The sequence below is a fragment of the Grampus griseus genome, assembly GCF_964374135.1.
Source record: "Grampus griseus genome assembly, chromosome: 11".
Lineage (NCBI taxonomy): Eukaryota > Metazoa > Chordata > Mammalia > Artiodactyla > Delphinidae > Grampus > Grampus griseus.
Genome location: NC_139005.1, coordinates 93,448,182 through 93,509,129, shown reverse-complemented (window position 1 = coordinate 93,509,129; position 60,948 = coordinate 93,448,182). Strand labels below are relative to the sequence as shown.

The following is a 60,948-nucleotide window of genomic DNA, read 5'->3' as shown; positions in this document are numbered from 1 at the left end:
TGCGCCACCAGGGAAGTCCCTGTCATACAGATTTTAACTTCTGACACTTTGTATCTTTTCCAGAATTTATGCATGTTCTGAGTTTGCATGGCAATTTGGGATCCCTTGAAATTCCATATGAACTTTTAGGATGTTTTTTCCTATTTCTGCAAAAAATGACTTTGAGATTTTGAACTGATCACATTGAATCTGTAGATCATTTTGGGTAGTATGGACGTTTTAACAATATTAACTTTTCAAATCCATGAACATGAGATGTCTTTCCACTTGTCCGTGTCTTCTTTAATTTTTTTCAGCAGTGTTTTGTAGTTGTCCATGGAGCAGTCTTTGGCTTTCTTGGTTAACTCCTAAGTATTTTATCCTTTTTGATTCTGTTGTGAATGGGATTGCTTTCTTAATTTCCTTCTCGGATTGTTCATTATTGGTGTAAAGAAATGCAACTGATTTTTGTATGTTGATTGGATTTAATACTTCTTATTGCTTTTTTAAGTGTAATATTTCCCCCTTTTCCATTTTTAGGTAATTGTTGTTAATATAGAGAAAAAGCTTTTATACATTAATTCTGACTTCAGCCCTCTTGTTTACCCTGCGTCTTTTCTCTTTTTTCTTTCCCTTTCAAATTCAAGTCTCGGGTTTGGAAGGTATAAAATCATCAACAATAACAGGAGAAAGTTTGTATCTTCTTTTCCAATGTTTACACAATTTCTGGAATTTCCTTGTCTTATTCCATTCCTTAGAACTCCAAGACAATGAGGAGTAAATGGTGACATGGTCCCAATTTAACTGAAATGATTTTCATATTTTGCCATTATAATTATATTTATTGCTTTTCTATAAAAATCATTTCATACACTTGAGCATTTTTAATTTCTATTTTACTTAGCATTTTAATGACGGCTGAATTCTATGAAGTTCTGTTCAGCATCTATTGATATGAACACATGGGTTTTTTTAAAAATTTATTTTTAATACAATTTTTAAAGGTTACTTCCCAGGGCTTCCCTGGTGGTGCAGTGGTTAAGAGTCCGCTTGCCGTGCAGGGGACACGGGTTCGTGCCCCAGTCCGGGAAGATCCCACATGCCACAGAGCGGCTGGGCCCGTGAGCCATCTCCGCTGAGCCTGCGCGTCCGGAGCCTGTGCTCCGCAACGGGAGAGGCCACAACAGTGAGAGGCCCGCGTACCGCAAAAAAAAAAAAAAAAAAAAAAAGTTACTTTCCATTTACAGTTATTACAAAATATTGGCTCTATTCCCCGTGTTGACAATACATCCTGGAGCCTATCTTACACCTCCCACTCCCCCACCCCTATATTGCCCCTCCCCCCTTCCCTCTCCCCACTGGTAACCACTAGTTTGTTTCTATAACTGTGAGTCTGCTTCTTTTTTTTTTTTTTTTTTGCGGTATGCGGGCCTCTCACTGTTGTGGCCTCTCCCGTTGCGGAGCACAGGCTCCAGATGCGCAGGCTCAGCGGCCATGGCTCACGGGCCCAGCCGCTCCGCCGCGTGTAGGATCTTCCCAGACCGGGGCACAAACCCATGTCCCCTGCATCGGCAGGCGGACTTTCAACCACTGCGCCACCAGGGAAGCCCTCTTTTTTGTTTTATTCACTAGTTTGTTGTATTTTTTACATTCCACATATAAGTGATATCATACAGTATTTGTTTTGTCTCACTTATTTCACTTAGCATAATGTCCTCTAAGTCCATCCATGTTGCTGCAAAAGACAAAATTTTGTTCCTTTTTAGGGCTGAGTAATATTCCTTTGTATATATATACCACATCTTCTTTATCCATTCATCTGTTGATGGACACTTAGGTCGCTTCCATATCTTGGCAATTGTAAATAACACTACTATGAACATTGGAATGCATGTATCTTTTCAAATTAGTGTTCTTGTTTTTTTCCAGATATATACCCAGGAGTGGTATTGTTGGGTCATATGATAGTTCTATTTTTAGTTTCTTGGGAAACTTCCGTGCTCTTTTCCACAGTGGCTGCACCAATTTACATTCCCACCAACAGAGTAGAAGGGTTCCCTTTTCTCCACACCATCGCTAACGTTTGTTATTTGTGTTTTTTGATACTAGCCATTCTGATAGGTGTGAGGTGATATCTCATTGTGGTTTTGATTTTCATTTCCCTGATGATTAGCGATGTTGAGCATCTTTTCATGTGCCTGTTGGCCATCTGCATTTCCTCTTCGGAAAAATGTCTATTCAGTTTTTTTGCCCATTTTTATTTTATTTTATTTTTTTATAAAATTTTTTAATGTATTTCTGGTTGTGTTGGGTCTTCGTTGTGCGCAGGCTTTCTCTAGTTGCCGCCAGCAGGGGATACTGTTTGTTGCAGCACGCGTGCTTCTCATTTTGGTGGCTTCTCTTGCTGCAGAGCACGGGCTCTAGGCACGTGGGCTTTAGTAGTCGCTGCATGCGGGCTTTCTCTGGTTGTGGCGAGTGGGGGCTACTCTTCGTTGTGGTGTGCGGGCTTCTCATTGCAGTGGCTTCTCACTGAAGTGGCTTCTCTTATTGCAGGGCACAGACTCAAGGTGTGCGGGCTTCATTAGTTATGGCACGCAGGCTCAGTAGTTGTGGCTCACGGGCTCTAGAGCACAGGCTCAGTAGTTGTGGCGCACGGGCTTAGTTGCTCCGCGGCATGTGGGACCTTCCCGGACCAGGGCTTGAACCCGTGTCGCCTGCATTGGCAGGTGGATTTTTAACCACTGCGCCACCAGGGATGTCCCTATACTAGGAATTCTTAAGTAAATTTTTCCTTAGTGCTGTAGTATGAAAGTTCTTTATACTCATCTTTTTATGAAGGAAAAACCTGATTCTCCTTTCAGAAAGTAACCCAAGTTTTACAGACTTTCAAATTATCTTTATTTTTTCAATTATAAAAATATTTACCCACTTAGAAAAGAAAGGAAAAAAGAAGAATGAAAGAGGAAAGAAAGGTCTCTGGACTTGGGCGAGGGTCAGGGGTGACCGTGGGGCTTGCTCCTTGCTCCTAAGAGCCAGCAGTTTATGAAGCAGTGAGATGCCCCAGGACCTGTCATCTTGAGTCACTTCTTAACGACGAAGGGGATGGGGATCCAAGTCTCAAGTTTCTGAAGGAATCCTCTAAATTATTCCAATTCGAGGGCTATTGAGAGAGAAATGAGAAAGCTTCGGTTGGCAGGAAACTGAGGGAGGAAGGGGAACAGAGGCGAGGCTGAAAATGCCGGGACAAGAAAAGAACTGGATCAAGGCAGGCCAGGGATGCCTTAAGAGAAACAGAAAGCTAACAAGAGTCTATGAAGAGGGGCTTCCCTGATGGTGCAGAGGTTGAGAATCCTCCTGCCAATGCAGGGGACACGGGTGTGAGCCCTGGTCCGGGACGATCCCACATGCCATGGAGCAACTAAGCCCGTGCGCCCCAACTACTGAGCCTGCGCTCTAGAGCCTGTGAGCCACAACTACTGAGCCCGCGCGCCGAGAGCCCGCGCTCCGCAACAAGAGAAGCCACCGCAATGAGAAGCCCGCGCACCGCAACAAAGAGTAGCCCCTGCTCGCCACAACTAGAGAAAGCCCGCGCGCAGCAACAAAGACCCAACGCAGCCAAAAATAAATAAGTAAAATAAAATGTATTTTAAAAAAAGTCTATGAAGAGAGAGAGAAGGAAGGAACTGGGAGCCCCTGGAAGAGGGGACCTAAAGGGGGTGTCATGAGAAAAGAGAAAGCAGTGGGGGGCAGTGGGGAGAGAGCAAGGAGAGGATTGACAGACAGAAGTGGGGCTGAAGCTGGGAAGGGGGTCGGCGGGGTGTGGAGAGGCCAGGGGCCTGCAGCGGGGAGAGCTTCTCACCGACAGGATCCTCTGGAGCCGACGGCTTATGCTCTCACTGTATTGCTCCAGCTTATCCCAGGACTCGAAGGGCATCCCCTGGTTATCCACAAATTCTTCCCAGCAGTCTTCAAACTCTGAGACGAGAGAGGGAAACTGAGTCAGGCCCCAAGGGCAGGGGAGCAGCAAGCTTGCACCAGCAGGGCCACCGTCCCTCCTTCCTTTCCCCTTCCTTCTCTTCCTCTCCCTGGAATTAGTCTGTCCCTGGAATTTCCCCTTCAGGTGGTATCACACCTTGGGTCTCAGCTGGGCCGCCATCCTTCCTGTCCAGCCTCCCCTCTCCCCCATTCCCACTCAGTGGCTTTCGCTCTTGGAACTGCAGATCCTCCCGTCCACCGACAGCTCTGTCTCTCTTCCTACCTGAGCGGGTCATGACAGCCACTGAGACCTGGGCTGCCTGTAGCTGCTGCAGCCCCCTCTGAAACACCTTGATCCAGTGGAAGTACAGGCGGGAGGCAAAGATCTGCAGGCTCAGGTTGTCCTGACTGTTGATGAAATCAACCAGTTCCCCGGCACAGGCAGCGCAGGGGCTCCACGTGACATAGCAGATGATTTTGTAGCGCTGGTTTGGGTCGAGATTCAGTGAGGTGATCTTGTCAATAAAGCGAATTTCTGCATGTCGCTGTTTCTGGAGAGGTTCTCAGAGAGACGGAAGGGTTGGTTAGAAGGCAGAGGCCAGAGGTCGCACACCGAGGGTGAAGCTCGGGACGAGGGCCTCTGTCCTGTGAACTTTCCAGTATGTGAACTGCCTATAGCACAAGGAAAGAACCTCCTTCTTTCCTTCAATTATTCATTCCTTCACTCACTCACTCATCCATTAATTCCACACTCCCCAAGCACCTGTAACTTCATTGGAATCAGATCAGGGTCCCAGTGCCCAGAGGAGACGGGTTGTAGAACAGACACCCCCAGGGCACAGTCCTGAATACTCTGTGACCTGGCTTTTGGACATGTCCAGGAGGTTGTCTGGAGACGTTTGAACCTGAGGGTACCAGGGAGGTCAGGGAGGGAGGGAGAGGGGACGGGACAGATAGGAAGATGGCAGAAAGGCAGAAGTGTGATGGAGATCTTGTAGGTGAGGTTAGGTGCTCAGTCCTTGGAAGAGCGCTTGGCTTCCCCGGAGTGGTGACTGAGCTGAGCTCTGGAGGGTGAGGAAACATCAACTTCTCAAAGAGGGGTTAGGAGGTACATTCTGCTGGCGGGAAGGGCTTGTGTGGTGGCCCGCGGATGGGAAGGAATGTGGAGAGCTGCAGGGAAGCGGGGTCACTCAGATTCTGCTTCCCTGCCTGGTGCGGTTGCCCCTGCTTGCCGTGCCCAGGGAACCCGCGTGGCACCTTATTTTGGAAGCAGCCTTTGTCAAGCGTGAAGCCATCGAGCTGCTTCAGCTGGTAGCACAAATAGGTCTTCCTCCGGTAGCCGCGCTGTGGGACCCGGGGCTGGTTGCCAAACTGTTGTCTGAATATATTTGTTTTTAGCAGATTCATTGTGTTTCTGTGCAACAGGAAGGAGAAAACCAAAGATGCAGAGAGTGTTTTCTGGTGTCACCCAAGGCTCTGTCACATTCTGAACCCAGTTCCTTGGGCTCACCTAGGCCCCTAAGGGGAGGTAAGGGAGGGTCTCTTCCTTCTCTGTTGGCCAGGAGTACTGGGAGGGAGAGGGAAGAGGGCGAGCTCTCCCCCCTCACACATCACCACCCCTCCAGCCCATGCTAGAGGCCACTGCAGGCAGGACTCCTGGGCTGAGTGGGGGTGCCCCCACCCCGAGAATTGGATACGGCATGTCCTTCCTCGTCTCTCACATCTTTGTCTTGAGCCCCAGACCCCTCTGTTAAGGTCCCACAAGCACCTCAACCCCGTACCTAACGTCAGGACCCTTCTCTTTGGGGAGTGGGGAGGGGGATGGAAGTTAAAGAACTTCCTTTAACACTGTGCTCTTGGCCGAGGTGTGTGTATCATAATTTTGACTGTACAAAGAGCACAGAGGCATGTGAACAGGAAAAACTGTTGTCACCAAGGTAGTGTTGTGACAGAGCCTTTTGGCCGAAGGGCTCACCTAGCTTTTTCTCCCCCTAATTATGACTGTACTCTATAGAGTATTCCATTTTGTATCTTGCTTTCTTTTTCATTTAATGTTATACTGCAAAGTGGCCCAGCCCATGTGGGGATGCAGAACCACCAGGTTCTTTTCAATAAGTGCTGTTGGCTCTGCACGGACAGCAGTAGGTGGATGTAACCAGGGGCCTTCCTGCCGGGCCCCAGAGAGGCGCATGAAGGCTCCCTCTGGCCGGCGCCACACTGCACGCGGACACCCATGCCCAAGCAGATGCCAGTCTGAACGAGCTTGGGAGCTTCACGGCCCCAGCCCATTGCCCTCCTGGACACTCCACCCAAGGTGATGTCACTTGGTTGACCACCGAGTCAGACTCAGATGACCTCAGAGCCTCAGAATTGGCATCTGGACACAGGAATCAAGCCAAGAGTGCCCTCACGGCCCAGACCACGGGACACAATACTTTGTTCCTGCAAAGCCAGAGGAGTCTCGCCATATTTCCAGCCAACTCACTGAAACACCACCAGTTCCACCAACGAAAAACCATTTCCGATATGTTATGCTAATTAACAAAGCCACAAACTTCATCAGTGGAAACCTATCTCTGACGTCCCTTGTGTTAATTAGTAAAACTTTAGATGGATTTGGGTAACGATTGCTGAAGAGACCATCTCTGGACTGTGGCCTTCGATTACTGGCCAATGACCTCGCCTGAAGTTCATACTCCCCATGAGGGCAACTGGCCGCCCTCAGGGTAAGGATTAGAAGGGAAACCCCATTCATAGCACACCTGAGACAACCACTGCCCCGTCTGCCCGGAGTCTTCCTGATTTTAGCCCTGAAGTTCCCATGTTCTGAGAAACTCCCCAGTCCTGGGGAAAGCCAGACACTCAAGGCTGAGATATTTCACATCTGAGACAAGAGGACTTATCTTCATAGCACAAATGTTGCACCTTGCCCTTGAATAGCTAAAACTGTAGGTACGATAGAAACAACTTGTAAGAAGTACTTAAAGACCAATTGAATTTTTTATACTTGGTAGTGTCTTCACGGGAAACGAGTTATCTTCTTGTCTTGGAGAGTTTTCCCTCCACAGAGGAGAAATGAGAATATTCTCTGCAAAATTGTACCTTTAACATAAAATTTACAAAAACGCTTTTATAGCTGACTCCAAACGTTGTTTCGCTCATCCTTGAACCTAAAGTCTAGGACTGAGGGTGCACGGAGAGCTTTAGGAAGACCCAGTGGCCATGCCTCTGGGATATGGCCAGGGACACAGAGAGACAGGCTGTGGCAGAGGTAGGGCTGGGAGGCCTGAGGCAAGAGAAGGAGCCAGAGAGGGAGAGAACCCAGGGCTGGGCGCGGAGCCCGAGGCAGCGAGGAGGACCAGCAGCCCCACCTGGCCCCTGCAGCCGGGCTCCAGCCTCCTCGGCAGACATGTCCCAGCTTGCCCTGGGCACTGGGATCTCTGGTCCCACCTGCCTGTCACAAGGCTGCGCTTGGCCTTGGGAAAGTCCCTTATCTGAGAGCGTTCCCCTACAGCTCTCGGAGCGGCAGATGCCCTTCCTGTCTGGGTAAGCCGAGGTGGGAGGCCCAGGGTGGTTTTTGTCTCTCAGACCCATCCTCTTTCCTCCTCCTGGGCTCTGGACTTACCTGATCCCAGGAGTCCAGATGCAGTCTCCTGGCCTAGGAAGGCTTGTCCAAGCCCAGCCCTTTGTCATAGGCACTCTGCCTCGATTTCCTCTCCCAGGACCCTTTTTTTAGGACAGCCCCCTATGTGAGAGCGACCTCCCAGGCCGTCTCAGCCGAGGCTCCACCTCCTTCCTGCTTTGGCACCAGGGGTGGGAGGGCCCTGGGGTGGTTTGCTTCCTTAGGCTCCGACCCACCTTCTCCTGGGCCCTCTCTCTTGGCAGAGGTCGGTCTCTGATGCAGCCGGACCCCTCTGTGCAGCAGGACCCGAGGTTATTGCAAAGGGAAAGAGAAAGTAAAGATGCCAGAGAGAGGGGGATGGGACAGACCCTGGCGGAAGAGAGCAGGACAAAGGCCTGCCCCCACTGGGGGAGGGGTAGGCGGGAGCCCTCTCCATCCTACTCCTACTTGGCACTTAGCTTTTATTCAGTACCCTGACAAGACTCTGGGTAGGATGGAAAATGAGGGTTGGGGGTCAGTACTACAGATCTTCATCTCCAGCCCTGTGCTGAGCAGATCCTGTGCACCGTCTGCTACCCCCAGCTCCCCAGTAGCATCAAGTGGGGAGGAGCATTATCCTGACGTTTTAGATGTGGTCCCAGCACAGAGAGGTTAAGACACTCTCTTGAGGTCACACAGCAAATAAATGGCAGAACTGGAAAGCTGTCCAGGAAGCCTAGCCTGGTTCCCTCCCCTTGCTTCCCCACTGTTCCATGAAAAGGAGTGGGGGAGGGAGCACAAGAGAAGGGGTAAGCTATCTGCTTACTTTGTCACGTGGCCACCAAGACCTCCAGATGAGAAAACAGCTCTGGGGAAAGTTGAAACCTAGTGAGGAGGTCTTAGAGCAGTCATGGCCACCTCCAGTCCAAACTGCACACAAATGTGATTCCCAAATTAACTTTTCCCAGCTTGTCATCCCACTGCTCCCCGCTGCCCGCCCTGCACACACCACCTTCTGCCCCACAGGCCCTGGTACGGCCTCGGGGGTAACAAGAGCTTGGGCAGGAGGTTAGAGGATCCACAGGAATGGTGTCCCCTTCACCCCCATCTGTCCTAATGCCCAGGGCCACAGCCAACAAAAGATTCTAGAATGAGCTGGATCCTTCTGGGAAGAGTGACCAGATTTTTTTTTTTTTTTTTTGCCACAGCACGTGGCACGCAGAGCTTGCCCAACCGGGGATTGAACCTGTGCCCCCTGTACTGGAAGCATGGAGTCTTAACCACTGGACCACCAGGGAGATCCAAAGAGTGATCAGATTTGTACACTGAAGTGTTGGTCAGACTCAGAGAGCTAAGTCACCCCTGGCCTGAGAGGCAGGAAAGATGGACAAGAAGGTTGAAACCCTTTGCTGGCCTTTCCCTAATGACAGCAATCCTACAGCCCCGGCTTGGAGATTCCTGTGAGCTACCTGAGATGGACCAAAATGCAGGTGTGCCAGGAGAGGGACATTTTAAGCTGGCCACTGGGGCCCGTTTTAATGCCCGAGACAAGCAGGAGGTACGCCATCCCCAACCATGTCCCTCTGTGCCTCCCTCCTTGAAGGAAACACCGACAGGGAGAGCATCAAGGCAGAAGAGCCGAAGCAACCAGAGACACCCTGGATTCTGCCCAAGACCTCCAGGCAGCAGTGCAAACAGGAAGGGAGAATAAAGGGACAGGTGTCTGCTGCCACTGACAATTCCCACCCAGACGGCCAAGATCAGTGGGACCCCAGACCTTCTCCACGAGGACTTTAAGGACAGATTCCAAACCAACAGCTTCCCCCTTGCTGTTCCTTCCTCTGCATCTGCCTGCCCAGAATCCCACCTCACCAGGCTCTTACTCCCTTTTGGCCCTGCCACAATCCCGGCCACCCTTTCTGGAACCTCCACTGAGTTCCTCCCCGGTGCGTTCACGTGGCAGCTGGCTCTGTGGACAAAGGGCCAGACGCTCGCTTCCTGATCTACCTCGAGCAACTGAGCTGTGGCCTCTGACCTGACTCTTGGCAGTCCTTCCACTTTCTATTCCGCTTTTTGCAAAAGCTCCAATAATCTCAATCCTCACATCCCCAATGCTACTTTTTTTTTCTAAAAACGTATTTAAATGTAAACATAACCACTCTTTTTTCTTCCTTTTGCTCATTCTCCGTCACCACCCCCAGAGCTTCGTCTCTGGCAGCAATCTGGGAATGGGATGAGGGATGAGCAGAGTGAGGACAGGGTGTGATGATGACAAAGTGAAGGTGGGGTGGCGGTGGGGTTCTAGGGACACCGAGGTCTGGAATGGAAGCAGAGGAGTCAGGGTCAAGGGGGCATAACCCAGAGAGAGACACACAGGACAAGGATCCTGCTCTCACTGCACCTGCTCAGCTCAAAAAGCCTTTGGCCATCGTATGGGCTGAACCGTGTCCCTGCAAATCCATATGCTGAAATCCCAACCTCCAGTTTCTCAGAACGTGACTCTACTTGAGATAGGGCCTTTAAAGAGGTGATTGTGTTAAGAGGAAGCTCTTAGGGTGACCCTTAGTCCAATCTGACTGATGTCCTTATGAGAAGAGGAAATTGGGACACACAGAGGGACACCAGGGGCTCCCCAGGGGTCATGCACAGAAGAAAGACCATCTGAGGATAGAGCGAGAAGGCAGCTGTCTGCAGCCCAGGAGGAAGGGTGCAGGAGAAGCCCAACCTACCGACTCCTTGATCTTGGACTTCTAGCCTCCATATCCGTGAGAAAGTAAACACCTGTTGTTAAGTCACCCAGTCTGTGGCGTTTCGTTGCGGATATCCTAGCAAATGAATGCCATCATTCCCATCAAGGAGCCTCGTTCTCTGATAAGTCAAGTCTGTCTTCAAGGATGTTTCTCAAATCTCATTTTCACACTTATACATATTCATGCCCATTTATGTTCAGTTTAATAACAAGGTTTGGTCAATGTGTGAGATGGGAGGAGGTGGGGCTCCCTCGCTGGGGGAGAGGGAGATCTCACGGGGGCGTAGGGGGAGACGCTGGGGGAAGAAAGGAGAGAGGAGCTGAGGGAGGGCAGGGGCAGCCCAAGGGCAGTGGCCCTCTGGGGCCAGGGAGGAGAGGAGGCTGAGAAGGGAGGTGGAAGGTACTCGGAGATAAGGAGGAGGTGGGGGGAGGAAGGCTAAGGAAGCCCTCACCCGAGAATTTCATGAAGCTTTGCCACCAGGAACTGATAATTTTTACGCAGTTTCTTCCAAGGCTTGAAGGGCATTCCCTGATTGTACACAAAGTTTTTCCAACAGTATTTAAAGTCTGAGATAAAGAGGAGAGAAAGCCATCAGGTCCGGGCCCTGGGAGGCCTTTCTCGGCTGACCATCCTGTGCCCTGCCCCCTCCTGCCCCCTCCCTGCCGTGTGCCCTCAGTCCTGCCTCGTTTCCCAGGTTCTCCGCCCGCTCACCCTCCCGGGCGGGTCTTCTAGGTCCGCCCCCATCCCTCCCACCGCCCCGCCCTCCAGCCCCCAGCCCCCTCTGCTCTCACCTCGGAAAGACATGATGCGCACCCAGGCCCTCTGGTGGTGCAGTATGCGCAGCCCGTGCTGGTAATCTGGATTCCAGAAGTAGTAGAGGCGGGCGGCGAAGATGCTCAGCCTCACGTTCCTGTTCTCCTTCAGGAACGCAACCACCTGCTCTGCACATGACAAGCAGGGGCTCCAGGATAAGAACCAGGTGATGTGGTACTGCTCGTGAGAGGACAGCTTCTTAGCGCGAAACCAAGAGAGGAAGCAGAGTTCCACATGGCAGGCATAGACCTGGGAGAGATGGAGGCGGAAAGGGGGCGTTTTTGGCCTCCAGAGCAGGCAGTGAGGCTGGGCTAGGGAGCTGGGGAGGAGGGGTAAGGGGGGTGGGCATCCCAGGGGCAGGTTGTTCATGAGTTATCCCTTCTTTCCATCTCTCCCCTCCCTTCTTTTCTTCTTTAGTCATCGACTTCCCTCATTCATCGACTCACCCATTCATTCTAACATCCATCTTCCCATTCATTCATTCTACAAGTAACCTGAGTGCCTGCTTTGGTCCAGGCCCTGTGGGGTCCAGGCTTGGTCCCTAGGTGCTGTCTGCTGGGAGGCCCACAGAGCTGCCCTGTCCGTCGGCAGAAACACCAGCCACACATGTCTACAGAGCACTTGAGGTGCGGCTCGTCTGAAGGGAGGTGTGTGGCAAGTGTAAAAATACACAGTTCATTTCAGTGACTTCGTATGAAGAGAAAAGAATGTAAACTGTCTCATGAAGAAGTTTTATATTAGTTATATATTAGAAAATACATCTAATTGAAATAATAGATTAGGTATACAGTCAGTCCTCTGTATATGAGAGTTGCTCATCTGCAGATTCAACCTATTGAAATTATTCAGGAAAAAAAAAAATTCCAGAAAGTTCCAAAATGCAAAACTTGAATTTGCCAGGCTGGCAACTACTTACATAACATCCACATTGTATTTACAACTATTTCCATAGCATTTACATTGTATCAGGTATTATAAGTAAACTAGAGATGATCTAAAGTCTATGGGAGGATGTGGGTAGGTTCTATACAAATGCTATGCCATCTTACATGAGGGATTTAGCATCTTCAGATTTTGGTGTTCGTGGGGGTCCTGGAACCAACCTCCCCATCCCCATATCTAGGGATGACTGTGCTGTCTAACACAGCGTCAATATTAATTTCATCAGTTTCTCTTAACTTTTTGAACACTGGGTAGTAGAAAGAGTGAGATGACACCTGTGACTCAGATTAGGTTTTGATGGGATAATACCGCTACAGTGCACACCCCCTCCCCGCCCCTTCCGCACACAGGTTCTGAAAAGGCTGCCCTCTGGGTGGAGGAGGGCAGGCGGGTGGGGGGACATTTCGCCAAGCCCGATGACAAACTCAGAGACCCACCACCAGCAGACTCGCTAAACAAGGCTTTGTGGGATTAAGTCAACCGCCATCGCGTCTCCGGTTCCAGGACTTAAGAAAATGTGTGGGAAGATGCATCCGCCACTGAGAACCCCCAAAAGGCGTTGGACTTATTACCATTTTTTCCACATCCTCTACTGGCGTATGTGAGCCTGTGTAACACCTCTGACGTGAGGGACACCATTTGGGGGCTAAAATTTCATCCCATTTTTGAAACAGGCACCAGATTTGAACTATTACACTGGGCAAGGGCATAGGACAGAGCCTGTCACTGCTATATCCGCATTCTTTTTTATTGGGTGGGTGGGGGCTGGGTGCGGGCGAAATGCGGGATCTTAGTTCCCAGCGCCCCCTGCATTGGGAGCACCCAGTCTTAACCACTGGACCGCCAGGGAGGTCCCCACATCCGCATTCTTGATTAAAAACTGGACACACTGCAAAAGGGATTTTCCTAGTATCTGACATAATATACTCTGAAAACCAATGAATTGCAATTGTAATTATATCTCCCAATCATAATATTGGGAAAACAACTTGTGCAAGCATCCTAAACCTTCCGCAATTTGCCAATGCCCGCCCCCGCCTCCGTCCCGGCTTTTTTCCCTGTGGCGGGACACAGCGCAGGCTGCACCTGAATCTGTGCTCCCCGCATTGCAATTCTAAGGCACCAGATAAATGCTTTTGTGTCTCTCGGCTGCGCCTCTTTTCTGGGTCAACACTTAGCTCCCGCCTGCGATGAGAGTGTCCTGGGGCTCATACCCAGTTTTGAAAGACCCCCCAGTCGGAGAAGTCAGGTGAGCAGTGCTTCAGTCTTTCCACCTGGTAGCAGAGGTAGGTGCAGTTCCGCCCACTGGCAAATCTCAGGTTGCGAAAGTGGAAGGAGAAGGTTTGGCGATCTAACCGCTCCACTGGGTGTCTGGGGCAAAAGAGAGAAAAGGGAAAATGCAGAGAGCGGCCCCTGGAGTTACTCCTGGTTGGTCTCTCCAGAGCGTAGCCCCCTGGACGCCCCAGGCGCTGGGCCTCCCAGCAACCCGCCTGGGCCTTGAGAATTTCCTGCGCCTTTCCAGGCAGGAAGGCTGGGGGAGAGGGAGAGGAGAGGGTGCTGGGACAGCAGGGATGGGTGATGTTCTCCCACAGGGGCCCTGGCTCTGCTACTTCCAAGAGCACATCCCGCCACCTCCACTCCGGTTTTCCTGCCCACCCATCCCCCAAATCATTAGAAAAATAAAAAAGAGTAACGAAAACCTCTCCACTCCAAAATCAGAGGCTTTAACATTTCAGTTCAATTCCTTCCTGACTTTTCACTTGCGCATGTTTGTTTTGTGTTTTAATGTCGGATTAACACCTAAAGTCACAGGCTTGGGCTATGGTTACAAGTGCTTTCTGTATCTGAACTCAAATGCTGCGGCAGCCATGCCCATTTTATAGAGGAGGAAGCGGGGATGCAGAGGGGGACGAGTAGCCTGCCTAAGTCACAGAGCTGTAAGTGATAGAGCTGGGTCCCCTGACCAGGCCAGGCCATTTCCAGCTCTTCCATTATGTGACCTTGCGGCTGTGTGAAGTCTTGGATGTGGCTTTCTTTCCTACTTAATTTTAAAATAGGAGCGTTTCTCCTGATCTTTCCTCCAGTTCCATTAGAGCTGTTAGCGGTACAGTTATAAACGTGAAGCGTGGTCACCTAGGGCGTGGCCAGGTTTGTGAACAGTGTGCATTTATTTTCCTGCTCAGAGTTGAGATATCCTTGGAAGAGATGATTTATCTTCTTGCCTCAGAGAACTCTTCTCACACTGTGTTTACGATGGTGTAAATACTATAGAAAACTGATCAGAGTGCTTTAAAAAAAGTCACCAGCTGCGTCAATCATCCTTTCGCCAAATTCTAAGCGTTAACAGAGCACAGATACTTCCGACCAATAGAGGGTGCAGCCCCGCACAGGCAGGGAGGGGATGGCCTAGCCCGACAGACTTTCAGACTGAGAGCTGGGCCACGAGGACCCTCAGAGCTGGGTGGAGGTTTGGGAGGGGCCAGCTCAGAAACAATAGTGGGGGCACCCCCAGAACAGGGCAAAGACCCCAGATGGGAGTGGGCCCTGCAGAGAAGGAGCCCAGAGAGGGAAAGGAACAAGGCCGGGACTGCAGGGACTGCGGGGGGGAAAAGCAGGCCAAGGACAGAGGCGCAGCCCTAGCGAGGGCTGGAGATGGGGTCCAGCGGGACAGAGCAGGCAGCAGCGGTACCTGATCCGGGGCCTCTGGCTGCAGCCTCCTTTGCTGGCTAGTCCCATCCCTGCCCTTTGTCTCGGGTGCTGGGGCTCCATTTCCTCTCCCGGGGCTCTTGTGTAGAAAACCCCCTTATCTGTGAGCGACCTCCCAGGCCGTCTCAGCCGAGGCTCCACCTCCTTCCTGCTTTGGCACCAGGGGTGGGAGGGCCCTGGGGTGGTTTGCTTCCTTAGGCTCCGACCCACCTTCTCCTGGGCCCTCCCTCTTGGCAGAGGTCGGTCTCTGATGCAGCCGGACCCCTCTGTGCAGCAGGACCCGAGGTTATTGCAAAGGGAAAGAGAAAGTAAAGATGCCAGAGAGAGGGGGATGGGACAGACCCTGGCAGAAGACAGCAGGACAAAGGCTTGCTCCCATTGGGGGAGGGGCGGGCTGGAGCCCTCTCCACCCCACCCCTGCACCCAGCCCAAATCTGCACCTGGCTCTACACTCGCCTGTTGAATGAATGGAGACAATGAGGAAGTATGGACCTTGGATCAGGACTCCTTATTTTCTCCTGGCACAGCCAGAAGTGAGGGGACAGATGTGCTTTGAATTCCTACTTCTGTGCTCGGTCCTCGGCAAGAGTCCCTTCAGCCTTCGCGTGGCAGAGAGAGGGCATGCTTGCACGAAGGCTCTCTTTATAAGGACACTAATCCCCTCATGGGGGTCCCATCCTCATGACCTCATCTAAACCCCATCACCCAAAGGCGCCACCTCCAAATTCCATCACACTGGGGGTTAGGGCTGCAACAGAGTAGAACAAACCTGACTTCGTATTGAATCTATTCCTTTACCTCTAACCCTTGTGCTCTGTTGCCTGTGCTTAGTCATGCTGGCTCTGCACCTTTATACAAGAATGTTGCCTAGAATCTCCCATGGATTCAGGCTCTGGGTCCCACTCTTTAGAGCAGGGGTGGCAAATTATGGCCCCAGGCTAACCACCTGATTTTTTGTAAATAAAATTTTATTGGGACTCAAGAAAGAAAGGGGAAGTCAGGGAGTTCCCTGATGATCTAATGATTAGGGTTCGGCACTTCCATTGCTGTGGCCCGGGTTCAATACCTGGTCAGGGAACTGAGATTCCCACAAGCCTTGTGGTATGGCCAAAAAAAAAAGGGGAAGCAGAATCAATCAATAAATGTTACTTCAAACACACACACACACACACACACACACACACACACCACACACACACAAGAATGTTGCCTAGAGCCTGGAATATAGCTGATAGCCCATTCTCTAGCCTCTGACCTTTAAAGACACACTTTTCCATTCATATAGAGATAAAAAGTTGCAGAACAGGGGCTTCCCTGGTGGTGCAATGGTTGAGAGTCCACCTGCCGATGTAGGGGACACGAGTTCGTGCCCCGGTCCGGGAGGATCCCACATGCCACGGAGCGGCTGGGCCCGTGAGCCATGGCCGCTGAGCCTGCACGTCCGCAACGGGAGAGGCCACAACAGTGAGAGGGAAAAAAAAAAAAAAGTTGCAGGACAGAAAATAACAATTATCTTGTTGGAGGTTTATGGGAACATTGTGACCAGACCTACCTGGACAGCTGCAAGAACAAAAGATTCCTGCAACGACCAGCCACACCCCCTCCCCTTTTATTTATTTATTTAACTTATGCTCAGTATTTAATGGTAATTTAAATGTAAGTGCAATAAAAAGTGAAAGCCTGAAAAAAAAAGAATTCCATTGTGTCTATTTACATAATGATGTATGTTATCAATCACTTCCGGAGCAGATTTAAGTTGTAATCACTCACATCCTTGAGCTAGATCCTAATCCTGTATCTTTACATCCTAAGTCTTTGAGCACCTACTTCATTGTTTCTCTTTTGTTCTCAATGTCCTGTCTAGGGAATACTTTTTTTTTTTTTTTTTTTTTTGCAGTACGCGGGCCTCTCACTGTTGTGGCCTCTTCCGTTGCGTAGCACAGGCTCCAGATGCTCAGGTTCAGCGGCCATGGCTCACGGGCCCAGCCGCGCCGTGGCATGTGGGATCCTCCCAGACCGGGGCTCAAACCCGTGTCCCCTGCATCGGCACGCGGACTCTCAACCACTGCGCCACCAGGGAAGCCCTAGGGAATCCTTTGAAACCCATACCCTTAACCACAGTATTAAGATCCTCCAATAAGCAGGGATTAGATGTGTAAGAGAATTTGGAGGGAAACACCTCTAAGGGAACAATGGGGAGGGAGCCAGAGCAAAGGGGAGAGCTGGTGATGGTAAAGGAGCGGGGAAGCAAGGAAGTTTCAATAGAAAGCATGTTGGAGTGCAATGCAGTTAAGAGCATTTTCTCTAGGTCAGTGGGGAAACCTCAAGCCAAAGTTACCTGTCAGAGGAGTTTCGTGTCTCACAGCAACAGGCCTGCCATACCCCCCATCTCCTCAGTCAGTGGCCGGGAGCAGCCTGGAGGAAATGTGGTGGATTCATAACGCAGCAGTCCGAGCTGTCAGGATTATGCTTGGAGATCTGAGATGCACGTTCTCATGGCTGCCACAAACACCATCTGTGCTGTACAAAAACTTGGTACTATTCATTCATTGGTTCATGACACATCGAGGGCACAAATAGAGTACCATGTGGTGCTTACATCCTAGTAATTGGCCTCAGTTTGAGTGGATCATCACAAATAATTTTTTAGAAATTAGAAACAGAAATAGATTTCCAGACTCTTGAGGAAGATCTTCAAGGTATGGCTTCATTATCTTGTTTGAAATTATTTTTCAGGTTCTAAGGTAAATTCAAAGCTAAATACTAAATGGGGTTTGAGTTCTTCCTCACTGCGTAGACCCAGTCCTGTATTCATATCACTTGATGCAGATAATCTGGGGGAGTTTTACATAATAAATGAAAGTCTAGAACCTGAAACAGTAACTGTCATTTCTAAAAAATGTTTGAGAGCGAGAACACCCCCTCCCCTTTTAGTATTAAAGAAGCCTGAATTCTAACTTGGGTAAGACGGTTCTTCGGGACACTAGTCTACCATCTTCTCGGTCTGCTGGCTTTCCAAATAAAGTCACTATTCTTTGCCCCAACACCTCATCTCTCAATTTATTGGCATGTCCTGTGGCGAGCAGTACAAGTTTGGACTCGGTAACAGGGCTTCAACATACAAATTTGCACACAAATGTTCATTGTGCACAGGTGGCACAGACCTTTAGCCCATAGCAGGCCGTGCCCAACAGGATTCCTTTGGTTGCCTCCTGGACAATGATGATTTATCACTGCTCTCAGTAGCGCAGGTGCTGCCTCACACCCAGAGCTGAAACTCTGGTGCATATGCCTTTCCAGAAGTCGTGTTCACTGCTACCTCACGGGAGGCCCGGAATGTGGGTAATTTTAGCTGGGCTGTTGCTGCCCTTAGCAGGATCTAGATCTCCTAGTGGAAATAAAATGACATACTTGGCACTCACTGCCAAGTGGCTTTCTAAAGCTCTTGTGCGAACAGACACCTCCAGGAGAAATAAAAAGTGTTACCATTTCCCATATCTTCACCAATACTGGTATTATGAGACCTCTCAGTTCCCAACCTTCTGGCATGTGAAAAGCTATCTCATTGAGGTTTTATTTTATACTTTCCTGATTTCTAGTGAGGCCAAGTGTCTTTTCTTTCTTTTCTTTTCTTTTTTTAAAAATATATTTATTTACTTATTTGGCTGCACTGGGTCTTAGTTGCGGCACATGGGATCTTCGCTGCCGCGTGCAGGATCTTCGCTGTGGCATGCGGGATCTTTTAGTTGCAGCAGGCGGGCTCTTAGTTGTGGCATGCACGTGGGATCTAGTTCCCTGACCAGGGATCAAACCCGGGCCCCCTGCATGGGGAGCTCGGAGTCTTAACCACTGGACCACCAGGGAAGTCCCCCAAGCGTCTTTTCATATTTTTCTGTCCCTTCCATTTTCTTCTTTTATAGAATTGTTGGCTCCATCCTTTGTATATTTTTCTAGTAGGAAGTTTTCTTTCCTTATTGCTTTATAAGAATTTTTTGATATTCTGCGTAGTAATCCTTTGTCAGTTATATACATCTCAAATACTCTCTTCCAATCTGTGATAAGGCTCTTAGTTTAGGAAGTCTTTCCATGTGTAGCTGTTTTAATTTTTAATGTTTTCAAATGTAAACATTTTTCCATGTACATTTTTGATATAACATACATAATTAATTTTTAATTTTGTATATGGAAAGTCAATATAAGAACAACTTAATGAATATCTATCCATGTCCTCCTGTCCTATGTGTAATGATGCAAACTTATTTAATGTGTGTGTGTGTGTTTAGGCTGTCTCTGAATTCTCTCATCTGCTCCATTGTCTAAGCCTGTGCGACTACCATATTGTTCTCCTTATGTCTTTCTAGTACTCTTAATATCTGCTATGGAGATCCATCTTGCCTTCTTACTCTTTGAAATTGTATTGACCCCTTATAGATCCATATGAATTTATGGACAAAACTTTTCATGTTCCATGAAAAATCCCAGTATCAATGGGGAAGGATAGACATATTTGTGGCATTGAATCTTTCCATCCATTAACACGGTATGTACCTCAATTTATACAGGTCTTCTTTGATGTTTTCCATAAGTCTTATATTTTTCATAAAGGTCTTACGCATTTTGTCAGGTTTATTTCTAGTAAACTTTTCTGGCGATATTGTCGATTTCATCTACCTTTATACTTTTGTTTGTTGCCAGTATCTGGGAACACGATTAATTTTTCTAAATTGAACTTGGATCTAACCCAACCTTGCTAAGAACTTGCTTACTATTTCTAGTAGTTTCTGTTCTTTTCCAATCCCTGAAGCTCTTATTTCTAATTGTGGTCCTGGGACACTGGCTTGGGCCACTGTACGGCACTGAGCAGCCGCAGTCATAAGGGGCATGCTGTGTCCTTCCAGTTTAAAGAAAATTCTTTTTTTTTTTTTGGCTGCTGCCATGCGGCATGTGGGCTCCTTATTTCTCTGACCAGGGATCAAACCCACGCGCCCTGCAGTGGAAGCGCGGAGTCTTAATCACTGGACCACCAGGGAAGTCCCAAGAAAATTCTTTTAAGACAGGGAAATAAAAATTACAAGTCCTGGGCTTCCCTGGTGGCGCAGTGGTTGAGAGTCCGCCTGCCGATGCGGGGGACACGGTTCGTGCCCCGGTCCGGGAGGGTCCCGCATGCCGCGGAGCGGCTGGGCCCGTGAGCCATGGCCGCTGAGCCTGCGCGTCCGGAGCCTGTGCTCCGCAATGGGAGAGGCCACAGCAGTGAGAGGCCCGCGTACCGCAAAAAAAATAAATAAATAAATAAAAAATTACAAGTCCTGTATTCTTTAAGGCTTCCTTGGCTTGAATATTTGTTTGCTAACTGTTTAATTATGATTTTTTGCATCTATGTTTATAAATAAATATGGCTATAATTTTTCTTTCTCATGTTCTTTGTATTCAGTTTTAAAATCAAGATTATTGTGGACCCCGGAAGTACCGGCGCTGTGGGAGCTGTCACCGTGGACCATGGCGGCGTCGGCGGCAGTACAGCACCGGCAGTGGAGCCGCCGGGGAGGGTCAATGCAGCACAGTGCCAGCCCTGCCCCTGGATCAACTCCAGATCACCCACAAGGACCTGAAGACAGGCAAGCTGAGGACTTCACCAGCGCTGACCTGGAAGTGGGTGGACTGTGGTTGACAACAGCTGAGACGCAGCCCGGCCGTCTTCCTGTTATCACAACCACCACCACCACCACCACCACCACCCCGCGGAGAAAGCAGCCCTTATGTAGTCAGAGGAGAAAACTGAGCTCATCTTCTCTTCTTGGTGAACAAACACCCTGAGCAGAAGGCAGACCGGTATCTTGCGTTATACAAACCGCCCCCTAAAGACAACATTCCCACCCTAGTGGAGGAGTACTTGGAACGCACCACCTTCGTAGCCAATGACCTCGACTGGCTCCTGGCCCTGCCTCACAATAAATTCTGGTGCCAGGTTGTCTTCGACGAGACCCTGCAGAAGTGCCTGGACTCCTACCTGCACTGTGTCCCCCGAAAGTTCGACCAGCGGGTGGCCTCAGCCCCTGAGGTCGTTGACATGGAGAAGCACCTCCGCCGAAGTGTTTTTCTCGCCTTCCTTCGCGTGTCCACTCGCAAGGAATCCAAAGATCACTTCATTTCCCCCTCTGCTTTTGGATAAATCCTCTACAACAACTTCCAGTTTGACATCCCAAAGATCCTGGACCTCTGCGTGCTCTTTGGAAAAGGCAACTCCCCGCTGCTGCAGAAGATGATAGGAAACATCTTTATCCAACAGCCAAGTTACTATAATGACCTGGATGAAAGCGTGCCCACCATCCTTCAGGTCTCCAGCAATATCCTCCAGCACTGTGGTTTGCAAGGGGACGGGGCCTGCACCACACCCCAGAAGCTTGAGGAGAGGGGCTGGCTGACCCCCAGCGACGTGCCTCTCCTGGAATTAAAGGACATCGTTCTCTACCTTTGTGATACCTGCACCACACTCTGGGCCTTTCCGGATATCTTCCCTTTGGCTTGCCCAACCTTCCAGAAACACGACTTCTGTTACAGGCTAGCTTCCTTTTATGAAATAGCAATTCCCGAACTGGAGTCTGCAATCAAGAAGAGGAGGCTTGAAGATAGCGAGCTGCGAGGTGACCTGTGGCAGAGGCTCTCTCATTCCAGGAAGAAGCTACTGGAGATTTTTCACATCCTCCTGAAGCAGATCTGCCTTCTCCCGGTCCTAGAAAGCAGCTGTGACAACGTTCAGGGCTTCACTGAAGAGTTCCTTCAGATCTTCAGCTCCTTGCTGCAGGAGAAGAGGTTTCTCTGAGACTCTGATGCACTCTTTCCTGTGGCCGATGACGTCAGCCTGTTGCAGCAGTCCTCAGCCTTGGATGAGTCTCGGACCGCCTACAACCTCCAGGCAGTCGAGAGTGCATGGGAAGGGGTGGACCGAAGGAAAGCCACCGATGCCAAAGACCCACCGGTGGCTGAGAATCCTAACGGGGTCGTGGAGGCAGCAGAGGCGGTCAGCAGACCGTCATCGCTTCCCCAGGACTCGGAGGAAGAGGAGTGCCTGGGGGCAGCGGCTGCTCCAGGCCCCGCCGCGTGCGGCGTGGAGCTGGACTCACTCATCTCCCAGGTGAAGGACCTGCTGCCAGACCTCGGCGAGGGCTTCATCGTGGCCTGCCTGGAGCACTACAGCTATGACGCGGCGCAGGTGATCAACAACATCCTGGAGGGGCGGCTGGCCCCTGCCCTCGGCCAGCTGGACCACGGCCTAGACAGACAGGTGAAGCCAGACCCGGCGCCCCTGCTGACGTCTCGTCACAACATCTCCCAGAATGTTGAGTTGGACGTGTTCAGCAGGGACTCAGTGGACCTGAGCCGGGTACACAAGGGCAGGAGGAAGGCAGCGACAGGCCCTTCACCATCCCTCAGGTGCTGAGAACCAAAGTGCACCACCCCTCAGGTGCGGAGAACCAAAGTGCACCACCCCTCAGGTGCGGAGAACCAAAGTGCACCACCCCTCAGCTGCGGAGAACCAAAGTGCACCATCCCTCAGGTGCTGAGAACCAAAGAGGAGGACGAGGACCCCAAGCTCGACCATCTTGTGCAGGACCCTGCAGTGCTGCGGGAAAAAGCAGAAGCCAGGTGCATGGCCTTCCTGGTCAGGAAGGGGTACCGGCATGACAGCTCAGCGGCAGTGGCTGGCAGCCCCCGGGGCCACGGGCAGAGCTGGGAGACAACACAGGAGCGCAGGAGGAAAGAAGCCAGCAAGCCACACGAGCCAACCACAACCGGAGAGCCATGGCTGAACGCAAAAGAAGCTAAGGCAGGATTCCAACCTGAGGCCGCTGCGCCAGGGCCAGCCGGACCTGCCAGGCTGAGGTACCATAGCCTGGGGCTTCCTTGCCAGTTGGCCCCCTGCCAGGCCACAAGTTCAAGTCCACCCCTCGACAGCCTCAACTTCGCAGCCCCTGAGAAGGCCGCCTCATCGTCTGCCAGCCGGCCGTGAGCGCCTTCCTGCAGAACACACAGTGCCTTTATCCACAGCGGAGGAACCGTGCGGCCAGCGCGCAGGTGCAAGGGACGGGGTTGGAGCCCCAAGGCCAGTCCCCAAACCTCGTGCAGCCGGACAGCACATCCCTTTCTCCCTGGACGGCAGGAAACCTGTGTATTCAAAAACAAAAACAAAAAACACACAAAAGCCCTGCAAATAAAGTTTTTGACCCTTTCAAAAAAAAAAAAATCAAGATTATTGTAAATGCCCAAAATCAATTGGAGGAGGTTTACGTTTTTCCTATTTCTTGAGAAACTTTAGTTCTGATCCTTATAGGGTTGATTGAACTCAGCATAAAACCTCCTGGGCTGGTAACATGATATGGTTGTTTATGTTTTATTTCTTTAATGGTTTAGGGTTAACGCATATGTTCTATTTCTTTTTTTTTTTTAATAAATCTATCCATCTATCTATCTATCTATTTATTTATTTATTTTGGCTGCGTTGGGTCTTTGTTGCTGCGTGCAGACTTTCCCTAGTTGTGGTGAGCGGCCGCTACTCTTCGTTGTGGTGCGCGGGCTTCTCACTGCCGTGGCTTCTCTTGTTGGGGAGCACGGGCTCTAGGTGCGCGGGCTTCAGTAGCTGTGGTGCACAGACTTAGTTGCTCTGCGGCATGTGGGATCTTCCCGGACCAGGGCTCGAACCCATGTCCCTTGCATTGGCAGGCTGGGATTCTTAACCACTGAGCCACCAGGGAAGTCCCTGTTCTATTTCTTTTGGTATCATTGCTATTTTTTTTCTAGAAAGTTGTTCTTTCTGCCTAATTTTTCAGATTTATTGGCATAAGTGTGTTCACAGTATTCTCTTCTGACTTTTTACACCTCTATAAAGGTATGGAGACTTTTTACAGTGTCTATAGTTATGATCCCATTTTATTCATAATGTATTTTTGCTTTCTCTTTTTTTGCAGAGCTCTTTCAGCTTCATCTGCTTCAAAGTACTAGGTTTCGACGTTAATCCTTTTGCTATTCCCTTTTCTTGACCTGACCACTTAAGCTTCAAATATCCATTTTTTTCTTTTCTAATACATGCATACGACACAAATTTTCTCTTAAGTACTGTTTTAGCTATATTCCACAAATTTGCTTTCTATTGTTTTAAATAATCAATAAGTTCTAAATATGCCCAGTTTCCACTACAATTTTGTCTTTAGCACATGAATTATCTATCGATGTGGTGGTCTAGGTGAAAGCAGGGATCTGACTCAAATCCTGATGACTTAGCTTGAACCCACTGGAAATCAATATCCAACTGTCTGTGGATACGAGGATCAATCAGGGCTCAGCCTTCATCATATCCCCAAGAAACAGATACATCTCACACAAAGCAGAAAGAACATTAAAATTTTACTAATATTCTTGGAAAGATGAAGGAGGAGAGTAACACTTCAGGGATGCATTAGTCAGGGTTCAACCACGAGTCGAGCATCTACGATATATACATTTCATATAAGGACTTCTCTTTTTTCCAGCTTTATTGCGGTATAATTCACAAATACAATTGTATTTATTTATAATATACAACATGATGACTTGATATACATATAATTGTAAAATGATGACTACAATCAAGTTAACACATCTGTCCCCTCACAGAGTCAACTTTTGAATGGTAAGAACTCTTAAGATCTACTCTTAGCAAATTTCAAGTCTCCAATACAGTATTTTTTTTTTTTTTTTTTTTTGTGGTACGCGGGCCTCTCACTGCTGTGGCCTCTCCCGTTGCGGAGCACAGGCTCCGGACGTGCAGGCTCAGCCGCCATGGCTCACGGGCCCAGCCGCTCCGCGGCATGTGGGATCTTCCCGGACCCGGGCACGAACCCGTGTCCCCTGCATCGGCAGGCGGACTCTCAACCACTGCGCCACCAGGGAAGCCCCCTTTTTAAAAAAATTTTATTTAATTAATCAACTTATTTATTTTTGGCTGTGTTGGGTCTTCATTGCTGAGCGTGGGCTTTCTCTAGTTGTGGCGAACAGGGGCTACTCTTTGTTGTGGTGCATGGGCTTCTCACTGCGGTGGCTTCTCTTGTTGCGGAGCACGGGCTTTAGGTACATGGGCTTCAGTAGTTGTGGCACGTGGGCTCATTAGTTGTGGCTCACGGGCTCTAGAGCACAGGCTCAGTGGTTGTGGCACACGGGCTTAGTTGCTCCGCGGCATGTGGGATCTTCCTGGACCAGGGCTCGAACCCGTGTCCCCTGCATTGGCAGGTGGATTCTTAACCACTGTGCCACCAGGGAAGTCCTGCTGATGAACACTTCGGTTGTTTCCATATCTTGGCCATTGTGAATAACGGTGCACTGAACATGGGACGTATCACAAAGCGATCTCTTTCTCTGACATACTGATTTCATTTCCTTCTGATATATACCCAGAGGTAGGATTACTGGATCACACGGTGCATATAAGGGTTTCTTACAGGACTCTGACTTTCTGCAGTTGTGGGGGCTAGTTAAGCAGTCTCCGTCAAGTGTTGTCTTATGTCTGATGCTGATGTCTGCAAGAAAGTATTTGGGAAGGAAGATGGATGTAAAGTGTGGGAGAGTAAGAATAAGCTGGAACCCTCAGGACAAGCTGTGGAGCACACGAGGGTAGACAGAAACCCATACAATCATTCTTGCCTCTGACTTTAGTGGTCTGGGTGTCCTGCTGAGGCCCTTCCTCTGGGAGCTAAAGATGCAGTATGCTGCTGGAGGGGGATGTGGGGAAACTCCTGGAAGCTGCAGGCCCAGCTGCTGCTTCACACCAGGGTGGTGAGTTGGGACAGCACACCAACAACACTTGAGCACCTAGAAAAGGTGCCGGTGGCCTGGTCCAAAACTACTGGGAAGGGAACTCTGGAAAACGTCGTTCGGCCTGGCCAAGCTCACACATTACAAAGCTACCACAAGGGGGCGGGATCCTGAGAATGTGGTTGGGATGGCATGGAATCTATAGGATTGACATTTTAACGTTAGTGAGCCCTCAGATCCACGAACATGGTACATCTCTCTATGTATTTAGGTCTTCTTTACCTTCTCTTAGTGGTGTTTTCTGTGTATGGGTCTTACACACCTTTTCCGAGATGATGTTTAATGCTCTGTTTTCAGAGACAGATTTCTAGTAATAGATCAGCAAACACTTCTATACTGCTTATTATGGGTCAGGCACTCTTCATAATACACGTAGATATAAATATAAACAAGCTCACCTGAGCCTCACAACCACCTATGAGGAAGTTCTACTACTGTCTCCATCTTACACTATAGGACTGAAGCACAGAGGGGCTAAGTAACTTGCCAGGTGTCATAATCCAGCAGGTGGTGGCGAGGGGATTGGAACCCAGGCAGCTGGCTCCAGAGCCCCTACTCCCACCATTACGCTATGCTACTTGGCAGTAGCTGGCAAGGTTCACACAAGAGTCCAACAGCACAGAAAACAAGACTGATGCTCTGAATGGAAGATTCGATCTTATGTTCAGACTTGTGGAACTAGTTCTTTGAACCAGTTCTATGACACAGCAAGGTCTCTCTCTCACAACTGCTGTGGGGGGGAGGGGTGTTTTCACCTCTGTCTTATATTATTCTGTATCAAGATGAGCAATTTTTTTAGAACAAGTCCATGGAACTTCATCTGTAGTGGAAAAGCCAGTAGCAGGTTGGTCGAGTCAACTTTTACAGGAAGAAAGGGAGTGAGAGGTGATAGGATTTCACTTAAAAAAGAGTTTAAAGCAAACATACTGTTTTCATCCTGTCCCTAGCGTACTGAGCAGGACCACCCCCCTACACACACACCAGCCATGTCCTCCACCTGCCCCTTTCTCGTCTGTAGAAAAACCTCAGCCTTCTCGGCCTGTCCTGAGTTCCAAAGAATACAATTAATCAGAGAAGTGAGAAAACGCAGAAACAAAGGAAAACAGTCAAGCAAGAACAAGTAATATAATAGTTTAGCCATTAAACAAAGTCAAGGACCTTTAGTTCTTCCTCAAGGGCTCTAGATAATATTCTGAACCATATCCTTTGAGCTGTTTTTGCACATACTGAAACCCCCACCCGTGAAAGACGTTAATTTCATGCTGACCACAAGCACGTAGACCCCAGACCATTTGGAACCAGAAGGTTGAGGGTGTTGCGTCCCAATTACCTCACTACCCACCAATCAGAAGAATATCCACGAGCTGATCACATGCTGCACCACTCCCCTCCCTCACCTGGTCTTGAAAAAAATTTCCCCTGAAAGTCATTGGGGAGTTGGGGGGGTGTTTTTAGCACTAGCTTCCTGGACTCCCTGCTTGCCGCCTGCAATAAATGCTGCACTTTCCTTCACCACAACCTGGTGTCAGTAGACTGGCCTTCCTGCGCGTGGGCCAGTGAACCCAAGTTTGGTTTGGTAACACTAGTAATCAGGGAAATACAAATTAGGACCAATACGAGAGCTCCTTCCCACGTCGGCTTGGGAAACATTGACGAGATTCTTTGAATGGACTCATGGGCAATGTTCTGGGGGAAAGAACACAGTTCTGATGAAGCAGGGCTCAGGCGGTCTCCATTCCCCTCATACTCCTCATGGCCTCCTGAGCTCAGCCATGGTCACTGTGCCCCTGGCCAATGCCCATCAACAACACAGCTGATGAAGAACGCAGTGGGATTCTATACAGCAATGAGAACTGATGATAAGAGGCAGAATGGGTGAACCGCAAACATAATTGAGTGACAGAAGGCAGACTCCAAAGTTCTGGGGCGTGTGAGTGCGTTTATACAAAGCACAGAAAAAAGACGAACCAACCTATTGTGTTAGAAATCAGGAGAGTGTTTTCCTGGGGGAGACAGGGAGAGGGAGTGAGATGGGGCAGAAGGTGGATCCCCAGGGGCTGGACTTTTCTGGTTTATAATCTACCTGGGACATTCATTTTTGGAAATTGTGAATTTAGCTGTCTGGGCTTCACACCTTAATTAGAAACTTCCTTATAATCCCACTGCAGATCTGTTTGCATGCACATTTGTCCTTAGTTCATGGAGAAAGGTCTGGACAGGTACACTGGACAACCGTACCAGACAACGTGTCTGGAGAGGGCTGGGGAGGATGAACACAGGGAATGGAAGAAGAGGAGATTTTCTTTCTAATTCTCTTGATTATAAGTTGCTTGAGTGTTTTACTAGAAGCCTATAATTTGGTTCATCTGTATAAAATATTTTTTAATACACAAGAATGGAGTCCCAGTAATTTTTATTTTTGTGGTAACTAATATACCCCACCATTATTTTAAGGACCGCCCCCCCCCCCACCAAACCCCAAGCTGAAGTGCAAGGACACAGCCTGTGACCAGAGGAGCTGAACTAAGGGCCAGATGGGCTCAGAGATGGAGTGAGCAGCCGTGTTGAGAGCAGGGTCTCAGGCCACTCTCTCAACAGATGTGCTGTCTTTCCCGAGACGGGCGGGGCTGGTTATCAGAGTGCCAAAGGACTGGGGCAGCTCCTCCAGTAGCAGCTGAACATGGGCTTTCTGCTCTAAAAGAGCAAAGATGAACAACAGACTTCAAACTCTGTGGAGGCAGGGGGAAGGACAGCAAGACACAGGGGGACATTTGCTCATCTGCGTTGACCCAGGGACTTGACTCAGGGTCCAGGGTGGCATTTCCAAGAAAGGCTTTTTCAGGCTATGGTCATGTGAGATGACTCATGCCGGGTCATCTTGGAGATGAAAGTCCCAGAGGGTGGAAGACGCTAAAGGCCTTGATTCATGCTGGGTCTGAGACAGACGAAGAGAAATGAAGCCTAATAATTAGGGAGGAACCTGGAAGGGAAGAGGCAGCCATGAGGGAGAAGAGGAGGAAAGTGAGGGGGAGAGGAGGAAGATAAAACACGCTGGGCAGATGAAGAGAAGCAAAAGGGGCCCAAGAGATGAGAGAATGGAGGCAGGGAGGCTGAGGGAGGGAGGGAGGGACAGGGAAGAGGGGACAAAGCAGGGAGTGAAGCTGAAGTGAGCACACGGAGGACAGAATTGTCCCAGCTAAAAACTAGTTAAAAACAGTTTCCATCCTGTGGTGTTCCGTTTTAACTCACTCCCTCGCTCCATATTGATTTTCACAAATGATTCCTTTCTTGTTAGATTCGTATCGTGCACCTGCTATTTTTCTCTTTTGAAACACTCCCTAACACTCCCTTCCTTTGCGAGCATTCTTCATTCCAGAGAGAAGGTCACAGTATGATAACCTCGGAGACCACCAGAGCCCGTCACGGGACCACCAGATGCCAACCTTGATGGTTTTGATATGTTCCGTGGATGAAGAAGGCGGGCCCTGCACCTACCCTGTTCCTTATCGACAACCCTGTTCCTTGAGGCTGATACTGTAAGACTCCTCACTTCCCCCTCCAAAAGGAGGACACAGACTTGAAGGCATTACCCTGGCAAAGCAATAAAGCTATTCTTTTCTACTTCACCTAAAACTCTGTCTCTGAGATTCAATTTGGCGCCGGTGTACAGAGGCCGGGTTTTGGCTACAGCAGAGAGGCTGCAGGAGCTTCGCAGAGAAAGGAAAAGCTACAGAAAGGAAGGTCTCCCCAGAAAGGGCGGAAGGTCCAGTGATGGGTAAACTGGTAAGGAGGGAGGGGCCAACGGGGAGGAGGGCGGCTCACCTTGGGCGTCCTCAAGCATCTGTGTGCAGACTGGGCCAGGCTGGGGTTCCTGCCTGAAGTGTGCCTAAATCCGCTTACCAATGCAGGGGACACGGGTTCGAGCCCTGATCCGGGAAGATCCCAGGCAGGATCTTCAGGCAGGAACCCCACAGTCCTGCCCTCAAGGCAATCCCAGTCTGGATCCATAGTGACCCCCACCCTCTCCATCCCACAGACCCCCTCCTATAGCTGCCTGTAGACACAGCAGCCTGGACTTTTGCCCCAGCAGCTACGTACAGGTGTCGCCCTGACACCTGCAGTCAAGTTGGGGTGGAACCAGGGGTAGTCATCAGTTAGCCATTAATAAATAAGGAACTGTAAACTGTCTTCACTGATCGAGCTTGCTTTAATTGTTTTTACAAAAACTTGCATGTATTCTAAGCTTAACATAGTCTAAACAGTAAGGTGTTTGCCCAAGTTGTTTTTTTAGGAATTTGGATTCAGCTGTGTCCAGTTTGAGCTCCAGCCAGTTAAGATTGGTTAAGACCACTGACCCTCCAATTGGGCATGTGTGAGTGTCTGCTGGGAGACCTTTCGACATCAGAGGTGATGCCGAAAGCTCAGACTCCGTACACTGGTGCTGAATCAAATCTCGGAGACAGAATTTTGGGTGAAGTAGAAAAAAATAGCTTTATTGCTTTGCCAGGCTCCTGCCCTCGAAAATGTGTCCCAACCCGGGAGGAATTGGTGAGGAGTGTTTTTGTTTGTTTGTTTGTTTGCATTGGGTCTTCGTTGCTGTGCACGGGCTTTCTCTAGTTGCATCGAGCAGGGGCTGCTCTTGAGCAGGGTCTACTCTTCGTTGCCGTGAGTGGGCTTCTCACTGCAGTGGCTTTTCTTGTTGCAGAGCACGGGCTCTAGGCGTGTGGGCTTTAGTAGCTGTGGTACGCCAGGGAAGCCCCTGGTGAGGAGTTTTATACCAATAGTTCAAGGGTGGGATTGCTGACAAGATTAGGGTGTGTGCAGGACCGGCTCCTGCAATTTGGCCTCAGGTAATCTCGAACAAGGACCCTGCCCCAAGGCTGCACTATTGCTTCTTGACGGCTCCTCCCTTGTCTCTGTATCCCCTCCCTCCTCTGATTAGCAACTGTTTGAACCTGCCCTTTGGAATTCAGTGAAGGTCATGGAGGCTGAACAGAAAGGCTCCCGTGCCCAGGGGCCCCACAGGGTTCTGCTTGGTTTCAGAGGGTCAAAAACTCCACCCTCAGTGGGAGCTGGTGCTGCCATCTTTGGACACTCTCCCCATGAAGACCCTGTAGCTTAGCTGCATCTGCGCAGAACGACAATTACCTCGCCTTCTTCTTATCTCCAGTCACCTTTCACCATGCTCCCCACGCCTCAGCTTTATCTCGTAAATACCCCAAGCCCTCATCATTTCTCCCATGTTCTCTCTTGGATGCCTCCTGAGTAAACCTCTTCTCTGCTGCAAACCTTGGCATCTCAGCCTTTGGCTCACTGTGCGTGGGGCAAGCAAGCCTTGTGGGGAGGCAACCACGCCCAGGGACAAGGCAGGACAGAAAGGGGAGGATGTACTGCAGGTAGCCATGATGGCAGCTCTGCTCCAGGGGCCGGTGGGAACCGCTCTGGCTAACTCGTGGGCTGGTCTTGGTCACACTAAGCATTGTGGAGTGTTCTGAGAGGCACCCCAGGACCCAGGTTTTCATCGTTGTTGTCTCCACCCAGCTCCACACTGCCAGCATCTTTGGTAAACTTAGTGGGAGGAAAGGTGTACAATCAAGAAAATCCCACCCAGAGCTTCACCTTTGAAACCAGGTAGGACCCTGTGGGTCTCCTGGGCATGAGCCTTTCCGTTTAGCCTCCATGACCTTCCCTGCGTTCCAAAGGGCAGGTTCAAATAGTCACTAATCAGGGAAGAGAAGAGATGCAGAGACAAGGGAGGAACAGTCAAGAACAATAGTGTAGCCTTGGGGAAGTGTCCTGGTTCCACATCAAGGGTTACACATAACAATATCTTTGAGCTCTTTACAGAACTAAGACCTCCAACAAATGGAAGATGTAGCGTTCTTCATTCCAGGGATGACAACCTGAGGCCAGATTAAAGGAACCAGAGAAATTCATCAAAAGATTACCTGAAACCAGATTAAAGGGGTACAGGCCCTGCACACACCCTAATCCTTATCAGCAACCCCACCCTGAACCATTGCTATAAAAATCCTCACCAAATCCTCCTGGGTTGGGATGCACAGTTTTGAGGGCACTAGCCCACTGTGGCCCCCTTTGCCTGGCAAAGCAATAAAGCTATTCTTTTCTACTTCACCCAAAACTCTGTCTCCAAGAATTAATTTGGTGTCAGGGTACAGAGGCCGGAGTCAGCTTCAAATCTGGTGCGCAGTGTGGGGCCGACTTGGGAACAGCCCCAGGAGGGTCCCCTGGCTTGATCGGATGCTCTGAGGTTTTCTCCATGCCATCCCCTTTCAAGAGAGCAGAGGGCTGCAGAATTCTTTTAGTGGCCAGATCGCCTGGGACCCTTGCCTGGAAAGACCCAGCCCTGGTCATACCCCTTCCACCATCCCAGCAGTCAGCACTCCTCCAAGTCAGGAGTGGGCAGCAAAAGAGGGACCATCTTAGCAGCTACCAAGGTCGCTTTTGCCTTGAGGACACTCTCTTCTTCCTCCTGCCTGCACAAGCTCGGATTTCCTACCCCAAGGAGTTATTGGGGGGAAGGAGAAAAATAGTGTCTGACATCGAGACACCTCGGCCAGAATCTGGGTAAGTCCCCTGGATGTGCGCTCTGGGGCTCCTTCAACTTTGTCCCTCTGGGGAACTTTTGCCTATATCTGGGGAACATTTCGTTTCCATCTGGGGACTTTCCGTTTTGGAAATCCCACGTAAGGCACTGCTTGGACTAAGGTCACTGGCTTAGTGGGACTCTGAGCTCTGAGCTGTCTGATGTTTTCAAATGTTGTTTTTTGTATCTGTTTTTGTTTTGTTTCTGGCGTGAGTCTTCCGTCTGCTGGTGAAGGTTCTGGTTTGTTTCCAGTCCCTGATTCCATCTGATAATTTTCCCTGGGGAAAACTGTGGCAGCTTGGTTGACCTATAGTGATAAACCTAGGACTAAGACAAGAACGCGATTCTATTGTCATTCTGTTTGGCCAATGTACATTCTTGAAAGTGAGGAAAGGTGGCCAGTGAATGGTAGCCTAAATTATTATACTCTTCGTCCGCTAGAACTGTTTGGTCACAGGAATGGGAAGGCTGGGACTTCTCTCCACTCTATGTGGATTAGCCACCCTGAGTTCAGTCCCTTGTGGGAACTGAGCCACTTTGGGCTCCCTGAGAGCCAATTCTGGGTTTGTTCTCTTTTAAAAACTGAGCCAGTCTGTTTGGAAGCCTATGTCTGTGAATGGAAGTGGAATTTTTAAACTATACCCGCTCTGATTTTCTGTCTGTGCAGCTGTAGCTTATCTGTCGTTTGTGTTTTTGTCGTGTATTATTTTGGGGTGAGCCACTCTGGGAAAATTCTAACTGCTCGTTGCGAGCCACTTTGAGACCTCTGTCTGGGAGTAGAAATGGAATCTTTGGGCTATTTATCGACTGCATTGTAATCAGATGTGTAACCATGCCCTTTTCAAGTCTTTCTGTCATTTACAGATAGTTTTTATTGTACTCTGATGCCTTTGCAAAAGTGCTTCATCTTTAAGAAGATTTACGTGAAGGACCATTTTGACAGGTACAGGCCTCATAAACTTCGTATCCTACTGCTGAACTGGGTAAGAAATTAAAAATCTTAACGGAGAATCTGATGGCTTCATAAAAAGTTGAAAAAGGATTGGTCACTGAGTGAACTGGTGAATACAGTTAGAATGTTTATGGGGTTTTTATTACTTTTTTTTTTTTTTTTGGATGGGAAAGTAGGATTCGTTGGTGGGCATGAGTAAGGAAGAGACAGTGCCAAGACTCTCATGAGTGCAGGGCCCATCATTTATCCAGGGAGCCACGATTAGGGATATATTTGACTCCACAGCCATCCGGGATGAGCTGCTTTTCTGCCACCATGTTTTCAAATTCATCTGCATTAAACTTAGTAAATCCCCACTCCTTGGAGATGCGGATCTTCTGGCGGCCAGGGAACTTGAACTTGGCCCTGCCTAGGGCCTCAGTCACACAATCCGTGTTCTGCAGCTTGGGGAAGATGGATATTATGACTTGGCCAATGGGGGCCCTGGCCACTGCGCCCTTGGGCTTTCCAAAGACTGTGCATATCCCTGTCTGGAGCCTAGATTGGGCACAGCATGCCAGTCGTGAATGTCCACTGGAAAGGACTGTCTCCAAGGTCCCTTAGGGGAACCCATACAGGCAACAGGCTGCATACACTACCGAGGAGTCTACTGTTTGCAGCCATGGTACACTGGGGAAAAGAGCATGGCTGGCTTAATTGACTGCAGATTATTACTGGTTTTGATCTGTGTTTTCCAGACATAGAGAAGTCCTTCCCCTCAAGCTACTTATGACTTAGAGCAATTGGATAAATTACACCTCTGTCAGAAAAATGGAAATATATATTTTTTCTCTCTGCCTGGTCCCTCCAGAAACTGGAGATTCTTGTGTTCTGAGCAGCCTTACCAGGTGAATGGGAAAGACTGTCTCCTGGCATGTGTAGGAATCTTGATATTTCGGCGACTTCTAGAAAGGAGAAATCCACGAAGGCAGAATCTGGTGGCAGGCTTCTGTTTCAATAGACATGAAATTCTAGTTCTGTTCATTGAAGTCTGTATTTATGAAAGTTATTGTGTTAATCACACTTTTGCCCTGATGTTTAGGAGGAAAGGAAAATTACCTAGTGAAGTTATCAGAGTGTAATTACTCATGACTTATCACCGTTTGCTTTAGGTCTACTGCTAAAAGCGTATATACAATGCTTGTGTGACAACTGGGTATAAATGATCAAATGTACGGCCTATAAAGCATTTCTTCATTAACATACCTCTGAGCTTGTTCACAATATACCTGATCAATTTTTCCCCAACATGGATTAACTAGGCAAATACAAAGGAGGCCTAGCACCAAGGGACACGATCTGCACCAGGGGCAAACAGCTGAATTACCCCAGCATTGAGGGACAGATGTTTTGATCATCAGTGTCTTCTACTGAAAGACTTTCAATCAAGAGAGGATATGATGAAAGAAAAACATCTGCACATATTAATGTATGAGGAAGTCACTGGCTTATACATGGTTTAACTTAAATTTTGCTCATCGAAGCAGCCTGTTTTGTGGCCTTTCAGACATGCATTGTACATCTGCTTTAGCCATCAAGGAGGAGAATGCATTTGAAAGTCAAAATGGAGGAACTGTTGTTCAGACATCCAAGGTAAAACGACGTGACTGTTGCAGAAGTTCCAGTTGTCACTTCCTTCTACCTCTAACTGCGTCTGTTGCACCAAAATGGCAGACAAAGGGATTGAGATCTCAGTCATATAAGACTCAGACCCAGGACTTGGAACTCAAATATATTTCTAATTCGGTATCTATCCATTCCCCCAAATTTAGACAGGATTATGCTCCATTTCAGCAGGAAGTAGCCAGAGTGGTTGTCATCCCATCCCTTGAAGGATTTGGGGAAAGATAAAAGTGAAGTGGGGATTAAAATTGAGTCCCCCTAGAATCGAGTTCTTCTGCCGAGTTTATGATTAACATCTCTATCCAAAACAATTTTTCCTTTTCTTGTCCAACATCTGTTCTCCTCAAGATTGAGGAGTATCAAAGAAAAGGGGGGGAGTGAAACTGAGCAGGGCCCTGTGGGTCTCCTGGACATGGGAGTCTTTCTGTTCAGCCTCCCTGACCTTTCCTGAGTTCCAAACGGCAGGTTCAACACTGGAGCCTACCTGGGTTCCTTGGTGGGACTAATGGTGGACTCTGGGAGGGCTCATGCCAAGGATTACTACCCAGAACTTCCGCTGCCAGTGTCCTTGTCCCCACAGTGAGCCACAGGCACCCCCAGCCTCTGCAGGAGACCCTCCAACACTAGCAGGTAGGTCTGGTTCAGTCTCCCCTGGGGCCACTACTCCTTCCCCTGGATCCCGATGCGCACACTACTTTGTGTGTGCCCTCCAAGAGTGGAGTCTCTGTTTCCCCCAGTCCTATTGAAGTCCTGCATTCAAATCCCAGTAACCTTCAAAGTCTGATTCTCTAGGAATTCCTCCTCCCGTTGCCAGACCCCCAGGTTGGGAAGCCTGACGTGGGGCTCAGAACCTTCACTCCAGTGGGTGGACTTCTGTGGTATAAGTGTTCTCCAGTCTGTGAGTCACCCACGCAGCAGTTATGGGATTTGATTTTACTATGATTGCGCCCCTCCTACCATCTCATTGTGGCTTCTCCTTTGTCTTTGGATGTGGAGTATGTTTTTGGTGAGTTCCAGTGTCTTCCTGTCGATGATTGTCCAGCAGCTAGTTGTGATTCTGGTGTTCTCACAAGAGGGAGTGAGAGCATGTCCTTCTACTCTGCCATCTTGGTTCCTCTCAGCCCTTTTTGTAGTTTTGATGTGCATTTCTCTGATAGTTAGTGAAGTTGAGTATCTTTTCATGTGCCTCTTGGCCATCTGTATGTCTTCTTTGGAGAAATGTCTATTTAGGTCTTCTGCCCATTTTTTGATTGGGTTTGTTTTTTAATTGAGTTGTATGAGCTGTTTGTATATTTTGGAAATTAAACCCTTGTTGGTCACATCATTTGCAAATATTTTCTTGCAGTCAGTAGGTTGTCTTTTTGTTTTGTTTTGTTTATGGCCGCCTTTGCTGTACAAAAGCTTATAAATTTGATTAGATCCCATTTGTTTATTTTTGCAAAAGCAAAAATTTCAATTGTCTTGGGAGACTAACCTAAGAAAACATTGGTATGATTTACACCAGAGAATGTTTTGCCTATGTTCTCTTCTAGATTTCTATGATGTCATGTCTTCTATTTAAGTCTTTAAGTCATTTTGAGTTTATTTTTGTGTATGGTGTGAAGGAGTGTTCTAACTTCACTGACTTACATGTGGCTGTCCAGCTTTCCCAACACCACTTGCTGAAGAGACTCTTTTTCTCCATTGTATATTCTTGCCTCCTTTGTTGAAGATTAATTGACCATAGGTGTGTGGGTTTATTTCTGGGCTTTTTATTCTGTTCCATTGATCCATATGCCTGTTTTTGTGTCAATACCATGCTGTTTTGATTACTGTAGGTTTGTAGTATTGTCTGAAGTCTGGGAGGGTTATGCCTCCAGCTTTGCTCTTTTTCCTCAGGATTGCTTTGGCAATTCTGGGTCTTTTGGGATTCCATATAAAATTTAGGATTATTTATTCTAGTTCTGTGAAAAATGTCATGGGTAATTTGAAAGGGATTGCAAATGACATTCAGCCTGCCTAGTGCCAGTCAAACAGCTGCCTGTCCAGACAGCATAAAGAGAGCATGCTGGACTGGACATCTAATAATACAGAAAAAAAACATTTCTGCTACAAATGAATGAGAGCTAAATACTCTCCAAGAACAGTCAGCTCCTGATTGGCCATTGGGTTCAGTACACATTTCCCATCAGTATCCAAGCAAATGTTTGGCGTTAATGAGGTTGATGTGAAATTCACGTCCAGTTTGTACTTCACTTCACCTTCCTTTGCACCTACAACACAAGAAGAAATCTATAGAGACACTAGTTCTTAACCTGAGCTTCTTGCAGTCCAGAAAAAAGCCAGGTGCTAGATTATTTCAACCACAGTTCCTTGGGGCTTTCTGAGTCCCTGTTTCACCCAGAGTGTGGGGAGGGACATCTCCCTGTCTTGGGCGATGTCCAAGCTCAAGCCCCCCTCCCAGTTGGGCCCCTGCTGTGCTTTCGGGCCCACGAGGCCCATGAGATATTTGGCTGTATCACCATCCATCACATGTTACCTAACTTCTTCTTTTACTATTTGAACCTAAGTAGTAGTTCTTCAAGTTCAAAAAACAAACAAAAAAGGCAAAAGCAATCATGTTTTTCTATGGATTTCTATTAAATTTATATATTACTTTAGTTTTATTCATTCCTTATTAAATTTATTACAAAGCATTTTCTATGGGTTTTGTCCCTACTGTGAACGGAATTAGAAGATATTCATGAAAAGACACACACCATTACAAAATCAAAATGACAAAGAAACCCAAAACTAAAAGCAAAGTTGTGCCATCGTTCTTGCCAACTCCAGCCCTGTCGAACACCACGGCTTCTAACTACCTCTCTAACTTCCACAGTCCTTTCCTTACAGTTACATGATGTGCTTATACTTCTGGGTCTTGATCCATCATCTTTTGACGTCATTTCTGATCGGGGAGAATGTACACCACAGCATCTTCCTTTCACTCGTCTCTGCCTGTGAAGTGATATCACTGTTCTCAGACCCTCAACTCTTCCCCACCCCCCCAACCCTTCAGCTTAAATTCTATTTTTCATCATGCCAACCATGAACGTCTCCCGTGGCTCCCGTATTTGTAACAGGAGGGCTCAGCCTCCCCTGTGTTTCTCCCTGCCAGTCCGCCTCCCCTGAAACTTCAGCTTTTCATTTTACATTTCAGAGAAAATATTCTGCTGTGTTAAACACCCACCACTTTCTGCAGTTTAAATCTAAAGGTATGCAGATATTTGTCTCTCCACGAGCAGGAAGAGTTATCCTTCCCTTCGTAGTGTTGCAATGTCGCTTGTGCAATGACACTTGTGCACCTCAAAGTCTCTTAGTGTCACGTTCAGAGGTATTTCCCCTCTTGATATTTCATAACCAGACAGGGAGCATGCCCTTGTTAACCCGAATTCTGTTTGGAGCACACCAGAAACCATCCTGGGGACATGGCGGGGTGCCCCAGGGGAACTCATCAGAGGGGAGATTGGGGCCAAAGGATCCCCAGGGAGGATGCAGGACCACTGCTCAGCCCGAGCAGGGCTGGGACAAGAATGAGGGTTCCTGTAAATGTCTCCTGTACAGAAAGAGCAGTCAGCTCGATCAAACGAAAATATAGGACCCCAGTTAAATGTGAATATATTTTTGGTTAAGTTCCAAAAATATATATTTGTTGTTTATCTGAAATTCAAAGTTAACCGGGTATGCAGTCTCTGTCACTAGCAGTCCTCTGATACAGTGCTTGTGTCTGTACCCTCTGACACCTTGACACACAGCATGGCACCTTCACAGGGTTCCAGGATGATGAAGATACCTCCCCTCCAGCTCCCTAGGTGACAAATGCTCCTGTCCCCTCACTCGGGCCCCTCCGACCCTCAGCCCTGACCCTCCTTTGCCCTCTCCAGACATCTCCCCAGGATCCTGGTCCTGTCTCAGTCCCTCCCCTCTTCCCTGAAGTCTCTCACATGTGCTCTCTGGTCTGACTGGGCCAACTCCAGACTCCTGGGCTGGAAACCCCGGCTTTGCTTGTGACCTTCTCCTGCCCCTCTGTGTGCATCCTAGTATAACTCACAGTCTTTAAGAAAGTGTCTCAGTGTTGGCTAGGGACTGGCACGGACCCAGGTGTGAATCTGGCCCCTACCACGTCCTACCTGTGAGACCTTGGGAAGAGGGGAAAAAGGATTTTGCCTCATAGCAAACTAGTGCTAAGTAGTAATTCCTTGTTCTGAGATTTGGTAAAGTTGGGATAAGCTTATGTATGAAAAGGGCTTGGTCAACGCGAGGAGACATGGTGAGTTTGCAACCAAAAGGTAGCTGTTAATTTAAAGCCAAGTGAGGGACTTCCCTGGTGGTCCAGTGACTAAGACTCCACGCTCCCATTGCTGGGGGCCCAGGTTCAATCCCTGGTCAGGGAACTAGATCCAGCATGCTGCAACTAAGAGCCTGTATGCCGCAACTAAAAGATCCCGAGTGCCGCAACTAAGACCCAATGTAGCCTAATTAATAAATTAATTAATTACTATTAAAAATAAAATAAAGATAAGTGAAAGGGGTCCCCTCTCAGTCCATCCTCCCTCCCATGGGCGTGACTCCTTCGTCTCTGGGAACTTGCAGACTCCCTGGCACACCTGCAGCAGGAGGGGGCAGGAGACACAGAAATGAGGGCATCAGCTGAGAACACAGCCGGGACCCATCAAAAGAGGCCAGGCCCAGACATCGAGTCAGGAGTGCAGGAGGAGAACCCCTAGGGGTCAGAGGAGGAGACCCCGGGAGGAGGAGGTGAGGCCCCATCAGCGACACTGAGGGGCTCGGGAGCAGGAACCAGCCTGGCCTGGGTCTCGGCCAGAACCGCTCTGCTACTGAGGCCCCCAGTGCTGCCTGTCCACCACATCTCTCTGGGCACCTGGCTGCACGCGGTGTGAGCCAGAATGTGCCGGAAGACTGCATTATCTGTGGATTGAGTGATTTATTAAATGAGTGATTTCTCCTCTTTTTTATAGTAGCATCATCATCTGTTGAAGACTAACTATGTCAAATCGTCCTAAGTACTTGACGTTTAACTGCACAACAGCCCTCAGTCAGTCAGTATTATTCTCCATATGTTCCAGGTGAGGAGCTCAAGAACCGATCTTTTTCCCTCTGCAGCCCACACTGGCTCAAGTGAAACACCAACAGAAAGTGTGATCTGTGAGTTTTCCCATCAGCCCCTTCTCACGGTAGGACACTGCTAGTATCCATTAAAAAGATGTACAGGCTCTGAAGTTCTGGGGTTTGTCCCATCCTCTTTCTTCCCCTCTGGAATGAGATGTGACGTCTGGAGGTGGGCAGCCATCTGAGGCCCTGAGGAGACAAGTGCCGAGAGCTGAGATTGGGGAGCAGGAACAGCAGGCTGCTCCTTGACAGCATCGCTGAGCAGCTGAGCCAGGCCTGGACCATCCTACCCTCCCCACATGGCTTCTTCTGTGAAACAAGCCTGACTTATAGCCCCTCCAGGTAACTCTGTCCCTGCCCACCCTCCTCCATCCCAGCATCCTGTCCTTAGGTCCCTTGTCCTTCCACCCTTGGCCCTTGGCCCTGCTTTGCTCCTCTCCTCTCCTTTCCTATCCCCTCCTCTCCCGTCCCCTCCCCCTTCCGGGTCACACTGTTCTATCAGTCCTTCCCTCCGGGGTGCCAGCCCTCCCTGACTTCGTCCCTTCCTCCCTCCTTGGCCATCATCATCGTCTCTCCCTTATTTTCTATCCCTTCAAGTCTCAAACCAAATGATTCCACTCCCAGCCCCTCACGGTCATTGTGTGAGGTTGTGACACAGTTTGGGCCCCTGACATGTGAGCAGAAGTCTGTGAGGGGAGACCTGGGGAGACTTCGCTGTCTGGACACCTGTGCAGGACAACCAGCTGTCAGGGGCTGACTCAGCTCAATTCAGGCCCGACAGAATCAGTGGCAGGAGAGAAATCTAGTGCCTGAGATGGGTCCTGCTTGGGTCCATGTACTGTGCAGGGGCCAGTTCATCATCTGTGCAGGAAAGCACCTCCCTCTGGCTTCCCCTACAGGGTGGTAGAATTAGGAGTGGTGTGGGGCTGAAGTAATTCCTGGTGTTCACCCGACTGCTGATTTGAAATTTCCCTTCCAGTATTTAGACTCATTCTTTCTCTTCTCCTGTCGCATGGTCTGTCATTTCAAAACAGTATTGTTGGCAGGGTGATAGGTTGTCAATGCCTGTAGATTTTTTTTTTAACATCTTTATTGGAGTATAATTGCTTTACAGTGGTGTGTTAGTTTCTGCTTTATAACAAAATGAAACAGTTATACATATACATATATCCTCATATCTCTTCCCTCTTGCATCTTCCTCCCTCCCACCCTCCCTATCCCACCCTTCTAGGTGGTCACAAAGCACCGAGCTGATCTCCCTGTGCTATGCAGCTGCTTCCCACTAGCTATCTATTTTACATTTGATAGTGTATATATGTCCATGTCACTCTCTCACTTTGTCCCAGCTTACCCTTCCGCCCTCCCCATATCCTCAAGTCCATTCTCTAGTAGGTCTGCGTCTTTATTCCCGTCTTGTGTATAGGTTCTTCATGACCATTTTTTTTTCTTAGACTCCATATATATGTGTTAGCATATGGTATTTGTTTTTCTCTTTCTGACTTACTTCACTCTGTATGACAGACTCTAGGTCCATCCACCTCACTACAAATAACTCAATTTCATTTCTTTTTATGGCTGAGTAATATTCCATTGTATATATGTGCCACATCTTCTTTATCCATTCATCTGCCGATGGACACTTAGGTTGCTTCCATGTCCTGGCTATTGTAAATAGAGTTGCAATGAACATTGTGGTACATGACTCTTTTTGAATTATGGTTTTCTCAGGGTATATGCCCAGTAGTGGGATTGCTGGGTCGTATGGTAATTCTATTTTTAGTTCTTTAAGGAACCTCCATACTGTTCTCCATAGTGGCTGTATCAATTTACATTCCCACCAACAGTGCGAGAGGGTTCCCTTTTCTCCACACCCTCTCCAGCATTTATTGTTTGTAGATTTTTTGACGATGGCCATTCTGACGGTGTGAGATGATATCTCATTGTAATTTTGATTTGCATTTCTCTAATGATTAATGATGTTGAACATTCTTTCCTGTATTTGTTGGCAATCTGTATATCTTCTTTGGAGAAATGTCTATTTAGGTCTTCTGCCCATTTTTGGATTGGGTTGTTTGTTTTTTTGACATTGAGTTGCATGTAAATTTTGGAGATTAATCCTTTGTCAGTTGCTTCGTTTGCAAATATTTTCTCCCACTCTGAGGGTTGTCTTTTCGTCTTGTTTATGGTTTCCTTTGCTGTGCAAAAGGTTTTAAGTTTCATTAGGTCCCATTTGTTTATTTTTGGTTTTATTTCCCTTTCTCTAGGAGGTGGGTCAAAAAGGATCTTGCTGTGATTTATGCCATGGCTTGTTCTGCCTATGTTTTCCTCTAAGAGTTTAATAGTGTCTGGCCTTACATTTAGGTCTCTAATCCATTTTGAGTTTATTTTTGTGTATGGTGTTAGGGAGTGTTCTAAATTCATGCTTTTACATGTAGCTGTCCAGTTTTCCCAGCACCACTTATTGAAGAGGCTGTCTTTTCTCCACTGTATATTCTTGTCTCCTTTATCAAAGATAAGGTGACCATATGTGTGTGGGTTTATCTCTGGGCTTTCTATCCTGTTCCTTTGATCTATATGTCTGTTTTTGTGCCAGTACCATACTGTCTTGGTTACTGTAGCTTTGCAGTATAGTCTGAAGTTAGGGAGCCTGATTCCTCCAGCTCTGTTTTTCTTTCTCATAATTGCTTTGGCTATTAGGGTCTTTTGTGTTTCCCTACACATTAAGAGATTTTTTTTGTTCTAGTTCTGTGAAAAATGCCAGTGATAGTTTGATAAGGATGGCATTGAATCTGTAGATTGCTTTGGGTAGTACAGTCATTTTCACAATGTTGATTCTTCCAATCCAAGAACATGGTATACCTCTCCATCTATTTGTATCATCTTTATTTCATCAGTGTCTTATAATTTTCTGCACACAGGTCTTTTGTCTACTTAGGTAGGTTTATTCCTAGATATTTTATTCTTTTTGTTGCAATGGTAAATGGGAGTGTTTTCTTAATTTCACTTTCAGATTTTTCATTATTAGGGTATACTGTAGATTTTTGAATCCTAGATTCCCCTCCTACAAGATTTAGTTGACTTTTATTCACTCCAGCAGGAATTAGTGTGACCACTATACCTCCACTCCACCATGAATCAGATCCACTACAAAAGAGAAAGGCATCTGCATGTCTGCAACTTTTAATAAACTACTTGTAGTTCATGATACATTTACTGAGGAAAAATATTTGGTGGAAGATTCTTAATATTTCATTTTATTGCTTTGGATTTAAAATCAATTAAAATATCCATTTCTCTAAAAATCGAAAACTATTCTGATAATATTGAATAGAATCTTACTGATGTAGATTGGGACGTAATATAGGTTTGAATGAAAAGTAAATCTACCCAGATTGTTTTTGTTTTTTGTTTTATTTTGTTTTGTTTTGTTTTGTTTTGCGGTACGTGGGCCTCTCACTGTTGTGGCCTCTCCCGTTGCGGAGCACAGGCTCCGGACGCGCAGGCTCAGTGGCCATGGCTCACGGGCCCAGCCGCTCCGCGGCACGTGGGATCTTCCCAGACCGGGGCACAAACCCGTGTGCCCTGCATCGGCAGGCGGACTCTCAACCACTGCGCCACCAAGGAAGCCCCCAGATTTTTTTTTTTTTTTAACTCTTTATTATGAGCCATTTGCCTTTCACTGGTTTCTTTGGATCAATCTGGAGAGGGTAGCAAATGGCATGTTTATATTTCTCAAAAAAAGCCGTTTTTTTCTCCTGTTCAACAGAGGTCTCTTGACTTCTTTAGAGAGGTTGACGTCCATCCTTCAGTTTCCCTGCGTCTAGGACGGGAGTAGGGAGTGAGACAGTTGGAAGATGAAACAAAAACCGAGAGGAGGTCTGGGGAGTGTTACAAAGATGGGGAAGGAAGGAGGGACACAGCAAGTGAGAAAGTAGAGGGACCACATGAGAAGGGAAGGAAAGGATGGAGCTGGCACCCCAGGAGGGAGCAGGTCACCCAAAGGAGGCTCTGAGAGGAGGAAAAAGCCACAGGGAGAGGAGAGGACGGAGGAGGTCCAGGGAAGCAGCAGGAAGGAGCGTTCACCTGGAGAATCGCCTGCAGGTTGTTACATAGACGTTGACTCACTACTTCCAGCCCATCCCAGGGCTGAAAGGGTTTTCCCTGGTGGTCCACAAAGTTTTCCCAGCAGTGCTCAAACTCTGAGATGGAACAGGGGAGAGAAAGGTGAACTCCAGTCTGGGGAAGGGTTGGGGCCACAGGGCTGAAATGACTCTTCGGGACAGACTTTCCCCGTCATAATTTCACTTCCTCCTCTCTCCTTCCTCCTGGGGACTCAATAGCTTACCCCTCCAGCTCTTTCTTGCACCTGGAATTTGAGTCAGCCCAATTCTCCTTTCTGGAAGTCCCCTAGTCTTTCTTGCATATCCACCCACTCCCCTTCTTCCCCTCCCCGAAGCAGCTCTGCTCCCCTGAACTCTCTCTTCCCATAGACTCCTTCCAGAGTCTAGCATCACCTCTCAGGCAGCACACAAAGACCTCTCTACCAGGGATTGCCACCCTACCCGCCCCTTTCTAGCAACTTCCCACAGGCCTCTCCCTGCCACTGCCCCACCCCCAGGAGACCCGTGCTGACCGTTAGAGGTCATGATGGCGATTTGGGCCCCAGCCGCCTGCAGTGTGCGCAGCCCAGCCTTATAATCGGAGAGTCTATAGATGCGGGAGGCGAAGATGTGCAGGCTCACGTGGCTGTTCTTCCCCAGGAAATCAGCCAGTTTCTGTGCACAGGTATCACAAGGGGTCCAGGAGATGAAACAGGTGAGCCTGTAGTGCAGCTCCCGGTCCAAATTCCAAGAACAGATCCGGTCCAGGAAGTAGTGCTCTGCATGGCAGGGCTCCCCTGGTTCGTTAGCACCCTACATAGAAGAGGAAGAAAAGTGGACGGGGTTGGGGCAGGACGAGGCCAGAGTAGGCAGGTGGGTGAGGCGCTGGGCAAGCCTCAGCACCAAGTGAATGGCGTTTCAACGCAGCATTTACATGATTCAAAGTAACGCAAAGCTCCACGAGAGACTCAGTATCAGTGTTTTACAAAAAGCTCGGCAAGCAGTGATGACCTGTTATCGGCCCTCGGCTCCCTGTGGCTCTGCATAGCACTGAAACCCATCAGTCTTCATGCAAATGTTGATGTTTTGCTCATCATAGAATTGCGTTAATTTTGATTTTTAAACGATTGCCTTAAAATGTGACTCATCTTGATTTCTGAGTTTTCTGGAGCGCCTCTTATTTTGTGCCCGAGGTAGGGCGTTCAGGAGCCTCACCTAGTCCAGCCCTGCAGAGAGGAGGCCAGGGGAGCTCCCACGCTGGCCTCCTGCCATGGAAGTGGGTGTTTCCTCCCTGGAGTGACTCACCCTGCTCTCCAGCTCCCCCTCTACCCCACCCCACATGTGCACCAAAACTTCTACAATCTTCTACTCTGGGCCTCACCCTGTGCTGAGCCCGAGGCTGAGGGGCGTCCTTGGGCTAAAGACAGCTGGCAGTGGGGTTGCAGGGATCAGCGCCCTTGGCAAGATCTCTCAAGCAGTGGGCAGGGGTCCTGCTGGGCCCGTCTAAGTCCACAGTGACTGAGGAAGAAATAGGGCTCTCTAGCCAGAGCCATCCCCCGGGCGGAATCCGGGGAAAAACCCGGCCCCTTGTCCAGATGCCTTTCCCTCTGTCCCAACCCCTCCCCAGAGGCACAGCAGGAGAGGAGTAGCCTAGTCCTAGAGGCTGGGGTGACATTGGAGGTACCAGGCCCTGGATTGCTGTGATTGGCTTATGACATGTGGCTCAGAGCTGCCAGCCACACAGCAAGGGTCCTCACCTGATTCCAAGCAGAGCAGTGGTAGCAACGGCAGGGACCAGGGGTGAGAGAGCTTGTGGGACATCCTGTGTGCAACTGACAACCTTCTACCCTGAATGTCCCACAATAGGGAGGCCCTGCCTACTGCGGGCGGGCTGGGTCAGTCACCTTGTTGCGCACGAAGCCCTTTTTCTCGTCCAGAGGGATCCTAGCGTCACCATCCAGGATCTCCACCTTGTAGCACAGGTAGGTCTTACGAGGGCTCATCTGATTCATGAAGTTCTCAGTGAAGGTGTTTTCATCCAACAGGCAACTACGGTCAAAGGCGGGAGAAGCCCGAAGACACGGGGCTCCTTCTGGGACTGCCCAGCGCTCCTCTCCTCCCCGCACACTCTTTCCCTCTGCACCCCACATCTCTGCTGGAGCCACGAGTCCTCCCCCTCTGACCCCCGCTGGGGGCTCCCAGGGAATTCAGGATCTCCCCCCAGGAGCGATGCAAGATGCCCAGAGCCTCAATGAAGACCTGACCCTCTGCCCAAAGTCGGACTGGGTCACGGCCTCTCCCCACCGTCCCGCCCCTGTTCTAGCTCACACTGCCCCGCTCCCCTGTAGCGTGGTACCTGGTCCCGGGTGATGGGCTGGCCTCCATGAGTCAGTTTCTTCACCGTCCCTGGCTCTGAGTCTTCTGTTTCTGTGCTCGGTCACAACCTGTGGCCTCCTACCTGAAGCTCTTCAAGCACCAGGAGCCTTATATACGATCAGAGCTCCTGGAAACCGCTGTGTCAGCAGAGTTGGGCCTTACCCCTTCCCGAACTCTGGCCACTCGTGACACAATGAACTTCTCCGCCCAAACCTCAGACCTTCACGGAGAGGTTTAAGTTCCTTTTTCCCTGTTCTGACAAAGGCCCGACTTGGATGCCACCAAGACTGACCATGGGCCAGTGAGGTCTGCGAGAGTGCGGTCATCTGGGCAGCAGGGACCGGCAAGGCAGGTGGTGAGGGGACAGACGAAAGGACAGGTGTCCATACCCTGGAGGACAAGCTCCATGGCGGCCCATCGCTGAGTCTCCTGCACGGGCCGTGGCCTGGCGCAGGCTCCCTGGGGCTGCTGGGCTGAGGGACCCGTGGGGCGCTCAGTGGGGAGGGGAGAAGCTGCTCGGACAGGCAGGCAGCCGCCTTCATCCTTGGGGAAGGGAAGGGGAGAAACCTGGGCTGAGCTCTCCTTAGGAGCCCCCCGTGCAGGGCCAGCCGACTGGCCGTGGAGCATTTTCACCCCATTACACAGAGGAGAAGAGAAAGGCTCCCGGAGGGACCAGGCTGGACCAGGACCACGCAGGGACACGTGGCTGTGGGACGTACTTTGGCCTCAGAAAGCGTGGCCGCCCATGCTCTTGCTGTCCCCCTCCAGGCCCGAGGAATGTGGGGACTGTGTCTTCCAGCCCCAAGTGGGACCCTGGCTTGCAGCCCTGGGGCAGGAGGCTTGGGGAGCAGACACGGACCACAGTGCTGGGACCACAGAGGAGTCAGGCCTGGCTCAGCTGTGTCTGTCCCAGGGCCTTCTGCATTGCTTCCTGCCTGGGACTTATGGCTTATTTGCTTGGTTACAGCTGGCGGTCCCACCTCAGGATGTCCTGTGGGACCTCAGGTACCACATATATGACAAAGATCAGGCCTGGCACACAACTGTGCCTGAGCACACAGAACTAACCATGGTCCTGACCCACAAGGAACACACACACACACACACACACACACACACAGAGTGACTTAACAAAAAGGAAACACATTCGGGTTCCCCAGACACACCCAAATATCTCAGCTCTGACGAAGATCAGAGGATGTTGACACTTCCCAAGGGTGGTTTCCGGGAAGAAACTCATCATCAAATCTCCTCCTTTGGTTTTGGTTTCTGGGCTCCAACAGCAGCCCCTCCTCCCCGTCTCCCCACTCCATTCCTTGAAGTGACCCAAAAATCCACAAAGTATACGCCCTGTGGACAAAGGGTGCAACCCCAGTGGACAGGTGGGCTTACACTGGGAGAAGCCCCCCCCCCGTGCTGTCAGAGGGCAGGCTCCTGGCAGACGCGCCTCCATCACCCCAGGGCCCCCATTCCCAAGGGCCCATCTCCCCAGGCCCTTGTCTCAGAGTTTCGCCTATGACACAGGGACCCTGAGGTGCTTGGGAGATGACACAGCCTGGGGACTTCCGAGAGCCGGGCTGGGCACAGGCAGCCTCTCCTCCATCCTTCTCTAGGGAGAAAAGGGCACCCTCAGGAGGGCAGAGCTGGGACCTTGCACAGAGCAGCCTGGCCAGGACTCCAGAAACTTCAGAATCATTCACCCCAGTCCCTGAGGCACTCAGGCTGAGTCGGGCCTTTGTCAGAACAGGGAAATCAAAACCTATTCGTATTAGAATCGGCCAAACTGAAGGGCAGGGGGGAGGCGTGGCTGACCGTGGGGGAGTGGCGGTGTGGGGCTAGTGACAATTGTCCTCGTGGGTAGACGGCTGCCTGAGGATGGACCGGTGGTAGGAGGCAGTTTCCTCACTTCTCACAAGCATTAGGCTTCAGTGAGCATCGGATGAGCTCCGCAAATGTAATATGGAATGAAAGATGTCACATATGAAGGAGTGCATTCTGATTCCATCTATAAGAAGTTCAAACGCAGACAAAGTCAATCTATGATCATAGAAGTCCTAACATGTGTTCCCTCTGGATGGGGGACGGCAGGGAGGGGACATGAGGGAGTCCCCACCTCAGTCTGGGTGGTGGTTACACTGCCTAGAAACCTAAGATTCTGCACTTAACTGTAAGTTATACCCCAATTTTTAAAAAGTTACGAAGCCTGTATTTTTAATAAGGAAAAAGTTTTCCTAAAAGACATAAATATAATGTCCCAAATAAATTGATAGAAATGCAAAACAAACAGAATCACCATGATTGTTCTCAGGGTTTTTCGTTTTCTTTTTAATGAGGAAGAAAAGGGCTGTTTATGTCCAAATGACAGACTAAATGTGGTTGAAAGTGAAGAAGTGAGAGAGAAATGAGGAAGGGAGGCGGTCCTTGCAATATACTAAAAACTAGAAAAGGGATAAAGCCACTGTCATCAAAAGAGTGTGGTGTCAGCCACGACCCGAAATAGACGTGAGGAAAACACTGCAAAGAAACACATACAAGTATACCTGGGAACCTAAATGATGACAAAGGTGGAGTGGCAATGCTGTGGGGCAAGGTGGGCATCATTCATTTCATGTTGTCAGCTGAACGAGAAATAAATCCTCATGGCGCCTCTACCATGAAGCGAGATTCTCCTACACCGCCGCTCCTATTCAACTCTCTCAGCCCCCCGCCATCCCCACCCCAGCCTTCCCCGAACCAACAGAAGAAGAAAGGCCCCCGCCCCTCACCTCCCCATCTAGAAACCTGTCTGCCTCGGTACTCACATTCATTCACCCAACGCAGATTTTATTGAGCACCTACTAGGTGCCACCTGCTACCCTAGGGGCTGGATGAACTTTAAGCAAAAGAGACAAGATTGACTCCATGGTCCACCCGTTCAAAGTCCAACCTTCCATCTGCGCTCTGGGGCTCACGCCCTCTCTCTTCCAGTGGGTTTCTCTTCTGTGGTTTTCCACATCATGCCCAGCACTACTGGATCGCTCCCATTAGCAAACCACAGGCTCAGGTACCTCCCACCTTTAAAAACAAACACTCTGCTTTGAGTCACATCTCCCTCCATTCTCTTCACTCCTTCATGGAGAAAAATAGACGTAAATAAATAAACTTCTATCAGAAAGTTTTATGCATGTTTTATTCTGCATGTTTTGCTTCCTGCCCACCTGTCTGCTTTCCTCCCATGACATTCCCTCTCCCCACCACTCCAGAGAACCTGCTCTCGACAAGGTCACCGATGATCCCCGTGTTGCCAGAAGAAAGGGATAGTTCGGGACTCCCCTGGCGGTCCAGTGGTTAAGACTCTGCGCTTCCACTGCAAGGGGCGCAGTTTCGATCCTTGGTCAGGGAACTAAGAGACCACACGCCGCACAGCACAGGTCCCAAAAGAAAAAGAAAGGGATATCTTTCAGTGATCCTCTTGCCCCTCCAGCCAGCAGCAAGGGACACAGCTGAGCATAACCTCCTTCCTGAGACACGCTGCTCCCCCACTGCGGTGACCACCCTGCCCCATGGTTTTCCCCCTCTTTCTGCTCACCTCCCAGCTTCTCTCCTCTCCTGGGTGATCCGGCCCCTCCCCCTGTGCATCCCACCACCTCCCTAGGAGACTCAGCCTGCTCCCCGGGCACGCGGCCCACGTCTCCCGTCCTGCTGCAGCCCCGAGCTCCACACTCAGGTACCAGCTTCCTACCAGACATCTGCCCGGCACTGCACACTTAACCTTCCCCACAGACTTTTTTGTGGGATATTTTCCCCCAAAGCTCATTTTCCTCAGATTCCCCCAGCGCTATAAAGGATATCGCTACCGACCCAGCGAGTGGTGAGCTTGAGCCCAGACCCAGCGGAAGATCTTGACTCCTCTTCTCCGTAACATCGAATCCATAACCAAGTCCTCGTGATCGGTGTTGCCGTCAAACTCACTGTTAATCTCCATCCCCACGGCCTCCGCTGTCACCTGTCACTGGGCTGATGGATGAAACTTCCTGTTTCCTTACCCCCTCAAAACACACACACACACACATACACACACACACACACACACGCACAGAGTCTTTTTTTTTGGCCGCACAGCGTGCGGGATCTTAGTTCATCAACCAGGGATCGAACCCATGCTCCCTGCAGTGGAAGCATGGATTCTTAACCACTGGACCACCGGGGAAGTCCCACAGACTCTTGTACTCAGCATATGATCTAGACTCCTGCCTATGACCAGCTGCCACCACCTCCCTGCCCCCAAACTTTGCTCCCCAGACACACCGCTCTTTTCTGTTTCCTTCCTGCCTCAGGGCCTTTGCACTTGAGTTATCTCTGCCTGGAAAGCTCTTCCCCCAAGGTCCTCCCAGGGCTAACTTTTTCTCATCCTTTCTGTCCCGGTGCAGAAGGTACCAGCTCTGACCACCCCATTTAAACAGCTCCCCACCTTCTGTTCGTCTCTATTACAGCATCCTGTTTATCCCTTCCGCAATTGCCTTGATCTGGAATTATCTTATCCGTTCCCATATTTTCTTATTTCCTTTGTGTCTCCCGCCGTCATGACATCATCCCCTTGTGGTCTGGAGCCCCCTGCACCTTATTCAGGTTTGTACCCAGCACCTTGGACCAAGCCTACCTCCCCAGTAGGTACTCAATTAATATTAGTCAAAAGAATGAACACACATAAAAACTGAATAAATAAAGTGATGGGGAAATGAAATACACATTTTTTCTTCCTCCACAGAAGAGGGAGATTAGAGAGGAGGAGGGTTGGTGATGAGAGAGAGGCTCTAAGCTTTCCCGTGAGATGTCTCTGTACTACGTGACTTGTTGCATTAAGCAAGCACTTTGTAAATCATTAGATGCTAATAAAGTCGCTGCGGAAGAAGAGGTTTCCAGGCTGACAAAGGTAGGGAGAGCCAGGTTCAGGCTGCCAGGGCCAAAGTCCACCTGGGCATCAAATACCGCCTATAAATACATGGCTGGGAGAAGGAATTCTGGTCCAGAGACAACTGTCAGCGCCCCACATAGGAAACAGGACAGTAAAGCATTGCTTCACCCGGTATGATAGAATAAACCTCTCTCCTGTCCCCGGGTTATGAAAAGAAAAACAAAACCACACAACACAATGAAAGGAGACAGGTAGTGGGAGATGAGCCCCTGAAAACTGGACCCCAAATGATGACAAGTCAGGATTTGTTAGTTGTCCCAGCAAAGGGTTTTCAGTAAAACCCAGATTAAATTCTGAGCTCTGGAGAGCATTTCCATGTTAGCATGTCCAAACTCCCTACTCTCCGCCCCTCCCTGTGGCTGGTCTTCTGTGCAAGAAGAGGTTGCAGAGAAGGGGAAGTAGGGGTTATGTATTGGATGTGTTGTAGATTGGATGTTATGTAGAAGGATGTGGTCGAGGATGAGGAATCCACGGTGAGGCCCAGGTCCCGCTCCCCATCCTCCCGGGCAATGTCATCTTTTCTCTGCTTCCCGGGTTTCCCAGGTGGTGAAGTTGGCTCCTTCCCCAGAGAGCTCCTCCTCTCCTCCTGGGCTCTCCCTGGATCTTCTCCAGAGCAGCCCTGGCCGCCTGCCCTCTCTCTGGGCTCCTTCCCCCCAGGAATGGGCCCTGTCCCTGGGGCCGGCTGTGACCGCTCTGTTGAGGCCCCCAAATCAGCTTCTCCAGCCCAACCCCCTCCAGGCTCCTGGCCTGGGCTTTGTGTCACCCTGGATTCTTTTCTGCCTGTAGTGCCAAACCCTGTCATTCCCGCCTTTGTAAGGGCTCTGGGGCCTCCAGTATCTCTGTGGCTACTGGACAGACATGTCCTTACCTTCTAACATCGTAGGCAGATTTCAGGGCTTTCGGAAACCTTGGACCTGTTAACCTTTCAGAACATCGACTGAGGTGGAACTGAAACTACGTCGAAATGGATTTAAAAGTTAACATGTTCAGAGAGAATGTCCTTATTTCAGATCTTATGACCAAAAAGCCAGGTAGCCAGGCAAGGTTACACTGACTATGACGACGCTGTCAACTGTAAGAGCATCTCATTCACTCTTAAGTCCTGCTTACTGATTATTTCTATTATAACTACAGCCTATGTGAGCAATGTTTAAAATATAACTCTGTCATTAAAACGACTCATTTGGGCTTCCCTGGTGGCGCAGTGGTTGAGAGTCCACCTGCCGATGCAGGGGACACAGGTTCGTGCCCTGGTCCGGGAAGATCCCACATGCCGCAGAGCAGCTGGGCCCGTGAGCCATGGCCGCTGAGCCTGCACGTCCGGAGCCTGTGCTCCACAACGGGAGAGGCCCGCGTACCACAAAAAAAAAAAAAAAAAAAAAACTTGGATGATCTGTCCATTGGTGAAATCGGGCTTTTAAAATCCCCTACTGTGATTGTGTTACTGTCTATTTCCCCTTTTATGGCTGTTAGCATTTGCCTTATGTATTGAGGTGCTCCTATGTTGGGTGCATAAATATTTACAATTGTTACATCTTCTTCTTGGATTGATCCCTTGATCATTATGTAGTGTCCTTCTTTGTCTTTTGTAATAGTCTTTATTTTAAAGTCTATTTTGTCTGATATGAGAATTGCTACTCCAGCTTTCTTTTGATTTCCATTTGCATGGAATATCTTTTTCCATCCCCTCACTTTCAGTCTGTATGTGTGGGTCTGAAGTGGGTCTCTTGTAGACAGTATATATATGGGTCCTGTTTTTGTACCCATTCAGCCAGTCTATGTCTTTTGGTTGGAGCATTTAATCCATTTACATTTAAGTAATTATTGATATGTATGTTCCTATTACCAGTTTCTTAATTGTTTTGGGTTTGTTATTGTAGGTCTTTTCCTTCTCTTGTGTCTCCTGCCTAGAGAAGTTCCTTTAGCATTTGTTGTAAAGCTGGTTTGATGGTGCTGAATTCTCTTAACTTTTGCTTGTCTTTAAAGGTTTTAATTTCTCTGTAGAATCTGAGTGAGATCCTTGCTGGGTAGAGTAATCTTGGTTGTAGGTCTTTCCCTTTCATCACATTAAATATGTCCTGCCACTCCCTTCCGGCTTGCAAAGTTTCTGCTGAAAGATCAGCTGTTAACCTTACGGGGATTCCCTTGTATGTTATCTGTTGCTTTTCCCTTGTTGCTTTCAATATTTTTCTTTGTATTTAATTTTTTTTTTTAATCATAATGCTCCAAAGGTTTTTTCCTTTTTGTCCTATTTATTTATTTATTTATTGTTGTTGCTGTTATCGGGGGTAGGAGTTTTATTAATTAATTAATCTATTTTTGCTGTGTTGGGTCTTCATTTCTGTGCGAGGGCTTTCTCTAGTTGTGGCAAGCGGGGGCCACTTTTCATCGCGGTGCGCGGGCCTCTCACGATCGCAGCCTTTCTTGCTGTGGAGCACAGGCTCCAGACGCGCAGGCTCAGTAGTTGTGGCTCACGGGCCTAGTTGCTCCATGGCATGTGGGATCCTCCCAGACCAGGGCTCGAACCCGTGTCCCCTGCATTAGCAGGCAGATTCTCAACCACTGTACCACCAGGGAAGCCCTGTATTTAATTTTTGATAGTTTGATTAATATGTGTCTTGGCGTGTTTCTCTTTGGGTTTACCCTGTATGGTACTCTCTGTGCTTCCTGGACTTGACTATTTCCATTCCCATGTTAGGGAAGTTTTCGACTATAATCTCTTCAAATACTTTCTCAGACCCTTTATTTTTCTCTTCTTCTTCTGGGACCCCTATAATTCGAATGTTGGTGCATGTAATATTGTCCCAGAGGGTCTGAGACTGTCCTCAATTCTTTTCATTCTTTTTTCTTTAATCTGCTCCCTGGCAGTTATTTCCACCATTTTGTCTTCCAGCTCACTTATCCGTTCTTCTGCCTCAGTTATTGTGCTCTTGATTCCTTCTAGAGTATTTTTAATTTCACTAATTGTGTTGTTCATCACTGCTTGTTTGCTCTTTAGTTCTTCTTGATCCTTGTTAAATGTTTCTTATATTTTCTCCATTCTGTTTCTGAGATTTTGGATCATCTTTACTATCAATACTCTGAATTCTTATTCAGGTAGGTTGCCTATTTCATCTTCATTTGTTTGGTCTTGTAGGTTTTTACCTTACTCCTTCTCCTGTAACAGATTTTTTTGTCATTTCTTTTTTTTTTTTTTTTTTGATGAGTGGTACTGTATTCCTGTCTTACTGGTTGTTTGGCCTGAGAGGTCCAGCACTGGAGTTTGCAGGCAGTTGGATGGAGCTGGGTCTTGGTGCTGAGGTGAGGACCTCTGGGAGGCCTCACTCTGATTGATATTCCCTGGAGTCTGAGGTTCTCTGTTAATCTAGCAGTTTGGACTCGGAGCTCCCACCACAGGAGCTCGGACCTGACCTCCGGCCTGGGAACCGAGATCCCGCAAGCTTTGTGGTGTGGTAAAAAAAAAAAAAAGGAAGAAAGAAAGAAAAAAAAGAGTAGTACAATATCAAAGAATAAAAAACAAAATAATATTAGAAAGATAAAAAATATATTAGGAAAAATAAAACTATAATTGAAGTAACTGCAACAAGGTACAATAAAACCACAACAGAAAAAAGGAAAAAAAAGGGGGGGGGGGGACAAGCCAAAAGGAGAGATCACTAACAAAGCTTAAAGAATAAAATAAAATTAGAAAAATAAAAGAGTTATTAGGAAAACTAAAAATATAAAAGAATCAACAACAATGAATCAACAAGGTAAAACAGAACCCCAATCTAAAAGAGGAAAAAAGAAAAGAAAAGAAAAGAAAAAAGTCTTGGATATGGGGGTGGAGTTTAGGTGGGGGTGGAACTTAGGCAGGGGTGGGGTTTAGGGTGGGGCGGGACCTAGGCGGGTGAGGGGGTGACGTTTGAGCGTGGGGTGGGGCCTTTGCTTAGGACCTGTGCAGAAGGGGAGCAGCAGCACTGGGAAAGAAGGGCCTCTGGGGTGTGCAGTTCTGGAGTTTGGCCCTGAGTGAGGGTGTGTGGGTGGGGTTTAGGCCCAGCTCCTTGGACGGGGTCTCCGAGTGCAGAGGTAGGGCCCTGGGTGGAGGTGTAGGGGCGGGGCTTGGGCTCTGCACGGCAGGAGGGAGGCTCCGAGGGCAGAGGTTAGGCCCGGGAGCTCAACCGGCTTCCCGGTGCCTAAGTGGACAGGGAAAGCACTGGCCCCATTCCCTTCTGTTCCTTCGTGCCCCTCCCCTGCCGTCTCCCCCAGGGTCTCCCCCCTCGCCACTGGACCCCTAACCATGGGTGGATCCCTCTGGGTGTAGGAACTCCTCCCCTCCCCCCAGCCACCCCTCAGGGGTGCTGGTCCCAGAGGTCCGGCCTTTACTTTTGCTCCCCCTTCCCTCCCTCCCACTCCCTCAGGACCGACGCGGCTGGAGGGGGCCTCGGTGGGCAGAGGATCAAGCCCGGGATCTCAACAAGCTCCTGGGGGCCCAAGTGGGCAGGGGGAAACCTGGCCACGCTCCCCTTTGATCCTCTGCCCGCCCAGTGGTCCCCCAATTTACCCCTTCAGGTGTGGGATCCCTTCCCCTCCCCCAGCCGCCCCTCAGGGGAGCCAGTCCCATCCCGCCTCCACTTCTCCTCCTCCTTCACTCCCCCCAGGCCCCACGTCCTACCCGGTCGCTGGGGGTCCTCCCGTCCCCTTCGGCGTGCGTGGTCCCCCACCGGTGCCTGGTAGGTGCCCTAGTTGTGAGGAGACTCGAATTCTGCGTCCTCCTAGTCCGCTATCGTGACTCCACCCCCCGGATGCTCTTTATATGCAACTTTCTGTAAGTTTGAACTAAAATAAGAAGTTTAAACAATAAAAAGTAAAATTAAAATGCTCACTATCTCTAGGTGGTAATAGGAGTCGTTTTGTGTCGCAAATTATCTCTGCTTTTCAAATTGCCTACAATGAGTGACTGTTGTTTATATAGTCACAGAAGTTATTAAGAAAGAAAAGTCTCGAAGCCATCATTTCTCCACAGGCCCTCTCAAGGGTGGGCCTTGCCCCAGGCACAGTCTAATAAGGCTCCACCAGGGGAACCACCGCTTCCGTCTACAAAGAGCCCATCAGGGAGGGTAGGGGCCAACCCTCTGCAAAGTGCTGCCCCGGGACCAGGTGGCGCCTCCCACGGGCTAAGAAGAGACAGAACACAGCTCCTCCAGGTAAGCAGCCCACACATGGGCTGCAGGAGCCATAAGTTGAAGAACTGAAGTCACGTTCACCTAGACAGAGCGCTCTCCTTTTTTCTCCCTCCTCGGATCTTTTCAGTCAAGACGAGTTTTGCTTCTGCTTTTAATACCTCAAAGCCTAAGGACTGAGTGTTACCAACCTGTGCTTCTGGCCGCAGTGACTGATGGGTGATGACGGCCCAGTCTTGCTGGACGCTGGTCCCTTCAAAACCGGGGATCAACAGTGTCTAATTTTGCCAGACGCTAGGAGAAGAGATGGGCCTGGCTTAGCGCCAAATTTCACGCTTCATGACTCGACATTCTTTAAACTCCGTATCCCAAGATGGCATGGTTTTCCGTTGTTTTAATCTGTTTGGGCTGCTATAACAAAGTACCAGAGACTGGATAGCTTATAAATAATATAGATTTATTTCTCACCATGCTGGGGGCTGGGAGTCTGAGATCAGGCGCCAGCATGGCTGGGTTCTGGTGAGACCCTCTTCTGGGTGGCAGACGGCTGACTTCTCGTAGCCTCACATGCCTGAGGGCAGAGAGGAATCAAGCTCTGCGGGGACTCTTATAAGGGCACTAGCCCTCGTGACCTCAGCTAATCTTAATTACCTTCCAAAGGCTCCACCTCCTAATACCAGCACATGGCTGGTGGGGTAGGGGGGTAGGGGCCGGTGTTCAACACGAGAATTTTAGGAAAACCCGAACATTCAGTTCATAACATCCTTCAGGACTTCCCAGGACCCTGACGCCTGGACAGACCGGAGCCTCGCCCCCTCTGCGCTGGAAGTGCGTGAGGCTTTGGAACCAGGGGGAAGTTTGCATCAGAACTCCTAGGGCCACACAGGTCCAAGGTGAATGCCAAGAATTCCAGGGGTCCCAGAACCTGCCCAGGCACATTCTGACTTACTGAATACTTAACTGCAGATAAAAAGGGCGGGGCGGGGCTTCCCTGGTGGCGCAGTGGTTGAGAGTCCGCCTGCCGATGCGGGGGACACGGTTCGTGCCCCGGTCCGGGAGGGTCCCGCGTGCCGCGGAGCGGCTGGGCCCGTGAGCCATGGCCGCTGAGCCTGCGTGTCCGGAGCTTGTGCTCCGCAACGGGAGAGGCCACAGCAGTGAGAGGCCCGCGTACCGCAAAAAAAAAAAAAAAAAAAAAAAAGGGGGCGGGGCGGGGCGGGGGCGGAACCTAGATCACGAATGGATTCCCAAAGCCGATTTTCATGAGGCTGTGATTCCCGACTGTCCTCTTCCTAATTCAGAAAGATGGGGCAGGGCGGGGAGGGCCGGGGTTGGACCAGGTGAAGAAGAGGAAGGCACTGCAGACAAGGAGCCGAGCGCAGCGACGCAGAAGCAGGTAGAGGCAGGGGTAGGAGGGGTGTGGTCAGAAGTACAGCTCCCTGATGCCGCTGGGAGGTGACCTGAGGGCTAAGGGGCTGAGCTGGCAGTGAAGCCAGGACCCAGAAGGCCTTTTTTGAAATTGTGGTGAAATATACACAACATAAAATTTATCTTTTTTTTTTTTTTTAATCTTGTAGGGATCTCATTTCCCCGACCAGGGATTGAACCCAGGCCACAGCCGTGAAAGCACCAAGTCCTAACCACTAGACCACCAGGGAACTCCCATAAAATTTACCATTTTTAAGTGGACAATTCAGTGGCATTAAATACATTCACATTGCTGTGAGACCATCGCCACCGACCATGTCTAGAATGTTTTCATCTTCCCAAACTGAAACTGTGTACTCATTAAAAACTAACTCTCCCTTCCCCCTTCCCCTCCAGTGGCAAAAATGTCACCTGTTTACAAAACATGTAGGACAGTTTCTACTTCATGTCTGCAGGTCTTAATTTACAATAAAAAATTATTTTCTGTTTTTTTATTTAGGAGGCACTTAGGACTGCAAAATTCGCCGCCCAATTTCACACAGCCACCACGCAAAAAACACAAATGACAGTCCCAACACTGCAAATTTTGAAGGATTGAGATAGTTTGTCTATAGTAGTTTTGACTTTTCTGGCCTGAAATTGTTGGCTGATTCTCTTAGGAAAAACAAATCTGTTTGGGGTCTAACTTTGCTAAATGGGGCTCCAGAAGCATAGTGAACAAGAATCACAAATTCAAAGTGTGACAACTTTAAAGTCTTCTGTTGCTTATATGAACAGAAGACTTCAGAATTTTGCAAGTAGCATAAAGACAATTTTTTTTTGATTTACAATGTTGTGTTGGTTTCTGGTGTACAGCAAAGTGATTCAATTATATATATGTTATATATTCTCTTTCATATTCTTTTCCATATGGTTTATTATAGGATATTGAATATAGTTCCCTGTGCTATACAGTAGGACCTTGCTGTTTATCCATTCTATATATAACAGGTTGCGTCTATGAGTCCCAAACTCCCAGTCCTTCCCTCCCCCCCACCCCCCTCCCCCCTTGACAACCACAAGTCTGTTCTCTATGTCTGGGAGTCTGTTTCTGTTTCATAGATAAGTTCATTTGTGTCATATTTTAGATTCCACATATAAGTGATATCATATAGTATTTGTCTTTCTCTTTCCAACTTCACTTAACATGGTAATCTCTAGGTCCATCCATGTTGCTGCAAATGGCATTATTTTGTTCTTTTTCATGGCTGAATAGTATTCCATTGTATATATGTACCACATCTTATTTATTCATTCATCTCTTGATGGACATTTAGGTTGTTTCCATGTCTTTGGTATTGTAAATAGTGCTGCTATGAACATAGGGGTGCATGTATGTTTTTGAATTATAGTTTTGTCTGGATAATATGCCCAGGAATGGGATTACTGGGCCATATGGTAACTCTATTTTTAGTTTTTTGAGGAAGCTCCATACCGTTCTCCATGGTGGCTGCACCAACTTACATTCCCACCAATTGTGTAGGAGGGTTCCCACCAATTGTGTAGGAGGGCTCCCTTTTCTCCACACTCTCTCCACCATTTATTTGTAGACTTGTTAATGATGGTCATTTTGGCTGATGTGAGGTGGTACCTCATTGTAGTTTTGATTTTCATTTCTCTAATAATTAGCGATGTTGAGCATCTTTTCACATGCCTATTGGCCATCTGTATGTCTTCTTTGGAGAAATGTCTATTTAGGTTAAACACAGTTGTTTGTTCAATGGAATTGAAAAAATCCTGACCCAAATGACACTACTTAGCCCAAATGACCAAAGACTATTTTATAACAAATTGTAATTTTTGAGAGATGGTTAACATCAATACTATGCATATTTTATGTGTCAAATTAAGAGTTCAAGAGTATATAAAATAGGGCCATGCATTACTACCTCTAAGAATATCACGTACAAGGTAAACCCCAAGTGCTTATGACAGCATTTCAGGTGGAAGCCGTCTTATACAAAAACAATCTAGTGTCTCTGCTGTGTGGGTATATATCTTAAAGAAATTTGAGGGATTACGGACAGAAAAAGATCTTGGTCCATTAAAGACTGATAGAAAAGGTCAGTCTGTGGGATTTTCAATGTTTGCTTTTTTTTAAAAAAAAAAATCCAGAATAAATCACTTTCTGTACAAAGAAAAATTGCAGACTTCTGGATGTGACCATATCTGATCGCACACACTAGATGATTTAGAATGAAACTATGTCTAAAAGCTATTTTCTACTTGACTTCTTCTTTTTTTTTTTTTTTCAAAGATTTCTTTCTTTCTATCTATCTTTCTTTTTTTGGGTGTGCCGGGTCTTAGTTGCTGCAGGTGGACTCCTTAGTTGCGGCATGCACGTGGGATCTAGTTCCCCAACCAGGGATCGAACCTGGGTCCCCTGCGTTGGGAGTGTGGAGTCTTACCCACTTACCCACCAGGGAAGTCCCCTGACTCCTTCCTTTAACACCATTAATTTGTGAACTAAAGTTCATCTTTAGTTCAGCTACATTTATGGCTTAAGACCTCGTTTCCAAACCAGTGGTACCAATTTTCCTTAAGTGTAACAATGCTCAATTTTTAGTAGCAACTATATTTTTAGAAGGTTAACAACTTGGACAAAAATATTTTAACCATATTAATTTTTGCCTTTTTATAAACTATCAGTTGCAATATTTGCAGAAAGTTTAATCTACCTACAGGATGACCTTTCTCACTCTCCCATCCCACACCTTATTCAAAGGATTTTCCTCCTACCTCATTTCCAGCCTGGTTGCAGGAAGTGCAGGAATTTCAGAACAGGTACCTGTGTATTTTGGATAGGATTCTAGCTTTCAAGTAAGTATAAAGGTAGAAAGAAGACAAAAAATCCTTAATTCAGAGCACATCACAGTGCCCCCAAAATTAGCTTGTGAGAATAGTATCTATCAAGA

At 48.7% G+C, this 60,948-nt stretch overlaps 3 protein-coding genes across 5 annotated transcripts; 1 reads left to right on the top strand and 2 right to left on the bottom strand.

Annotated features, from left to right (window-relative positions):
• Window positions 1-2,910: 2,910 nt before the first annotated feature.
• On the bottom strand, window positions 2,911-14,995 carry APOBEC3H (apolipoprotein B mRNA editing enzyme catalytic subunit 3H). Of its 3 annotated transcripts, XM_082665802.1 has the most exons (8): window positions 14,750-14,995; window positions 13,275-13,431; window positions 11,097-11,367; window positions 10,757-10,871; window positions 5,212-5,368; window positions 4,238-4,505; window positions 3,839-3,954; window positions 2,911-3,139 (listed from the first exon to the last, which is right to left on the bottom strand). In XM_082665802.1, exons 1-8 carry the CDS (start codon window positions 14,827-14,829, stop codon window positions 3,050-3,052), a joined length of 1,254 nt encoding a protein of 417 aa, XP_082521928.1. In that variant the 5' UTR covers window positions 14,830-14,995; the 3' UTR covers window positions 2,911-3,049. The 3 variants fall into 3 exon arrangements, with proteins under 3 accessions (XP_082521928.1, XP_082521930.1, XP_082521929.1); XM_082665804.1 differs by lacking the exons at window positions 10,757-10,871; window positions 11,097-11,367; window positions 13,275-13,431; window positions 14,750-14,995 and adding an exon at window positions 7,580-7,714; XM_082665803.1 differs by lacking the exons at window positions 2,911-3,139; window positions 3,839-3,954; window positions 4,238-4,505 and having other exon boundaries at window positions 4,681-5,368.
• A 2,839-nt stretch (window positions 14,996-17,834) lies between these two features.
• LOC309829943 (activating signal cointegrator 1 complex subunit 2-like) lies at window positions 17,835-22,774 on the top strand (the record flags this gene model as incomplete). The annotated part of the gene is given in 6 exon segments (XM_082666196.1): window positions 17,835-17,868; window positions 20,211-20,419; window positions 20,585-20,932; window positions 20,936-21,583; window positions 21,587-22,197; window positions 22,291-22,774. Coding segments are annotated over 6 exon segments (2,334 nt in total).
• A 20,832-nt stretch (window positions 22,775-43,606) lies between these two features.
• Window positions 43,607-46,227, bottom strand: LOC309829942 (DNA dC->dU-editing enzyme APOBEC-3A-like; the record flags this gene model as incomplete). The annotated part of the gene is made up of 4 exons (XM_082666195.1): window positions 43,607-43,797; window positions 44,061-44,249; window positions 44,540-44,890; window positions 45,982-46,227. The coding sequence occupies 4 exons, from the start codon at window positions 46,225-46,227 to the stop codon at window positions 43,783-43,785; spliced, it is 801 nt and encodes a 266-aa protein (XP_082522321.1). The 3' UTR covers window positions 43,607-43,782.
• Between the last annotated feature and the right edge of the window lie 14,721 nt (window positions 46,228-60,948).

Coding starts and splice junctions, on each gene's coding strand:
- APOBEC3H (XM_082665802.1), bottom strand. CDS start 14,829: ATGGAGCCCCAGCACCCGAGACAAAGGGCAGGGATGGGACTAGCCAGC. Junction 11,368..13,274: donor GGGGGGTCTTTCAAAACTGG/GTATGAGCCCCA, acceptor CATCTCTCCCAG/GTCTATGCCTGCCATGTGGA. Junction 3,140..3,838: donor GGCTCCAGAGGATCCTGTCG/GTGAGAAGCTCT, acceptor CTCTCTCAATAG/CCCTCGAATTGGAATAATTT.